This window comes from Lolium rigidum, chromosome 7, assembly GCF_022539505.1.
Source record: "Lolium rigidum isolate FL_2022 chromosome 7, APGP_CSIRO_Lrig_0.1, whole genome shotgun sequence".
NCBI classification, from domain to species: Eukaryota; Viridiplantae; Streptophyta; class Magnoliopsida; order Poales; family Poaceae; genus Lolium; species Lolium rigidum.
In genome coordinates this window covers 361765592-361837680 of record NC_061514.1, presented here as the reverse complement: position 1 = coordinate 361837680, position 72089 = coordinate 361765592, and the positions used below count along the sequence as shown (strand labels likewise).

The following is a 72089-nucleotide window of genomic DNA, read 5'->3' as shown; positions in this document are numbered from 1 at the left end:
AAATACGAACGGAACTATCTGGGATGCATAGCTTGTTAGCACGGAACACAAATCCATCATTGAGGACGAATTTGTTCCATGTTCTACCATCTTTACAATTCAGCAACACATCTTTAAAATCAGCATCATGCAAGTATTGTTCCTTTATGGTTTCTAAACCAAAAATCTTGAAGTCAAGTTGAGATAGCATAGTATAACGGCGCGACAAAGCATCAGCAATAACATTATCTTTACCCTTTTTGTGTTTGATAACATAAGGAAAAGACTCAATAAACTCAACCCACTTTGCATGGCGATGATTCAACTTAGCTTGACTACGAATATGCTTCAAAGATTCATGATCAGAATGTATAACAAATTCTTTAGGCCATAAATAATGTTGCCAAGTTTCTAATGTCCGAACCAGCGCATATAATTCTTTATCATAAGTAGAATAGTTCAGACTGGCCCACTTAATTTTTCACTAAAATATGCAACAGGTTTGCCCTCTTGTAATAACACACCTCCCAAACCAATTCCACAGCATCACATTCAAGCTCAAAAGTCTTATTGAAATCAGGAAGTTGGAGTAATGGAGCATGTGTTAACTTATCTTTCAGAATCATGAAGGCTTCTTGTTGTGCATCGCCCCACACAAAGGGCACATCCTTCTTTGTAAGCTCATTCAGCGGCGTAGCAATGGATCTAAAATCTTTCACAAAGCGCATATAGAAACCAGCGAGGCCAAGAAAGCTCCTCACTTGTGTGACCGTCTTTGGCTGCGGCCAACTCTCAATTGCCTCAATCTTGGCTGGATCAACTTTAATACCCTGCGCAGTAACAACATAGCCAAGAAACGCAACTCGATTGGTGCGAAAGGTGCACTTCTCAAGATTACCATACAAACGTGCATCACGTAAAGCATGGAAAACAGCACGTAAATGATCCAAGTGATCCTCCAAAGATTTGCTATAAATCAGAATATCATCGAAGTATACCACCACAAAACGACCAATAAAAGCACGTAAAACTTTGTTCATCAGTCTCATGAAAGTACTAGGTGCATTAGTTAAACCAAAAGGCATTACCAACCACTCATATAAACCGAACTTAGTTTTAAACGCTGTTTTCCATTCATCTCCTAATTGCATACGAATCTGGTGGTAACCACTATGCAAATCAACTTTAGAGAACATAATAGAACCACTCAACTCATCAAGCATATCATCCAAACGTGGTATAGGGTGACGGTATCGAATGGTAATATTATTAATAGCTCTACAATCAGTACACATGCGTGAAGAACCATCTTTCTTAGGTACCAAAATAATAGGAACAGCACATGAACTAAGAGACTCACGAATGTAACCTTTATCTTGGAGAACCTGAATTTGTCGCTGAATCTCTTTCGTCTCTTCAGGATTGGTACGATATGGCGCACGGTTGGGCAGCGAAGCACCTGGAATCAAGTCAATCTGGTGTTCTATCCCACTGATAGGTGGTAGTCCAGGTGGTACATCTTGTGGAAACACATCAATGAATTTCTGCAAAAGGTTAGCAACCGCAGGTGGCAAAGAAGGTGGCATATCCTCAAATGAAAACAGAACTTCTTTTCAAATAATAGCATAGCATTGAGTAGTGTTCACATCAAGTTCAGCAATATCAGATTTGCTAGCAAGCAAACAAGGATTTTTCAAACGAATTTCAGTAGCATGGTTTGAATCAGATTTAGTATTAGTCTTATGTGGCACAAAATCTGCAGCAACAATCTGATTCTCACTCTTATGTTTCTCGTCGTTTTTTACTCTACTAGCTCTAGCAAGATCATCTTTTACTATTTGTTCAGGAGTCATAGGTTTGAGACCAATTTTCTTTCCATCATGCATAAGAGAATACTGATTAGTTCTACCATTATGAACAAATTCTCTATCAAATTGCCAAGGTCTACCAAGTAACAAAGAACAAGTTTGCATAGGTACAACATCACAATCAACAAAATCAGAATATGTACCAATAGTAAAATGCACACGTGTAGTTCTTGTTACCTTGAGCTTCCGAGAGCTCTCAAACCATTGAATGTAATATGGATGTGCGCGCTGTCTTGTAGGGAGAGAAAGCTTCTCCACCATGTCAACGCTAGCCAGATTATTGCAGCTTCCTCCATCAATGATGATCCGTATAGCTCGCTCTTTTACAACGCCTCGTGTTTGGAACAGATTGTGGCGTTGATCATGCTCAGCTTTGCTCAATTGCACGCTCAACACGCGCTGTGCAACTAAGCTCCTGTACTGCTCAGTGATACGTCTCCGACGTATCGATAATTTCTTATGTTCTATGTCATATTATTGATGATACCTATATGTTTTATGCACACTTTATGTCATATTCGTGCATTTTCTGGAACTAACCTATTAACAAGATGCCGAAGTGCCGATTCTGTTGTTTTCTCGCTGTTTTTGGTTTCGAAATCCTAGTAACGAAATATTCTCGGAATCGGACGAAATCAAGACCAGGGTTCCTATTTTTCCCGGAACCATCCAGAACACACGAGAACTGCCAGAGAAGGGGGACAGGGCCACCAAACCACACCCCGGCGCGGCCAGGGGGGCCCCCCCTATGGTTTGGGCAGCCCGTGGCCCCTCCGACTCCGACTCTTCGCCTATTTAAGCCGTCGTGACCTAAAAACATCGAAGAAAAAAGACGAACCTCCAGAAAGACTCCAGGGGCGCCGCCACATCGCGAAACTCCAATTCGGGGGACGAAGTCTCCGTTCCGGCACCCTGCCGGAGCGGGGAAGTGCCCCGGAAGGCTTCTCCATCGACACCGCTGCCATCTCCACCGCCATCTTCATCACCGCTGCTGCTCCCATGAGGAGGGAGTAGTTCTCCATCGAGGCTCGGGGCTGTACCGGTAGCTATGTGGTTCATCTCTCTCCCATGTACCTCAATACAATAATCTCATGAGCTGCTTTACATGATTGAGATTCATATGAGTTTGGTATCACCACTATTCTATGTGCTACTCTAGCAAAGTTATTAAAGTAGTTCTATTCCTCCTGCACGTGTGTAAAGACGACAGTGTGTGCACCGTGTTAGTACTTGGTTTATGCTATGATCATGATCTCTTGTAGATTGCGAAGTTAACTATTGCTATGATAATATTGATGTGATCTATTCCTCCTACATATGCATGAAGGTGACGAGTGTGCATGCTATGTTAGTACTTGGTTTAGTCTTTTGATCTATCTTACACTAAAGGTTACTAAAATATGAGCATTATTGTGGAGCTTGTTAACTCCGGCATTGAGGGTTCGTGTAATCCTACGCAATGTGTTCATCATCCAACAAGAGTGTAGAGTATGCATTTATCCGTTACGTTATGTGATCAATGTTGAGAGTGTCCACTAGTGAAAGTATAATCCCTAGGCCTTGTTCCTAAATATCGCTATCGCTGCTTGTTTATTGTTTTACTTGCGTTACTACTCGCTGCGTTACTACTGCTTGTTTACTTGTCTCGGGCAAAGCACCGTTACGGTGCCGTTGCTACTACTTATTCATACCACCTCGTATTTCACTATCTCTTCGCCGAACTAGTGCACCTATTAGGTGTGTTGGGGACACAAGAGACTTCTTGCTTTGTGGTTGCGGGGTTGCATGAGAGGGATATCTTTGACCTCTTCCTCCTCGAGTTCGATAAACCTTGGGTAATCCACTTAAGGGAAACTTGCTGTTGTTCTACAAACCTCTCGCTCTTGGAGGCCCAACACTTGTCTACAAGAATAGAAGCTCCCGTAGACATCAAGCACTTTTACAGCGCCGTTGTCGGGGAGGAAAGGTAAAAGGCACTCATACTCCGGTTCCGAGTAACGAGTACTTTTACGGCGCCATTGTATTTGTGCTCGAAGCTATTTCCTTTAGATCCTGCAATTGCATCTTTTTGTTTCTTGTTTACACTAGTTAGGCATAATGGAAAACAACAAAAAATTTAGTGAGCTTTTTAATCTTTTTCCTGATTTAGAATTGTTTGGTGCAAACATTAAAAAACCAATGGAACCTCATTTGCATGCTAGTAGCGATGTTATTAGTATGAATGCAATTACTGCTAATGCTATGGAGAAGTCTAAGCTTGGGGAAGCTGGTTTTCATGATCTTTTTAGTTCCCCAAGCGTTGAGGAGAAAATTTTCTTTGATAATACTTTATCTCCCATATGCGATAACTCTAATGATGCTTGTGATATTTTAAATGCACCTACTAAAAGTATCCCATATAAAATACCTATGAAAATTATTGAACGTGTTATGGATAACCGCTATGAAGGGGATGGAACTGTGCATCCTGGAGATCATTTACTTGTTTTTGCATGAATTATGCGGGTTATTCAAGTGTGCGGGTATCTCTATGGATGAAGTGAAGAAGAAATTATTCTCTATGTCGTTGACTGGTAAAGCGGCGCATTGGCATAAACTGCTAAAAGATGAGCATTCTCTTGATTGGAAGGATATTGTGCCTCTATTTTATTCTAAATTCTATCCTCCAAGTGAAATTCACAAAGACCGAAACCGAATATATAATTTCTGGCCTCATGATGGAGAGAGTATTGCCCAAGCATGGGAGAGATTGAAGTCTTTAATGCTCAAATGCCCCAATCATGAGCTTCCGGGTAATATCATCATTGATAATTTCTATGCAAGACTTTCTTTTCAAGATAAGACCTTGCTTGGATGCTACTTGTTCCGGATCATTCACGCGCAACAAAGAAGAGTTTAAAAGGGATCTTCTTGATCGGATTAAGGAGAACGCTCGAAGATTGGGAGAACGACAAAGGTAAAGAGTCAGGTATAAATTATGATTATGAATGCATTGAAACTTTTATGGATACCGATAAATTTCGAAATACGAGTGCTACTTATGGTCTTGACTCTCAAGTTGCTGCAAATCTTTATAAAGCCTTTGCTTCTCATTTAGAATTGCCTAAAAATAATTTTGATAAGTATCATGAACCTTTTAAAGAGGCTTGCATGAAGAATGAAATTGTTGTTAATTATTGTAATGAGCATGCTCAAACTCCTAAGAATGTTATTTCCTATAAGCATGTTAATTTTTGTGGAATACATAGACCTTGTGGAATTAATCAAATCAAAGATGAATATTGTATCCATCATGCTAATGAAAAAACTAGAAAGTGGTTTAGGGCTCTAGATGATCTTGGTAAAAAAGTTTGTGCCCTCTATCCTTTTATTTGTGAAGTTTGCCATGAAGTGGGTCATTTTAATTTTCAATGCTCCTCCAATAATAATTTGAACCCAATAAGTGCTGCAAATTTGTATTGTGATGATGAAATTACTCCTAATCGGCATGATGAACTTACTTTATTTTTGGGGTGTGAAGAGCTGTCGAGAAAAATCTCTTTGTTACATATGAGTGATCTTGATATTGATGATGTCCTGCATGGGTGTTTTTCTTATTGCATTAATAATAGCCATACAAATACTTACATACAAAATATTTTAGAAGATGACACCTTGCCAAAATATGATAGGACCGCTGTGTGTTTTCAACTAATTAATGAAAAGGAGGGATCCTCCCAAGTTTCTTCTATTGTTTCTGAAAGTAAATCAGGTTATGCGGACAAGCCACCCTTCAAACCTCTTCCTCCTAAAGAAGGGAACGAGGAGAAGGAAGAGAAGAAGAAGAAGAAGGGAACGAAGAAGAAGAAGAAGGAGAATAAAAAGAAAGAGGTAACGGCGTATCCCCGCGTGAATGAGATAACGCTAGGTAACCGTAAGTATGTTGCTCCTAATGATTATTGTGACAATGAATCTGAATACGATGATCTTCCTATGCCCTTTACATACATTAGTGATCATGATTTGAATGAGCACACTACTTTTGATATTACAAATCTACGGGAAACTAATTCTGAAAATGATGATAATAATTGCCATAGTGTCGAGTACTATCCATGCTTCCTCCCATAATGATATAGAAAGCTCTAAGCTTGGGGAAGAGGTGTTTGAAAATCCTTTAGCTACTGGTCATTATGTTCTTGATACATCTCCTTCTAATAACAATGATGGTGTGGACACGGATAAACCGACCGTGAAAGATAACTATTCTATTTCCTATGATGACACTGTGCCCCGATCTCCGATGATTATTATAAAGAATGCTATGATATAGGTTCTAACTATCCTTATGAAACTTGTCATAGTCATGATTGGATTACTAAAAACAATTCCCTTAATATGCAATTTGTTTACCATGTTCAAATTCTTGATAATAATCTTACTCCAATTACTATTAATGAGAATAACTCTTCTTATGCCAAATTTAATGATACTTCTATGCATATGAACCATGATAAGAATGTTTTAAGTGATGGGTATATTGTGGATTTCATCAATGATTCTACTGAAAGTTATTATGAGAGAGGGAAATATGGTTATATGCATTTCAATAATATTAAGTTTCCCCTCTTTATGTTGAGAATCTTGAAGTTACTCGTGTTTTATCCTCTTATGCTTGTCACTTTGTTCTCCATGAATTCATTTGTGTACAAGACTCCTCTTCATAGGAAGCATGTTAGACTTAAATGTGTTTTGGATTTGCTTCTTGATGCTCTCTTTTTGCTCCGAGATACTATTTCTGCGAGCGCAACATTAAAACTGCTTGAGCCCATCTTAATGGCTATAAAGAAAGAACTTCTTGGGAGATAACCCATGTGTTATTTTGCTACAGTACTTTGTTTTATATTTGTGTCTTGGAAGTTGTTTACTACTGTAGCAACCTCTCCTTATCTTAGTTTTATATTTTGTTGTGCCAAGTAAAGTCTTTGATAGTAAAGTAAGTACTAGATTTGGATTACTGCGCAGTTCCAGATTTCTTTGCTGTCACGAATCTGGGTCTAATTCTCTGTAGGTAATTCAGAAAATTATGCCAATTTACGTGAGTGATCCTCAGATATGTACGCAACTTTCATTCAATTTGGGCATTTTCATTTGAGCAAGTCTGGTGCCCTTTTAAAATTCGTCTTTACGGACTGTTCTGTTTTGACAGATTCTGCCTTTTATTTCGCATTGCTTCTTTCGTTGTGTTGGGTGGATTTCTTTGTTCCATTACCTTCCAGTAGCTTTGAGCAATGTCCAGAAGTGTTAAGAATGATTGTGTCACCTCTGAACATGTGAGTTTTTGATTATGCACTAACCCTCTAATGAGTTTGTTTCGAGTTTGGTGTGGAGGAAGTTTTCAAGGGTCAAGAGAGGAGGATGATATACTATGATCAAGGAGAGTGAAATCTCTAAGCTTGGGGATGCCCCGGTGGTTCACCCCTGCATATTCTAAGAAGACTCAAGCGTCTAAGCTTGGGGATGCCCAATGTCAACACCCGGATTTTTAAGTCCAGATGCCTATTATGCCATTCCTCGCAATCCCAGGAATATTGTTTTTGCGAGACATAATAGATTAATATCACAACACATCATTCATTACAACGCATAATTGTCTTACAACAAGGGATCACATGATCCAGTCTCATTACAATACTAGTTGATCTATTGATCAATTACAAAACACATAGCGGAAGCGAAGTAGCGTAGTAGTAGTCCATCTATTCCACAGGCAACTGTTGACGTCAGGAGTGATCCTAGTTGTCGTAGACGTCCTGCTGTCCTTCTTCCGGGTTCTGGTACTCCTCTTCATAGTCTGGCCATTTGAATAGCCAGGGACAAAGCCATGAGTACTTTAAAGTACTCGCAAACTAATACTAATGTAAGCACTATCAACTATAGTAAGGGGGTTCTAAGCTCTAGTTTCATTTGCATAAAGCCAGTTTTATTTCATAAGCACTTTAGTAAACAAAACCTCTTCATTTGCCTAACTTACTCAAGTGGGAACATTAGTGTCATTCCCACAACTCGGTTGTGATTCAAATCAAAGTCACCATTTCAAGTTCAAATCACAAGTCACCCTTCACATGTCACATTTTTGAAAATGGTCCGATGACGGAACAGTATGGCCTTTCCAACCGTCCATAACCGTGGACGCGGCTATTCGAATAGATCTACACTCTGCGAGAGGTCGTACACTTGTGCCACAACATTTGCAATAATCCGTCGGGGTTAAGCGGCCCTGATTTACCACACTCCGTGTGCGGACTACCAACCATAACCTTTCACTTACATACCCTAGTATAGGCACCTCTCCCCATGAGCTTGGCCTCCCGGTGAAAACCAAGCTGTTAACCCGGGAAGCGCACAGGGCTTGGGCCGGACATTCACCTCGTTCCTCGTCATTCCTCATCATTTCTTTTGTTGTAGAGGCAGCCTTTAGCCTAACCCCGATGACGCTTGTTTAGAGGGAACCCATACTAAGATACATAAATTTCCAGCTAAGCCTTACCCATTTCAGGTATTGTGGGGGTACTTGTAAAATTGGAATGGTATCGCATCCGAACCCAACCATCGGTTTTGGTAAAATTCACCAAGTCATTCACCGAGTCATATTCACCTTCAAAATCTTTCAATAGAATGACTCATCATTCCAAGGTTTTCAAAGTCATTTCATTTCACAAGTTCCCATCTAGAGTAGTCAATTTTATTCATTTAGCACTAGCAACTAGGCATGAGGGGTGCTAACTTAGCTTATAGCTTTCTAGGCTAAGTTTGATACTCTCGTAGTATTCTATCTCTAGACCAAAGTTAACTATAAAAGCAAGTTATAAATAATCAAAAACAAAAGCTTGTAAGAGTAAAACTGGGAAATAGGATCATAAGCATAAAGTAAAATGGGGTAATGCCTTGCTCATGGTGAGCTTTGCACTTTGCAAGAGTATTATCTTGCAAGAATATAACTTGCATTTAGCCTAGCTTGCATTGGTAATAGCTTGCAAGAATATCAGCTTGCCTTGAGTGGTGTACTGATCAAAGTGGTCTTCCTCTCCTTGAAAGTAGACTTCCTCCTCCTCTTGATAGTCTCCGGTACTAGCGTCTATAAACGAATACGAGGATACAATCACCAAACAATTCATTGGCTATTCCAAACATCGCATATATTCACACAAACTATTCTATTCACACAATTTATACAATTTGGTGCATTGGTGGTATTGCTTTGAGGAAGGATAATTTCCTCTCATTTTATATGTAAATGATAGTTTCCATATAGTTCTTGAGGAATAATTTCCTCTCATTGAATCTTCTTTAAGATTTAATTTCTCAAACCATCACATATGAATTTATGTTGACCTAAGTCAACCATTCATCATCATCATTTGAGAAAATGATTTAAATGAGGTAGGGATACCTCATACCATTTAATAATGCCTATTATGATTTAATATCTTCAAGTATTTCATGTGAGAGTATTGGACCAGGGGTTCAAACTTCATATGAAAGCACTTGGGACAAGATTTAAATGAAGTGAAACACCTCATATAATTTACACAAGTAAACTAGCACCACTCATAACTATTAAGTGGGTAAAGGTGTTGTTTTCTTACTTAGGAAAATAATTTCCTCACATACTAAATAAAGTATTACTTTTGATTACTTAGAGAAATAATTTCCTCTCATTATCTTATTAAGATTTAATTTCTCTTATGAATAATATATGACCTAGGTTGACCAAAGTCAACCTCTTCATACTTATCATTTGAGAAAATGATTTAAATGAGGTGAACACCTCATACAATTTAATACCAACATAGTAATGATTTAATATCATCAAATAATTCACTATGAGAGTTAATAGACCATGGTCTCTACCTCATGTAGAATTACTTGAGACAAAGATTTAAATGAGACCAAAGCATCTCATATGCTTTAATAAGTAGTTTTGAACCATTTAAATACTACTATGAAAGATTTAATATTTTCAAATAAGAACATATGGGTCATGAGGACATGTGTAATCAACTCACATTGAATCACTTGAATTAATGATTTAAATGAGATGCTACACCTCATATAATTTAAATACTATTTTTGAAATAGTTTAAATGAGCTAGAAATGGCCAGATAGCCATTTTTTGAGTTTAGCCCATGATCATATGAAACAACTATAGTATTTTATTACATAATAAATTAGACAACATCAAATGTGATTTTTGAGAGGTGGAACCACCTCAAAATAGTTTATGGTTGATTTTTAATATTTATTTGAAGTTTGAAAAGTTACTGATTTGTTATTTTTACTATTCAAATTCTACAACATATTTTGATTTGAATCCAGTGGGGTTGACTGGGGCCTTTCATGAGCTTTCTAACTATATAAAATTTGTTGAATTTGGCTCAGTAGATTTGGATCTATTAAATTTTTAAGCTAGCATCAGATTGTAAAATAAATGAAAAAGGAATTAACCGAGTTTGAAATTTAAACGGGGGCGGGAACTTAATTGGGCCGGCCCAGCTACGCTGGCGAGGCGAGCGGGCCGCCTGACAGTGGGGTCCACTGTCAGGGCGTTTAAAACGCCGAAGCGGTAAGCTGTGTTGTGGACCGTAGGATTAAAAGGGGATCTAACGATGCAGGGTCGTCGTCGACGTCGACGAGCGGCGGCACAGGCACGGCGAGGGTTTGGTGCTGGCGGCTTACCGGAGCTCCGGCGAGGCACAGCGAGGGTTCGCGGCGACGTTGTCGTGGACGAGGAGGCAGAGGGTGGTCGCGGCAGAGCTTGGGGTGGAGGAAATCAACGGCGGCGCTGAGCTTCCGTGGCGGCGGACTCCGTCCAAATTCCGGCGACCTCGAGCTTAATTGGAGAGGGGAAGGGGCGGGGAGATTCGGGGAGGTATTGGAGCAAGGTGGTGTGAGAATTTGGGGCAAGGGCGCCCTCCTTTTATAGCGGGCGGTCGAGGCCGAGGGTGCGGGGCGGGTCGACGGTGTTGGGATGGCTACGGTGGGCTAGCGTCACGGGTGAGGGTGCTGCGGTGTTGGCGACGTCGAGGCGGTCACGACGAGCGTCGGCGCGCTGAAAACGGAGCACGGGAGCATGCTAGCTACGTCCTGTCTCGGCGGTACGGGGGCGGATGGTCGGCGACGATGGCGTCGTCCACAGGGCGTGCGAGGGCCAGTGGGCGTGTCTGGCAGGTTCCTGGCATCGATGGGAAGCTACAGGTGAAAGGAGAGGTCGAGGGGAGCGTTGAGTCGACGGGGCGAGCGGCGTCTAGTCGCGTCCAGGGTTGCCAGCGTGCGCGTCCTGGCGCGCGTGGGCGTTTTCTGGGCGCGTCTGGGCGTCGTGCTCCTGGCCACTGTGGTCACCGTCTCGGTCAAGGGCGTGCAGGGTCAGCCTCAGGAGGGTCAGGGGAGGTCAGCTGACAAGGTGAGGGGAGATGGATGGGAGAGGAGGAAGGGATGGCATGGTGGATGACAAGTGGCCGGCATGGTTGGGTTTTTGGTCATGGTGACCAAGAGAGAGGGGTGCAGTGGCCTGGCTGGATCCTGAGGGGTGAGGTGAAGTGTCAGGCAGCAGAGAGGGGCCAGGGTTGGACTTGGTCCAAGGTAAAATTGAGGTATGGGCACAAAGTTTACTCCTGCCTGCCAGGTGTTTGGTTAAATGCCCGCAAGAGAAAAAGTTTCAAATTTTTGAAATTCCTTTAGTGGATCTCATTTATATATTCATAGAAGTGGAATGGTGGTGGTGGTGTTCATTTTGGTGAAGAATTGCAAAATGGCAAAAGTGAGATGATCTTCTCTTTATTTCAATGTCATCACTTGTCTCCTCTATTCTGGTCAACCTAGTCAACATGAGATATGGTGGTCAACATGGAAGTTGTTGACCTTGACATGGTCTTGGATGAAATGGTCAGAGTTGACCAAGTTTGGTTGAAGAAAAGTCAAAGGCGAGGGGTGTAAAGTGGGGAAGATGTTATAATTGGGTTATATGACCATTATCACATGTATGTGAGTTTTGAATTTTCCTTTGATTTGATTCTGGTTTCTTTGATGCAAATGTGTTTGTTTATCATATATAAGTATTCTACAAGCAAGAGATCAAGCCATGGTGGCCTTGGTTGAAGATTTGCAATTTGGGCTAAGTGTATGTGAGTAAATTTTGGGGGATTTTCTCACTATGTGATTTTTCTATTTTTGAATTGACTTTGGTTGACTCTAATGTGATTCTTATTGGTTTAGAAACATTTTCAAACCATTGAATCCATTTCAAAAGATCTTGGTCAAAGATTTGCAAAAATGGCCATAACACATAAGAGATGATGTGTCACTTTTTATTATTTTTGTAAAGTGTTGATCTTGCTTCACTTGGACCTGGGTTAGGGTCAATTTAGGGTTATATGAAGTTTAGAAATGGTTGCACACCCTTTGGTCAAGGTTTAATGTCATAGGGCAAAAATTGGTGAAATGGCTATGTGTCTCATATGCCTCTATGCATATGTGGCATTTGATTTTTGATTTGAGTGTTCTTGGCCCATTTGATGTGGTTGAGTGTTGAAATGGTATATGGAAGTGATCCATTCATTTACCACTAGTACTAAGGTCAAGATTCTTAAATTCACCAATTTGTATTTTACTCTCATTTGCCTCTATGGCATTTTTAGTTTCTTTTTAATTCTTTTGGAAATCACTTGGATGTGGTTTGATAGGTACTAGGTAAGATGTATGAAGATTTTCCAAACCTCTAAGCAAAGTAGAAAAGCTTAGGATAAAGTTTTATAAAATAGCCATAGGCACATATACCTCTTTCTTATTTAACTTCCCTTTTATTTTAATTTAACTATGGGGGTGAAAGGAGGGTTGAGGTTTAGGGTTTAGTGAGGTTCACAATGGTTCACCACCATTTAGCATAAATAAAAAGGTAGGGTTTAAGATTGACCTATTAGGGCTATATGTCCCCATATGTCTTTTATTTTATTTTGGGTTTCTCAAAAAGGGGTCCAAAGGATTTTTGGAGAAGGTTAGGGTTTAATCTTTTTCTTATTTGATTTCTTTCTCTTTTGTTTTATTGGGTTGGTGATCTTCACTTGATCACTTTGGGGTTTTAGGGTTTAGCACATAAGCATAATAACACTCATCATGGCAAAACACAAGATCTAAACAAGATCTAAATGTATCAAACTTATTTTAATAAAAGTTTTTGTTGGTTCCAAAATTTGGAACTAGGGAAATTAAATTTGTTTGTTTTTGAAATTTTTGGGTTGTTACAAACCCTTCCCCCTTAAACAAATCTCGTCCCGAGATTTTAAGAAAAGTTAGGTTCCTAAGAGAGGTTGAGCATTTTATTAACAGGAGGACATACTGGGCATCGTCTGGGGTGATTCCTGAGCTTCAGTGGCAGTCATGTGGTAGAGACGGCCGTTGTTGTTCTGATTCCTTCTTCCGGCGAAGCGGCGCTGTTGCTGAGCAGGTGCAGCGGTATTGGCGGCAATCCTGGCAAGCCTTTTGGGGCACTCTTTGGAGAAGTGACCCACAACTCCACATTCGTAGCAGTTGACGGTGGACTTGTCTTTGGGGTTGACGGGAACTGTGTTACTTCCAGTCCTTGGCGCAGTATTGGTGTTGTTATTGTTTCCATTGATGTTGCTGTTGTTGTTGCTGTTGTTGGGGTGGTTGTTGTTGTGGTTGCCTCTGGGCTTCGGGGGTCCTCCGTTGTTGTTGGTGTAGTTGGGGCGATAATTCTGAGTAAGGGGCTTGTTGTATCTTGGGGTAAATCCTCCAGAGGAGTTGTTGCGGTACTTCTGGGTATGGTGGGGTTCACTGTGGTTCATCATTCTGCGCTTGCGGTTCTCATTGGCTTGATGCAGTTTCCCTTCCATCTGTATGGCGGAGTCTACCAGGGCTTCTAAGTCAGCGAACGGAATGTTCACTAACACAGTCTGCATCTCGTCGTGTAGTCCGTTCAGAAATCTTTCCTTTCTCTTTTCATTTGTGTCGGTCTCATCCGGGGCGTACCTTGACAGAGTAAGAGACCTGTCGCGGTATTCCACCACGGACATTTTTCCTTGCTTGAGTTCCCGGAACTCGTCTCTCATCTTCTTGATCAGTCCTTGGGGCACATGGTATTTGCTAAACTTGTTCTTGAAGTCCTCCCAGGTCATCATCTGTCCCTCATTCATGGCACGGGTGCTGGTCCACCAAGCTCTGGCTGGTCCTGCTAGGTAGTGCGTGGCAAACAGCACTTTCTCTGCGGCTTCAACTTGCGCAACTTCTAGGTTGTTCTCCATTGTCTGGAGCCAGTCATCAGCATCAAGGGGCTCTTCAGTCTTATTGAATACCGGAGGGTTGGTGTGTTGAAAGTTCTTCAGCTTCGATCCAGGGTGATCATGATGGCCTTGATTGTTGTTTGCAAGCTGTTGAAGTGCTGCAATGTTGGCTTGGCGTTCAGCTCTCTCGACTTCTCGGTCGGCAAGCAGGGTTTGCAGCAGTTGCATCATCGCGTCGTTGGTGCGATTAGGAGGGGCCATCTGAACATTGATGTAGATGATAAGATAAGAGGGAAATTTCTATGGTTTGTTTTGTTAAGTTTGAAAAGTTCATAATATTGAAAATTTGAGTAGTGTTGCGGGGGTAAAAACCAACAACACTTTTTCATTCATACCAAGCATCACATATTACAAATCTAACACACCGTTGGTTTGAAGAACCATTCATCGCTCTACGATACAAGGGGGATCACGATACAACTCACACCTACTTAAGTGCTTTGGGGTGATACTACTCTTCCGGGTGGATTCTTCTTCTTCACGGGTGAGGTGCTTGGCGAGAGGCGAGGGAGTTGTCCAAATCCCTGCGGGTTTTGTACTTGCTGAAGTCCGAGGTGCTTCATAGGGGTTCATCTTTGGTTGGGGTGGGGGCATGGTCATCGGTCTTCCCATGGAGTCATGTCTTGGGTAGTAGATGAAACGAGTGTTCTTGATCTTGTCTTCATTTTGTCCACACAGACGGGAAATTGCTTCTTGCATAGCTTTGTCTAGTCCTTCCTTCCAAGTGTTTCCCGTTACGAGAAAACCATATGGTTTCCCATACCGGGGCATCAAGCTTCCTTCGTAGATCAGTAGAAACGTCCCACCGAGGTGGTTCTCCTAACTGAGCCTTGAGGGGTATTCCGAAGAACTCGGGATACGGGTGTCCTAGATAGTCCACCAGTTGCTTCAACTCCTTTTCGAAACCTTTGTCGTCTCCGGATCCAAGCTTATAGGATTTCCATTGGTACGTCATCTGTGAATAAAGAGGAGGAGTAAATTAGAGAAGTAGTCAGGTGTGCAAAATTTTATGTCGGCTTGCAAAGAAGTAGAGTATGAATTTCTCATTTTGAAAAAGGATTTCAAGGTTAAGAGTGAGAATAAGTTTTTCACAAATATTCACTTCTTTGGTTTTGAAACTAGGTTTTACAGACGTCCATTCTAACTAGGGTCTCCTAAGGTCAACAATGGCTCTGATACCAACTTGTCAACACCCGGATTTTTAAGTCCAGATGCCTATTATGCCATTCCTCGCAATCCCAGGAATATTGTTTTTGCGAGACATAATAGATTAATATCACAACACATCATTCATTACAACGCATAATTGTCTTACAACAAGGGATCACATGATCCAGTCTCATTACAATACTAGTTGATCTATTGATCAATTACAAAACACATAGCGGAAGCGAAGTAGCGTAGTAGTAGTCCATCTATTCCACGAGCAAGCCGTTGACGTCGGGAGTGATCCTAGTTGTCGTAGACGTCCTGCTTGTCCTTCTTCGGGTTACGGTACTCCTCTTCATAGTCTGGCCATTTGAATAGCCAGGGACAAAGCCATGAGTACTTTAAAGTACTCGCAAACTAATACTAATGTAAGCACTATCAACTATAGTAAGGGGGTTCTAAGCTCTAGTTTCATTTGCATAAAGCCAGTTTTATTTCATAAGCACTTTAGTAAACAAAACCTCTTCATTTGCCTAACTTACTCAAGTGGGAACATTAGTGTCATTCCCACAACTCAGTTGTGATTCAAATCAAAGTCACCATTTCAAGTTCAAATCACAAGTCACCCTTCACATGTCACATTTTTGAAAATGGTCGATGACGGAACAGTATGGCCTTTCCAACCGTCCATAACCGTGGACGCGGCTATTCGAATAGATCTACACTCTGCGAGAGGTCGTACACTTGTGCCACAACATTTGCAATAATCCGTCGGGGTTAAGCGGCTACTGATTTACCACACTCACGTGTGCGGACTACCAACCATAACCTTTCACTTACATACCCTAGTATAGGCACCTCTCCCCATGAGCTTGGCCTCCCGGTGAAAACCAGCTGTTAACCGGGAGCTGCACGGGGCTTGGGCCGGACATTCACCTCGTTCCTCGTCATTCCTCATCATTTCTTTTGTTGTAGAGGCAGCCTTTAGCCTAACCCCGATGACGCTTGTTTAGAGGGAACCCATACTAAGATACATAAATTTCCGGCTAAGCCTTACCCATTTCGGGTATTGTGGGGGTACTTGTAAAATTGGAATGGTATCGCATCCGAACCCAACCATCAGTTTTGGTAAAATTCACCAAGTCATTCACCAGTCATATTCACCTTCAAAATCTTTCAATAGAATGACTCATCATTCCAAGGTTTTCAAAGTCATTTCATTTCACAAGTTCCCATCTAGAGTAGTCAATTTTATTCATTTAGCACTAGCAACTAGGCATGAGGGGTGCTAACTTAGCTTATAGCTTTCTAGGCTAAGTTTGATACTCTCGTAGTATTCTATCTCTAGACCAAAGTTAACTATAAAAGCAAGTTATAAATAATCAAAAACAAAAGCTTGTAAGAGTAAAGCTGGGAAATAGGATCATAAGCATAAAGTAAAATGGGGTAATGCCTTGCTCATGGTGAGCTTTGCACTTTGCAAGAGTATTATCTTGCAAGAATATAACTTGCATTTAGCCTAGCTTGCATTGGTAATAGCTTGCAAGAATATCAGCTTGCCTTGAGTGGTGTACTGATCAAAGTGGTCTTCCTCTCCTTGAAAGTAGACTTCCTCCTCCTCTTGATAGTCTCCGGTACTAGCGTCTATAAACGAATACGAGGATACAATCACCAAACAATTCATTGGCTATTCCAAACATCGCATATATTCACACAAACTATTCTATTCACACAATTTATACAATTTGGTGCATTGGTGGTATTGCTTTGAGGAAGGATAATTTCCTCTCATTTTATATGTAAATGATAGTTTCCATATAGTTCTTGAGGAATAATTTCCTCTCATTGAATCTTCTTTAAGATTTAATTTCTCAAACCATCACATATGAATTTATGTTGACCTAAGTCAACCATTCATCATCATCATTTGAGAAAATGATTTAAATGAGGTAGGGATACCTCATACCATTTAATAATGCCTATTATGATTTAATATCTTCAAGTATTTCATGTGAGAGTATTGGACCAGGGGTTCAAACTTCATATGAAAGCACTTGGGACAAGATTTAAATGAAGTGAAACACCTCATATAATTTACACAAGTAAACTAGCACCACTCATAACTATTAAGTGGGTAAAGGTGTTGTTTTCTTACTTAGGAAAATAATTTCCTCACATACTAAATAAAGTATTACTTTTGATTACTTAGAGAAATAATTTCCTCTCATTATCTTATTAAGATTTAATTTCTCTTATGAATAATATATGACCTAGGTTGACCAAAGTCAACCTCTTCATACTTATCATTTGAGAAAATGATTTAAATGAGGTGAACACCTCATACAATTTAATACCAACATAGTAATGATTTAATATCATCAAATAATTCACTATGAGAGTTAATAGACCATGGTCTCTACCTCATGTAGAATTACTTGAGACAAAGATTTAAATGAGACCAAAGCATCTCATATGCTTTAATAAGTAGTTTTGAACCATTTAAATACTACTATGAAAGATTTAATATTTTCAAATAAGAACATATGGGTCATGAGGACATGTGTAATCAACTCACATTGAATCACTTGAATTAATGATTTAAATGAGATGCTACACCTCATATAATTTAAATACTATTTTTGAAATAGTTTAAATGAGCTAGAAATGGCCAGATAGCCATTTTTTGAGTTTAGCCCATGATCATATGAAACAACTATAGTATTTTATTACATAATAAATTAGACAACATCAAATGTGATTTTTGAGAGGTGGAACCACCTCAAAATAGTTTATGGTTGATTTTTAATATTTATTTGAAGTTTGAAAAGTTACTGATTTGTTATTTTTACTATTCAAATTCTACAACATATTTTGATTTGAATCCAGTGGGGTTGACTGGGGCCTTTCATGAGCTTTCTAACTATATAAAATTTGTTGAATTTGGCTCAGTAGATTTGGATCTATTAAATTTTTAAGCTAGCATCAGATTGTAAAATAAATGAAAAAGGAATTAACCAGTTTGAAATTTAAACGGGGGCGGGAACTTAATTGGGCCGGCCCAGCTACGCTGGCGAGGCGAGCGGGCCGCCTGACAGTGGGGTCCACTGTCAGGGCGTTTAAAACGCCGAAGCGGTAAGCTGTGTTGTGGACCGTAGGATTAAAAGGGGATCTAACGATGTAGGGTCGTCGTCGACGTCGACGAGCGGCGGCACAGGCACGGCGAGGGTTTGGTGCTGGCGGCTTACCGGAGCTCCGGCGAGGCACAGCGAGGGTTCGCGGCGACGTTGTCGTGGACGAGGAGGCAGAGGGTGGTCGCGGCAGAGCTTGGGGTGGAGGAAATCAACGGCGGCGCTGAGCTTCCGTGGCGGCGGACTCCGTCCAAATTCCGGCGACCTCGAGCTTAATTGGAGAGGGGAAGGGGGCAGGGAGATTCAGGGGAGGTATTGGAGCAAGGTGGTGTGAGAATTTGGGGCAAGGGCGCCCTCCTTTTATAGCGGGCGGTCGAGGCCGAGGGGTGCGGGGCAGGTCGACGGTGTTGGGATGGCTACGGTGGGCTAGCGTCACGGGTGAGGGTGCTGCAGTGTTGGCGACGTCGAGGCGGTCACGACGAGCGTCAGCGCGCTGAAAACGGAGCACGGGAGCATGCTAGCTACGTCCTGTCCTGGCGGTACGGGGGCGGATGGTCGGCGACGATGGCGTCGTCCACAGGGCGTGCGAGGGCCAGTGGGCGTGTCTGGCAGGTTCCTGGCATCGATGGGAAGCTACAGGTGAAAGGAGAGGTCGAGGGGAGCGTTGAGTCGACGGGGCGAGCGGCGTCTAGTCGCGTCCAGGGTTGCCAGCGTGCGCGTCCTGGCGCGCGTGGGCGTTTTCTGGGCGCGTGCGGGCGTCGTGCTCCTGGCCACTGTGGTCACCGTCTCGGTCAAGGGCGTGCAGGGTCAGCCTCAGGAGGGTCAGGGGAGGTCAGCTGACAAGGTGAGGGGAGATGGATGGGAGAGGAGGAAGGGATGGCATGGTGGATGACAAGTGGCCGGCATGGTTGGGTTTTTGGTCATGGTGACCAAGAGAGAGGGGTGCAGTGGCCTGGCTGGATCCTGAGGGGTGAGGTGAAGTGTCAGGCAGCAGAGAGGGGCCAGGGTTGGACTTGGTCCAAGGTAAAATTGAGGTATGGGCACAAAGTTTACTCCTGCCTGCCAGGTGTTTGGTTAAATGCCCGCAAGAGAAAAAGTTTCAAATTTTTGAAATTCCTTTAGTGGATCTCATTTATATATTCATAGAAGTGGAATGGTGGTGGTGGTGTTCATTTTGGTGAAGAATTGCAAAATGGCAAAAGTGAGATGATCTTCTCTTTATTTCAATGTCATCACTTGTCTCCTCTATTCTGGTCAACCTAGTCAACATGAGATATGGTGGTCAACATGGAAGTTGTTGACCTTGACATGGTCTTGGATGAAATGGTCAGAGTTGACCAAGTTTGGTTGAAGAAAAGTCAAAGGCAGGGGTGTAAAGTGGGGAAGATGTTATAATTGGGTTATATGACCATTATCACATGTATGTGAGTTTTGAATTTTCCTTTGATTTGATTCTGGTTTCTTTGATGCAAATGTGTTTGTTTATCATATATAAGTATTCTACAAGCAAGAGATCAAGCCATGGTGGCCTTGGTTGAAGATTTGCAATTTGGGCTAAGTGTATGTGAGTAAATTTTGGGGGATTTTCTCACTATGTGATTTTTTCTATTTTTGAATTGACTTTGGTTGACTCTAATGTGATTCTTATTGGTTTAGAAACATTTTCAAACCATTGAATCCATTTCAAAAGATCTTGGTCAAAGATTTGCAAAAATGGCCATAACACATAAGAGATGATGTGTCACTTTTTATTATTTTTGTAAAGTGTTGATCTTGCTTCACTTGGACCTGGGTTAGGGTCAATTTAGGGTTATATGAAGTTTAGAAATGGTTGCACACCCTTTGGTCAAGGTTTAATGTCATAGGGCAAAAATTGGTGAAATGGCTATGTGTCTCATATGCCTCTATGCATATGTGGCATTTGATTTTTGATTTGAGTGTTCTTGGCCCATTTGATGTGGTTGAGTGTTGAAATGGTATATGGAAGTGATCCATTCATTTACCACTAGTACTAAGGTCAAGATTCTTAAATTCACCAATTTGTATTTTACTCTCATTTGCCTCTATGGCATTTTTAGTTTCTTTTTAATTCTTTTGGAAATCACTTGGATGTGGTTTGATAGGTACTAGGTAAGATGTATGAAGATTTTCCAAACCTCTAAGCAAAGTAGAAAAGCTTAGGATAAAGTTTTATAAAATAGCCATAGGCACATATACCTCTTTCTTATTTAACTTCCCTTTTATTTTAATTTAACTATGGGGGTGAAAGGAGGGTTGAGGTTTAGGGTTTAGTGAGGTTCACAATGGTTCACCACCATTTAGCATAAATAAAAAGGTAGGGTTTAAGATTGACCTATTAGGGCTATATGTCCCCATATGTCTTTTATTTTATTTTGGGTTTCTCAAAAAAGGGGTCCAAAGGATTTTTGGAGAAGGTTAGGGTTTAATCTTTTTCTTATTTGATTTCTTTCTCTTTTGTTTTATTGGGTTGGTGATCTTCACTTGATCACTTTGGGGTTTTAGGGTTTAGCACATAAGCATAATAACACTCATCATGGCAAAACACAAGATCTAAACAAGATCTAAATGTATCAAACTTATTTTAATAAAAGTTTTTGTTGGTTCCAAAATTTGGAACTAGGGAAATTAAATTTGTTTGTTTTTGAAATTTTTGGGTTGTTACACCCAAGGCATCCCCTTCTTCATCGACAACATTATCAGGTTCCTTCTCTTGAAACTATATTTTTATTCGGTCACATCTTATGTACTTTACTTGGAGCGTCTGTGTGTTTTTGTTTTTGTTTTTGTTTGAATAAATGCTTGTGTGGGAGAGAGACACGCTCCGCTGGTTCATATGAACACATGTGTTCTTCGCTTTATCTTTCAGTTGTTCATGGCGAAGTTTCTTCTTCGTTAAATTGTTATATGGTTGGAATTGGAAAATGCTACATGTAGTAATTCTAAAATGTCTTGGATAATTTGATACTTGGCAATTGTTGTGCTCATATTTAAGCTCTTGCATCATATACTTTGCACCCATTAATGAAGAAATATGTAACAACCCAACTTTTTGTGCTTTGGTTTAATCTTTGAAATGCAAAATTTTGGGCCAACAAAAACTTTTCTGTTTCTCAAAAATTGCATGCATATAGTTCCTCATACTCATGCATTGTAGAGATTGTGTGTAAGTTGCTTGTGAATGTTGTGTTGTGTGTGGATCCTTAAAACCCTAAACCTACCTATTTATTGTGAGAATTCATTTTCTTCTTAGGGAGCAATTAAAATTCCCATATAACCTTTGAGCATGTGATTATGCTCACATAAGATCTTCTAAGATCTAGTTCTTTTCCAATATTTCTCCTCCATATCTATTTCTTCTTCTATCCATTTTCAAATCAGAAAACTCTCCAAGCAAGAGGACCATTGACTCATCACCTTGTATACCTAGGGTTGACTTAGATCATCTCCATGTGACCCCTTCAAAGTTTTCAACTTTTAATTAAATGAGTAGGGCCATGCCGGCCATGACCCTTCCCTCTCCCTTGATCTTTCTTTTCACTATTCCTCCACACCATCTCACACTCTTGTGCATGTGATCATGCTCCCATATGATCTTCCAAGATCAAGATTTTCTCAACCACCTCTCTCACATATCTATGTCTCCTTTTCTTAACTTTTCAAATTTGAAAATTCTACAAGCAAGGGGACCCTTGACCCATCACTTGGTTGACCAAGTATGTCTTGGATCATCTCTATGTGGCTTGTTCCAAAAATCTCAAAACGTGGGGATGGAAGAAAATGGCCATGCCGGCCATAAGCAATTTCCCTCTCCATTGATCAATCCATCCACTCCATCTCCTCACCCTCTCTCACACACGACCAGGGGCACCTCAGCACTCTCCAGCACCCCTCCCGAAGCCCAGCTCGAGCCCCCTACCTCCTTATCATGCACACTCACATAGGGACCCGTGCATGGAGAGATCTTGGAGATCTTCATCTCCCCTTCCTCTTGGCCTGTTCTGGTTGTCCTGGGGGACGTTGCCCTGCACCCTCTCCCTTCCTGACCCCGCACGCACGTCTCCCTCGACCTCCCCCTCTCTGACCCGCCGTGGCGACCCCCTATGGCCGGCAGGCACGTCTGCCTCGACCCGGCCACGTCGCCCACCTCACCTCCCTCCTCTGGTAGCCCAGGACGCGCCAACCGCACGCACACGACCCGAACACGCCTCGGAGACGCGCCGCAGTCCACGCCCGAGCCCACCGACGCTGCACAGGCGACGCCCAGCCGCCTTGTCTTTTCGTCGAACGCCTGGCAGGCTGCCCGCCCCTTCGCGTCTCTCCTCTCGTCGCACAGCGCGACGCGCGCATCCCTCCAAAACCGCGGCACCGCCTTGCGGGCACGCAGCGGCACCGCCCCTCTCCGCCAATCCCCTGCTGCCGCCCACCATGAACCGCCTCGCCGCATCGTGTCCACCGTGCACCGCGCGGCCCGGTATAAAGCGCAGCAGCCCTCCTCCATCCAACCCTCTCGCCACCATAACCCCCTCCCACCACCAGCTCGTCTCCCAAGTGGAGAGGAGCTCCCCTTCTCCCTATCCTCCGTGAGCGAGCTCGACATCTGCAAGCCGCCGGTGAAGGTTGCCGTCGCGGGACTCCCCCGTTTTCCCTCTCCCTTAGCTCTCTGGAAGCTCCTTTCTCCCCTCTTTCTAACGCACTAACTTTCGTGTCCCAGGGTTGCCCGTAGACGACGCCGCGCCGAACAGCGTTTCCGCCGCCGTCGACGTCCGCCGGAAAACCCGTCGCTGTTTCCGCCGCCGCGACCACCAGTCGACAGAGCTTGCTCCGCCGCTTCCAAATCGCCACGGTTCGTCGTCATCTGCGCAGCGAGGTGAGCTCCCCAGTCCTCCGCCGGTTCCCGCAGTGCCACCGCTGCACGTCGCGCACGCATGCATGGCGCGGGAGGACGACGCACTGCGGCCGTCGATCCTCACTTGATCGGACGGCCGCATGCGCCCTGGCCCCGCCGTCTCGCCGCTGGCCGCCCGGCCCGCCGGATTCGAATCCCGGCTCTCCCGCGCCGCCGCAGCGCTCCTGGGCCGGATCCGGCTGAGCCCAGTGAGCCCCGGCCCGAGTTCCTTTTTCTTTTTCTCCCCATTTAATCTGCCAGTAAATCTCTGTCTCGTTTTTGAAATTCCATAAATTCATCCAGTAACCAAATGAGTTGGTTCAAAGTTCTAAATGCTCACAAATGAAATATCTACCACAAATAATTACATGCATGTCATTTTGTGCTGTGAATATGTGCTGAAAAATATAAACCTAAAAAGTGTCTGATTGTGTAATTTATTTATTGTGTGATATTTATGCAACCTTTCTGCATGAGGTCAATTCTGTAGTAACACATTTGTTAATATCTACCTTTTGGCACTGGTCCCACTTGCAAAAGTTTCCTAGATTTTGCATGCTTAATAAATTAAAAACTGACCAGAGAGCTCTTCTCTGATTTTTAATTCAAAATCTATACATGCTCTTGAATCAAATCCAAAGGCTACCAGTAGGTATACTGATAGGGTATTTATGTACCGAAGGATTTAATTTTTAGGGTTATATATTAGGCCTGGTGGATTTATATCTGAAACAGGACACCTGATTAGTATTCTATTTTTGTAAATTCTTTTACAAATCAGAAAAATACAAATCCAGTGGGGTTAGTTCACTTTTGTTCTTAGCTATCCAGGGGTATGCTTTGTTTTTGTAGAAGATGTTCTGTTTAGCATTGTTTTAAGTTTTGGAGTGCTCTGGTTTCTGTCTTGATTGAATTGTTTAGGACAGTAGAAATTTTATTTGCATATGATTCTTGTGCAGGTGTGTTCTACATGTCAATAGCTTTCTGTAGGTATGCTGCATGCATTTTTGTGACTTCCAGAAAGATTTAGGTCATTTAATTGGTTCTTAAGTCAATTCTGGAATTGCAAAAATCATATCTTTTGTTTTAAAAATCAAAAATGGGTGAAACCACTTTCAGTAGCTTGCATTTGTCAACCTCTACCTACTGTGATTTTATCAAATTTTTGTGTGCATTATTCTGGAGATAGTTTGTTGATTGGTATGGTGTGTTTCTTTTATTTTTGCGACGATAGATTCGAACGCCGCCGGAGACGAAGGAGGAGGTGACTTTGGGGGATTTGAAGAAGAAGACCAGGGACACTTTGCTGAGCAAGGCAAGCCACCTCTTGATGCATCTCTGATCCTATATATCTTGTTCTTGCATTATTACAAGTTTTACAAAAAGTGCATGTCTTCTATATTTATTTTGTCGGTGGTTAGTGCCACCCGGAGATTTATTAATCCACCATTAGGGTGCCGCCCTCGTTGATACCTACTGAACACCTCTCTATTAGTGACCTGGTGCTTATCACCTTGTCATCCTTGTCGCCATTTTTCGAAGAAGAAATTGGACTATAGGTTGGGAACCCTGGAAAGATGGATGCGAAAAAGGTTTTTCTGAAAAGAAGTTTTTCGAAAACCTTGGAATGGGGTAGCCCTGCCCAAGTGTGGTTTTGGTGAAACACAAAAAGATTTTATGGAAGATATTGCTGGAGACAAATGGAGATGAAAAATGGTTTGTTTTGAAAAACTTTGGTGACCATAGTACGAAACCGGACCTAGCCAGTACAACCACATTACCCTTTAGTGGGACGGGGCGTAGCGTAGTAGTTTGTCTCGCCTTAGTTTGGGTCCTGCAAATGTAAGGGGTAGTCCGAGCATGGACACCTATCGACCGTGGCCTTCCCAACGAGCTGGGAACGCCTTTCCATTGCGTATCGATGGCAGGGGTACAACCTATGAGCTCCCATTGAATAATGCCCCGCAGTTGGTCGCGGCATTCCGGAGGGTCGAGCTGGTCGGGGAATTTGCTACTCCTGGGTAAACGACCCCTCGGACTCTGGTGTTGGGAGGTACAACTCTAGGCGGCATGTCTTAGGCTAAGGCGAGCGGGCGAAAAACTACGATCGGGTACTTGTCGTGGCATATGTTATTATGCGGGGATGACGCCCACACGATGAGTATTCGGATCTTGTGGGGAAAGTGTACAACCTCTGCGAGTGTAAATCTATTCGAATAGCCGTGTCCGCGGTTATGGACATGGGAATGGCGGTACATGGCATTAGAGGAAAGTGTTGATTTCTCCAAACTGTTTTCGAAAGTGATTATTTCGGGAAGTTTATACCGGTGGGTCGGTGGAAAGGTACCTGCGAGGTACGGTGGAAAGTTGGAAAGGAAATGGCCATATGAGATGGCTGAAAATTAAATTGGGTCACCCTTACCTATTAGTCTGCAAATGAAATGGTTTACCAAAAAGTTTTCAACAAAGTTATGGAAATGTCTTATTCTCGAGAGGAACCACCTCTCGCTCCTTGTCGCCCTAGATAGTGCCTTTTCCTTGCTACTGCCATATTGCATATCCTTTATTTCTCTCTAAGGTGGTTTGCGAGTACATTCAAAAGTACTCACTGGCATTGTTGTCCTGGTTATCTACTTGACCAGACTGTGAAGAAGAGTACTTCGAAGAAGAGGAGTACGACGCCGAAGACGCGAACTAGGACGCTCTCCCGGTCAGCCGCCTGTAGGGTAAAGGCCCGACTTGGGTTCCACCGCTTTTGGAGTCAAGTTGTTTCCGCTCGTTGTTTGGTGAACTACGGCCTTGATGGCCTATGATGTAAGACTTCGTATTACTTAAATTCGGTCTTGTAATGGATGATGTAATCTGGTATCGGTTCGGTTATGTATTCACGATGGAATGATCTTGGGATCGTGAAATTGAATGCATAAGCGGAGTTCTGGACTGGTAAGTCCGGGGCCCCACAGAGCTGGTATCAGAGCCATCCTGACTGTAGGAGACCTTAGTTAGCATGGGCGTTAGAAATAGAACAAAAAATTATTTTCTTAAACAAAAAGGTTGACTAAATGCTGAAAATGCTTAAGTCCCTTACCTCCTTCTATTTTCCAGAAACTTTACTTGCATTACTTGTTTTATTATGCTTAAAATTTTGCACACTTGTGGTCACTAACTTAATCTACTTTAAAATTTGTGTAGATGCCGATCGAGTACACGCACGTCCGTCGAGGTTGGAGTGAGGCCGCCCCTCTACTTCTTCGAGCGGGCCTTAGCCGACCTGGCTATTCGCTGCGGACGTATGGTGCCCGAGATTAAGGGCGTCCGTGCCGAGAGGTCCGCGGACTCGGAGATGGCCTGGCTGGTCACCTGCGTCGTCGGGGGAGCGGGATTTCCCCGCTGTGAGGAGTTCACCATCGACGTGATGGAGCGCACGTGGCTCGACGGGATGATTCGAGTCTCTCAGGAGGCACTTGCACGCCTTGCCTTTCTTCACCCGGAGGTTGTCGCCGACACTGGTTACCAGTACCTTGGCCAGCGCGACCTCGCGGGCCAGCCCGTGGCCGGCGCCCCGCACGCCGACACCGCACACCAGCTGCACCACATGGAGTACCTGCTTCACCACACTCAGACTCAGCAGGACCGCGCCCGTGAGAGGTGCGATCTGCGGGAGGATGAGATTGCTACACTCGCGCTCAGCTTGCTGCTACACGGGCTGACCTTGCCGGTGAGCGCAAGGCGAGGGTTGCCGCACGCCGGAGGGTTACTCGCTCGAAGGCGAAGGTGACTTCGCTGGAGGCCACGACTGCACGGATGGAGGCCACTATTGAGGAGCTTGAGGACGACGGTGAGGATCTCCGCAAGGAGAACGAGGCTCTCCTTAGTGACGACGACGACTACGAGGACGAGGACTTCGATATGGAGCCCGATGCGAGGATGAGGCCTTCATCAACGATGAAGATGAGGAGCCCGAGCCCGCGATGTCCGAGGAGGACCCCGAGGAGCCAGCCTTTGTTGAGGAGGACGCCCCACCTGCACTGAGGTTCTGTCGTGGACCTCGACGACTTCTAGAGCACCACCTTGGACTCGCACCACCTTACCTTAGGGCGATGAGATAGGCCCCCTTTTGCGATGCGAGTAGACTTGTGATGATGGTTCTATGAAACCATTCTTTTGGCTGTGTTGTATGAGACTTATGTGTGATGATGTATGCTACATTGTGCCATCGGCACCCCTGCTATGCTATGCTATCATTTGCCTACTTTGCATTTGTTGCGCCCGTTTTTGAATTTCCGTTTTTATTTGCAATCCCTCCCCTTTTAAGTGGCTGCCCATCTACTTGTTCCTATTTGTAAATCTGAATCCACCCTTCTTCAGGATGGTGGAAACCCGTAGAGGAGACCACAGCGGGGCAAACCGAGACCCCCCTCCACCTCCACCTCCCGACCCTACCATGGCTCAACTCCTGCGTATGATGATGGAAGACCGTGAGGCAGCCCGTGCGGAGCGTCAAGCTAATCTTGCTACTCTTCAGCACCTCACTCAGCTCGCTACTGGTAACGCCAACAACAATAATGGCGGGGATGGAAATGGAGACCCCCGCTCCAAGCTGAAGGATTTTCAAAGCACCAACCCACCCGTCTTCTCCAAGTGCACTGAACCCCTCGACGCCGATGATTGGCTTCGCACCATTGAGAACAACTTGGAGGTTGCCGGAGTCGGCAATGATGAGAAGGTTCTGTTTGCCACTCATTACCTCTCCGGACCTGCCCGCGCTTGGTGGGAAAATGTCAAGGCTATTCAAGCTGAAGGACACGTCATCGGCTGGGAAGAATTCAAGACCAAGTTCCGCAAGACCCACATCCCTTCAGGACTGATCAAGCTCATGAAGGATAAGTTCATGAATTTGAAGCAGGGGAGCATGTCTGTGGTGGACTACATGGACAAATTCACCACTCTGTCCCGTTATGCTCCGGAAGACACCGACACCGAAGAGAAGAAGAAAGATCGCTTCTTGAATGGTCTACATGATGAAATGCGAGCATCTTGGTGGCCGTTCCATACCCAGACCTTGAGTCGCTGGTTGATGCCTCTATCATGGTGGAGAGCAAGCGCAAGAGTGCATTTGAGAACCGCAAGCGCAAGGCGATGATGCTGCAAGGCAGCTCCAGCACTCAGCGACCCCGCAGCTTTCCTCCTCCAAGGCCGGCGCCCCGGCGGCGAGAGGGCACCACCCCCTGCACCTCGCCCCAACAACCCCAATCGCAACTACAACCCTCGGCGTTCGGAGGAAGCAACTACAATCCCAATTACAACCGCCAGAACAACACTGTCCGCCCCGCCACCACTGGATGCTATACCTGCGGTCAACCGGGTCATTTCTCCAAGGAGTGCCCCAACCGAGCTACTTCTGGACAGCGCCCCAATGCGCCCAAGCCTAATCCAGGACAAGCTCGCACTGCTCTTGGAAGGAACCTGAATCAGAAGAAGCCAGCTGGACCAGCTAGGGGACACCTCAACCACGTCAATGCTGAACAAGCTCAGGAAGCTCCGGATATTGTCCTGGGTACGTTCCCTGTCAACTCAATACCCGCCACTGTCTTGTTTGATTCCGGAGCATCCCACTCTTTTGTTACCAAGCCGTTTGCTAGGAAGAGTGGTTTGAGACCTACGATCATGCAACGTCCTATGTTAGTCCAAATTCCGGGATCCACCACCAAAACGGATCTATCCTGCAAGGATGTTCCTATAGATATTCAGGGGAAGCGTTTCCACGCGGATTTGATCGTATTAGGAGAGCAAGGCTTAGAAGTGATCCTTGGGATGAATTGGATGGTGAAGTACAAGGGTCACATAGATTGTGTTCGCCGAGCCATAACATTGGCTGCTGAGGACGGAGAAATAGTTGAGCATGTGGCGACCATACCTTCATCGAAGGTCTTATGCAAGACGAGTGTCGCCAGTCCAGCCCTGCATGAAGTACCCATAGCTTGTGAATATCCTGAGGTTTTTCCCGATGAGCTACCCGGTATGCCCCCTGATCGGGATATCGAGTTTATCATCGAGCTAGTCCCCGGAACCGCCCCCATCGCTCAGCGACCTTACCGGATGAACCCCCAAGAATTAGTTGAGCTGAAGAAGCAGTTGAATGATATGTTGAGGAAAGGTTTGATTCGCCCGAGTGCATCCCCCTGGGGATCTCCCGTTATCTTTGTGGATAAGCGGGACGGTACTATCCGCTTGTGCGTGGATTACCGGAAACTGAATGACGTTACCATCAAAAACAAATACCCCCTCCCGAAGATTGAAGATCTGTTCGACCAGATGAATGGTGCCCGAGTTTTCTCAAAAATAGATCTCCGAACTGGTTATCATCAACTCAAGGTTCGAGAGTCAGACATTCCCAAGACTGCCTTCACCACACGGTATGGACTTTTTGAATATACCGTGATGTCTTTCGGACTGACCAATGCCCTGCCTATTTCATGAACCTCATGAACAAGGTGTTCATGAAGTACCTCGACAAGTTCGTTGTGGTTTTCATCGACGATATTCTGATCTACTCCAAGAGTGAAGAAGAGCATGCTGAACATCTGCGGATTGTTTTGGGAACGCTCAGAGACCATAAGCTTTACGCCAAGTTTAGTAAGTGTGAATTTTGGCTGAAAGAGGTAGGATTTTTAGGTCATGTCATATCTGCCGGAGGAGTGTCTGTCGACCCGTCCAAAATTCAGTCCATCATGGAGAAGAAAGCCCCTACCAATCGGACCGAAGTTCGCGCCTTTTTAGGATTGGCGGGTTATTACCGCAAGTTTGTTGAGGGATTCTCCAGCATTGCGAGGCCGTTAACGCAGCTATTGAAGAAGGATAAGAAGTTCGAGTGGACCGACAAATGTGAGGCCAGCTTTCGGGAACTCAAGAAGAGGTTAGTCACGGCCCCGTTCGACCATGCCCGATATTACCAAGGATTTTGATGTGTACTGCGATGCATCAAAGCTTGGATTGGGAAGTGTGCTGATGCAAGAAGGAAAGGTGATAGCTTATTTGTCAAGACAACTTCGACCGCACGAGATGAATTACCCCACGCATGACTTAGAACTTGCCGCTGTAGTTCACGCCCTGAAGACCTGGCGCCACTACCTAGTGGGAAATCGTTGCGAAATCTACACCGACCACAAGAGTTTGAAGTACATCTTCACCCGGCGGGAAGCTGAACATGAGGCGAGAGCAGATGGATGGAGCTTATCAAGGATTACGACCTCGGCATTCATTACCATCCTGGTAAAGCTAATGTGGTAGCTGATGCCCTTAGTCGAGAGCCCTGTTCGTTGAACGCCCTTATCAAAATTGCTCAACCTAAGCTGTATGAAGAAGCTGGAGGAGTTCGGCCTCGAGCTCGTTAGCCATGGTTTCCTGGCAAATCTTGAATTGAAGCCTACTTTATTCGATCAAATCAAAGAAGCTCAAGTGGGTCATGAGAGTATTGAAGGAATCAAGCGTAGGATGAGTAGGGAAGAAGTTCCTGGTTTTGAGGTCGACGCCAAAGGAGTTTTGTGGTACAAGGGACGCCTGTGTGTACCTAATGTTGAAGACCTGAAGCAACTCATCATGAAGGAAGCTCACGACACCCCATACTCAATCCACCCGGAGGAACCAAAATGTACCAAGACCTGAAGAAACAATTCTGGTGGCACGGTATGAAGCGCGAGATCGCCTTTTTCATTGCTCGCTGCGATGTGTGCCAGAAAGTGAAGGCTGAACATCAGCGACCAGCTGGACTACTCCAACCCCTCAAAGTCCCTGAGTGGAAATGGGAAGAAGTTGGAATGGATTTCATTACAGGACTGCCTAAGTCTCAACGTGGCCATGACTCCATTTGGGTCATTGTTGATCGACTCACTAAGGTCGCTCATTTCATTCCAGTCAAGACCACTTACCCCGGAACCCAGCTGGCGGATCTATATATGTCCCGGATAGTGAGTCTCCATGGGGTTCCCAAGCGAATAGTTTCCGATCGTGGTACACAGTTCACGTCAAAATTCTGGAAGAGCCTGCATGAAACCTTGGGAACCAAGTTATCTTTCAGCACTGCTTATCACCCGCAGACCGGTGGCCAAACCGAAAGAGTAAATCAGATTCTTGAAGATATGCTTCGTGCTTGTGTCCTCGCCTATGGGGCAAAATGGGAAGATTGTCTACCCTTCGCGGAATTTTCTTACAACAATAGCTATCAAGCCAGTCTGCAAATGGCCCCCTTCGAAGCTCTATATGGTCGCCGTTGTCGAACCCCTCTCAACTGGTCCGAGACTGGAGATAGTCAAGTCTTTGGACCTGACCATCTTCGCGAAGCTGAAGAGCAAGTTCAACTAATCCGTGATCGCCTCAAAGCCGCTCAATCCCGCCAGAAGAGTTATGCTGACTCTAAGCGTCGCGAGCTGACATTCAATGTTGGTGATCATGCCTACCTTCGCGTCACTCCACTCAAGGGAATGCAGAGATTTCACGTCAAAGGGAAGCTTGCCCCAAGATATATTGGACCCTTCAAGGTTCTCGCTCGTCGAGGTGAAGTATCCTATCAACTGGAACTGCCTGCTGAATTAGCGGATTTTCATGATGTGTTCCACATCTCTCTTCTTCGACGGTGCCTCCAAGTGCCTGACAAGCCTGAGACATTCAAGAACATCGATTATCGCACCCTCGACCTCAACACCGACTTAACCTATCGAGAAGTACCTCTTCGGATTCTTGAAGAAGCTGTTCGTCTCACCCGTAGAAGGAAGATAAAATTTTGCAAGGTTCAGTGGACAAATCACTCCGAGGAGGAGGCCACTTGGGAAAGAGAAGATCAGCTCCGAAAAGATTTCCCCTCACTCTTCAGTTCTTAGCCACCGAATCTCGAGGACGAGATTCATTTTAAGGGGGGAAGGTTTGTAACAACCCAACTTTTTGTGCTTTGGTTTAATCTTTGAAATGCAAAATTTTGGGCCAACAAAAACTTTTCTGTTTCTCAAAAATTGCATGCATATAGTTCCTCATACTCATGCATTGTAGAGATTGTGTGTAAGTTGCTTGTGAATGTTGTGTTGTGTGTGGATCCTTAAAACCCTAAACCTACCTATTTATTGTGAGAATTCATTTTCTTCTTAGGGAGCAATTAAAATTCCCATATAACCCTTGAGCATGTGATTATGCTCACATAAGATCTTCTAAGATCTAGTTCTTTTCCAATTTTTCTCCTCCATATCTATTTCTTCTTCTATCCATTTTCAAATCAGAAAACTCTCCAAGCAAGAGGACCATTGACTCATCACCTTGTATACCTAGGGTTGACTTAGATCATCTCCATGTGACCCCTTCAAAGTTTTCAACTTTTAATTAAATGAGTAGGGCCATGCCGGCCATGACCCTTCCCTCTCCCTTGATCTTTCTTTTCACTATTCCTCCACACCATCTCACACTCTTGTGCATGTGATCATGCTCCCATATGATCTTCCAAGATCAAGATTTTCTCAACCACCTCTCTCACATATCTATGTCTCCTTTTCTTAACTTTTCAAATTTGAAAATTCTACAAGCAAGGGGACCCTTGACCCATCACTTGGTTGACCAAGTATGTCTTGGATCATCTCTATGTGGCTGTTCCAAAAATCTCAAAACGTGGGGATGGAAGAAAATGGCCATGCCGGCCATAAGCAATTTCCCTCTCCATTGATCAATCCATCCACTCCATCTCCTCACCCTCTCTCACACACGACCAGGGGCACCTCAGCACTCTCCAGCACCCCTCCCGAAGCCCAGCTCGAGCCCCCTACCTCCTTATCATGCACACTCACATAGGGACCCGTGCATGGAGAGATCTTGGAGATCTTCATCTCCCCTTCCTCTTGGCCTGTTCTGTTTGTCCTGGGGGACGTTGCCCTGCACCCTCTCCCTTCCTGACCCCGTATGCACGCTCCCCTCGACCTCCCTCTCTCTGACCCGCGCTGGCAACCCCTATGGCCGGCGGGCACGTACGCCTCGACCCGGCCACGTCGCCCACCTCACCTCCCTCCTCCGGTAGCCCAGGACGCGCCAACCGCACGCACACGACCCGAACACGCCTCGGAGACGCGCCGCAGTCCACGCCCGAGCCCACCGACGCTGCACAGGCGACGCCCAGCCGCCTTGTCTTTTCGTCGAACGCCTGGCAGGCTGCCCGCCCCGTCGCGTCTCTCCTCTCTGTCGCACAGCGCGACGCGCGCATCCCTCCAAAACCGCGGCACCGCCTTGCAGGCACGCAGCAGCACCGCCTCGCTCCCCCAATCCCTTGCTGCCGCCCACCGTGAACCGCCTCGCCGCACCGTGTCCACCATGCACCGCGCGGCCCGGTATAAAACGCAGCAGCCCTCCTCCATCCAGACCCTCTCGCCACCATAACCCCCTCCCACCACCAGCTCGTCTCCCAAGTGGAGAGGAGCTCCCCTTCTCCCTATCCTCCGTGAGCGAGCTCGACATCTGCAAGCCGCCGGTGAAGGTTGCCGTCGCGGGACTCCCCCGTTTTCCCTCTCCCTTAGCTCTCTGGAAGCTCCTTTCTCCCCTCTTTCTAACGCACTAACTTTCGTGTCCCAGGGTTGCCCGTAGACGACGCCGCGCCGAACAGGCGTTTCCGCCGCCGTCGACGTCCGCCGGAAAACCCGTCGCTGTTTCCGCCGCCGCGACCACCAGTCGACAGAGCTTGCTCCGCCGCTTCCAAATCGCCACGGTTCGTCGTCATCTGCGCAGCGAGGTGAGCTCCCCAGCCTCCGCCGGTTCCCAGAGTGCCACCGCTGCACGTCGCGCACGCATGCATGGCGCGGGAGGACGACGCACTGCGGCCGTCGATCCTCACTTGATCGGACGGCCGCATGCGCCCTTGGCCCCGCCGTTTCTGCCGCTGGGCCCGGCCGCGGGATTTGAATCCCGGGCTCTCCCGCCCCGCCGCAGCGCTCCTGGGCCGGATCTGGCTGAGCCCAGTGAGCCCCGGCCCGAGTTCCTTTTTCTTTTTCTCCCCATTTAATCTGCCAGTAAATCTCTGTCTCGTTTTTGAAATTCCATAAATTCATCCAGTAACCAAATGAGTTGGTTCAAAGTTCTAAATGCTCACAAATGAAATCTCTACCACAAATAATTACATGCATGTCATTTTGTGCTGTGAATATGTGCTGAAAAATATAAACCTAAAAAGTGTCTGATTGTGTAATTTATTTATTGTGTGATATTTATGCAACCTTTCTGCATGAGGTCAATTCTGGTAGTAACACATGTATGTTAATATCTACCTTTTGGCACTGGTCCCACTTGCAAAAGTTTCCTAGATTTTGCATGCTTAATAAATTAAAAACTGACCAGAGAGCTCTTCTCTGATTTTTAATTCAAAATCTATGCATGCTCTTGAATCAAATCCAAAGGCTACCAGTAGGTATACTGATAGGGTATTTCTGTACTAAAGGATTTAATTTTTAGAGTTATATATTAGGCCTGGTGGATTTATATCTGAAACAGGACACCTGATTAGTATTCTATTTTTGTAAATTCTTTTACAAATCAGAAAAATACAAATCCAGTGGGGTTAGTTCACTTTTGTTCTTAGCTATCCAGGGGTATGCTTTGTTTTTGTAGAAGATGTTCTGTTTAGCACTGTTTTAAGTTTTGGAGTGCTCTGGTTTCTGTCTTGATTGAATTGTTTAGGACAGTAGAAATTTTATTTGCATATGATTCTTGTGCAGGTGTGTTCTACATGTCAATAGCTTTCTGTAGGTATGCTGCATGCATTTTTGTGACTTCCAGAAAGATTTAGGTCATTTAATTGGTTCTTAAGTCAATTCTGGAATTGCAAAAATCATATCTTTTGTTTTAAAAATCAAAAATGGGTGAAACCACTTTCAGTAGCTTGCATTTGTCAACCTCTACCTACTGTGATTTTATCAAATTTTTGTGTGCATTATTCTGGAGATAGTTTGTTGATTGGTATGGTGTGTTTCTTTTATTTTTGCGACGATAGATTCGAACGCCGCCGGAGACGAAGGAGGAGGTGACTTTGGGGGATTTGAAGAAGAAGACCAGGGACACTTTGCTGAGCAAGGCAAGCCACCTCTTGATGCATCTCTGATCCTATATATCTTGTTCTTGCATTATTACAAGTTTTACAAAAAGTGCATGTCTTCTATATTTATTTTGTCGGTGGTTAGTGCCACCCGGAGATTTATTAATCCACCATTAGGGTGCCGCCCTCGTTGATACCTACTGAACACCTCTCTATTAGTGACCTGGTGCTTATCACATTGTCATCCTTGTCGCCATTTTTCGAAGAAGAAATTGGACTATAGGTTAGGAACCCTGGAAAGATGGATGCGAAAAAGGTTTTTCTGAAAAGAAGTTTTTCGAAAACCTTGGAATGGGGTAGCCCTGCCCAAGTGTGGTTTTGGTGAAACACAAAAAGATTTTATGGAAGATATTGCTGGAGACAAATGGAGATGAAAAATGGTTTGTTTTGAAAAACTTTGGTGACCATAGTACGAAACCGGACCTAGCCAGTACAACCACATTACCCTTTAGTGGGACGGGGCGTAGCGTAGTAGTTTGTCTCGCCTTAGTTTGGGTCCTGCAAATGTAAGGGGTAGTCCGAGCATGGACACCTATCGACCGTGGCCTTCCCAACGAGCTGGGAACGTCTTTCCATTGCGTATCGATGGCAGGGGTACAACCTATGAGCTCCCATTGAATAATGCCCTGCGGTTGGTCGCGGCATTCCGGAGGGTCGAGCTGGTCGGGGAATTTGCTACTCCTGGGTAAACGACCCCTCGGACTGCGGTGTTGGGAGGTACAACTCTAGGCGGCATGTCTTAGGCTAAGGCGAGCAGGCGAAAAACTACGATCGGGTACTTGTCGTGGCATATGTTATTATGCAGGGATGACGCCCGCACGATGAGTATTCGGATCTTGTGGGGAAAGTGTACAACCTCTGCAGAGTGTAAATCTATTCGAATAGCCGTGTCCGCGGTTATGGACATGGGAATGGCGGTACATGGCATTAGAGGAAAGTGTTGATTTCTCCAAACTGTTTTCGAAAGTGATTATTTCGGGAAGTTTATACCAGTGGGCCGGTGAAAAAGTACCTGCGAGGTACGGTGGAAAGTTGGAAAGGAAATGGCCATATGAGATGGCTGAAAATTAAACTGGGTCACCCATACCTATTAGTCTGCAAATGAAGTTATGGAAATGTCTTATTCTCGAGAGGAACCACCTCTCGCTCCTTGTCGCCCTAGATAGTGCCTTTTCCTTGCTACTGCCATATTGCATATCCTTTATTTCTCTCTAAGGTGGTTTGCGAGTACATTCAAAAGTACTCACTGGCATTGTTGTCCTGGTTATCTACTTGACCAGACTGTGAAGAAGAGTACTTCGAAGAAGAGGAGTACGACGCCGAAGACGCGAACTAGGACGCTCTCCCAGTCAGCCGCCTGTAGGGTAAAGGCCTGACTTGGGTTCCACCGCTTTTGGAGTCAAGTTGTTTCCGCTGCTTGTTTGGTGAACTACGGCCTTGATGGCCTATGATGTAAGACTTCGTATTACTTAAATTCGGTACTGTAATGGATGATGTAATCTGGTATCAGTTCGGTTATGTATTCACGATGGAATGATCTTGGGATCGTGAAATTGAATGCATAACTGGAGTTCTGGACTGGTAAGTCCGGGGCCCCACAAAATACTTAGAGCTTGCTAATTTGGTTTGCATATTTGGTTTCTCTAGAGTCTAGATAACATCTAGTATTGAGTTTTGAACAACAAGGAAGACGGTATGGAGTCTTATAATGTTTACCATATGTCTTTTATGTGAGTTTTGTACCATTCATCCTTGTGTTTGTTTCAAATAACCTTGCTAGCCTAAACCTTGTATCGAGAGGGAATACTTCTCATGCATCCAAAATACTTGAGCCAACCACTATGCCATTTGTGTCCACCATACCTACCTACTACATGGTATTTATCCGCCATTCCAAAGTAAATTGCTTGAGTGCTACCTTTAAAATTCCATCATTCACCTTTGCAATATATAGCTCATGGGACAAATAGCTTAAAAACTATTGTGGTATTGAATATGTACTTATGCACTTTATCTCTTATTAAGTTGCTTGTTGAGCGATAACCATGTTTACGGGGACGCCATCAACTATTCTTTGTTGGATATCATGTGAGTTGCTATGCATGTCCGTCTTGTCCGAAGTAAGAGAGATCTACCACCTTCATGGTTGGAGCATGCATATTGTTAGAGAAGAACTTTGGGCCGCTAACTAAAGCCATGATTCATGGTGGAAGTTTCAGTTTGGACATATATCCTCAATCTCATATGAGAATAATAATTGTTGCCACATGCTTATGCATTAAAGAGGAGTCCATTATCCGTTGTCCATGTTGTCCCGGTATGGATGTCTAAGTTGAGAATAATCAAAAGCGAGAAATCCAAAATGCGAGCTTTCTCCTTAGACCTTTGTACGAGGCGGCATGGAGGTACCCCATTGTGACACTTGGTCAAAACATGTGCATTGCAAAGATCCGGTAGTCCAAGCTAATTAGGACAAGGTGCGGGCACTATTAGTATACTATGCATGAGACTTGGAACTTGTAAGATATAATTTTCATAACTCATATGCTTTATTACTACCGTTGACAAAATTGTTTCATGATTTCAAAATAAAAGCTCTAGCACAAATATAGCAATCGATGCTTTCCTCTTTGAAGGACCATTCTCTTTACTTTTATGTTGAGTCAGTTCACCTATCTCTTTCCACCTCAAGAAGCAAACACTTGTGTGAACTGTGCATTGATTCCTACATACTTGCATATTGTACTTGTTGTATTACTCTATGTTGACAATTATCCATGAGATATACATGTTACAAGTTGAAAGCAACCGCTGAAACTTAATCTTCCTTTGTGTTGCTTCAATACCTTTACTTTGATTTATTGCTTTACGAGTTAACTCTTATGCAAGACTTATTAATACTTGTCTTGAAGTACTATTCATGAAAAGTCTTTGCTTTATGATTCACTTGTTTACTCATGTCATTACCATTGTTTTGATCGCTGCATCCACTACATATGTTTACAAATAGTATGATCAAGGTTATGATGGCATATCACTTCAGAAATTATCTTTGTTATCGTTTTACCTGCTCGGGACGAGCAGAACTAAGCTTGGGGATGCTTGATACGTCTCCGACGTATCGATAATTTCTTATGTTCTATGCCATATTATTGATGATACCTATATGTTTTATGCACACTTTATGTCATATTCGTGCATTTTCTGGAACTAACCTATTAACAAGATGCCGAAGTGCCGATTCTGTTTTCTGCTGTTTTTGGTTTCGAAATCCTAGTAACGAAATATTCTCGGAATCGGACGAAATCAAGACCCGGGTTCCTATTTTTCCCGGAACCATCCAGAACACATGAGAACTGTCAGAGAAGGGGGACAGGGCCACCAGACCACACCCCGGCGCGGCCCGGGGGGGGGCGCCCCCCTATGGTTTGGGAAGCCCGTGGCCCCTCCGACTCCGACTCTTCGCCTATTTAAGCCGTCGTGACCTAAAAACATCGACAGAAAGGACGAACCTCCAGAAAGACTCCAGGGGCGCCGCCACATCGCGAAACTCCAATTCGGGGACGAAGTCTCGTTCCGGCACCTCGCCGGAGCGGGGAAGTGCCCCGGAAGGCTTCTCCATCGACACCGCTGCCATCTCCACCGCCATCTTCATCACCGCTGCTGCTCCCATGAGGAGGGAGTAGTTCTCCATCGAGGCTCGGGGCTGTACCGGTAGCTATGTGGTTCATCTCTCTCCCATGTACCTCAATACAATAATCTCATGAGCTGCTTTACATGATTGAGATTCATATGAGTTTTGTATCACCACTATTCTATGTGCTACTCTAGCAAAGTTATTAAAGTAGTTCTATTCCTCCCGCACGTGTGTAAAGACGACAGTGTGTGCACCGTGTTAGTACTTGGTTTATGCTATGATCATGATCTCTTGTAGATTGCGAAGTTAACTATTGCTATGATAATATTGATGTGATCTATTCCTCCTACATATGCATGAAGGTGACGAGTGTGCATGCTATGTTAGTACTTGGTTTAGTCTTTTGATCTATCTTACACTAAAGGTTACTAAAATATGAGCATTATTGTGGAGCTTGTTAACTCCGGCATTGAGGGTTCGTGTAATCCTACGCAATGTGTTCATCATCCAACAAGAGTGTAGAGTATGTATTTATCTGTTCTGTTATGTGATCAATGTTGAGAGTGTCCACTAGTGAAAGTCTAATCCCTAGGCCTTGTTCCTAAATATCGCTATCGCTGCTTGTTTACTCGTTTTATCTGCGTTACTACTTGCTGCGTTACTACTCGCTTGTTTATCGTCCTGGGCAAAGCACCGTTCAGGTGCCGTTGCTACTACTTATTCATACCACCCGTATTTCACTATCTCTTCGCCGAACTAGTGCACCTATTAGGTGTGTTGGGGACACAAGAGACTTCTTGCTTTGTGGTTGCAGGGTTGCATGAGAGGGATATCTTTGACCTCTTCCTCCCTGAGTTCGATAAACCTTGGGTAATCCACTTAAGGGAAACTTGCTGCTGTTCTACAAACCTCTGCTCTTGGAGGCCCAACACTGTCTACAAGAATAGAAGCTCCCGTAGACATCACTCAGCAGTGTCAGCTTCCATTACCTCCATCTCTCTCTCAGAATCAGAATCGGCACCATCACGTGCAGCAATAAGGGCCAATGTATCTTCATCAAAGTCACTTGCAGAATCATATTCGCCATCTTCACGCACCAACATCACACGCTTGGTTCTGCATTCTCTCTCTATGTGACCAAATCCCAAGCATTTGCGACATTGAATGTCGCGCGTCTTCCCCGTGGAGGCCGTGGAAGATGAACTCCGAGGAGGACCAGCCGATGATGGTGGAGTAGCAGCAGGAGGTGCTCGAGATGCAGGCGCGGTGTACTTGGAGGTAGTAGGTGCTGGTGCAGTACCACGAGATGGTGGCGCTGATTGTCGCGGAGACCACGACGATGTACGACCTGCATAAACATTAGCTCTTCTCCATGGTGGTTGACGATCCTGCACTTCACGTTCAGCTTTGCAAGCAAGATGAAACAAGCGAGTAATAGTGTTGTACTCCTTATAATCTAAAATATGCTGAATCTCTTTATTCAAACCACCAAAGAAACGTGCAAGCATAGCCTCATTATCCTCTACAATACCACAACGAATCATGCCAGTTTGCAATTCTTGATAATAGTCTTCTACAGAATTTTTTCCTTGTTCTAAGCGAGACAATTTTTTCAGCAAATCACGTTGATAATGTGGAGGAACAAAACGAGTACGCATAGCAAGTTTTAACCCAATCCAAGTAGTAGGAATATTAGTATGATGTACTCTACAATGCTCAGACTACCAAATAGATGCGAAATCTGTGAACTCACAAGTAGCAGCACTAACACGCAAGTGATCAGGGTATTTTAAACATGCAAAGCATTGTTCTACTTCCAATTCCCATATAAGATATGCATCAGGATTATATCTACCCTCAAATGGCGGAATATTCAGTTTCAGTTTAGCAACATGATCATCATCATTACGTACCGGGCGTGGAGGTGGTCGAGCGTTGCGGTTCAGCTGCCGTGGACGACCAGGTGCAGGTTGTTGGACTTCCTCGCCGTCCAGTATGTTCTCATCTACCTGCTCGTCCGCGTCCCCTTCATAGTCTTCGTATCCCTCATCAGAAGGCACGTCAAGTGCGGCTGCAGCAGCAGGAGCGGTACCCGCAGGCACATCCGCACGAGTAACGCGGCGTGCGCGTCGTTGCACGTTGTCGCGAGGTGGCGGCAACCGAGTCAAAAGCTCCTGGAACTTGGCGTCGAGCTTGGAGTCGAAAGCTGCCTCGAGGCCATCCAGCTTGTCCAACGCGTCGGTGAGTTTGGCATCCATGTCACCAATGCGCGCATCGGTGTCGTGTGCATGCCCGCCCAAAAGGTGGGTGAAGTGAGCATGTAACTACTCAGACGTCATCTTGGCCGGGTCAACAGCGGCCGGATCAACTGGTCCTGACATGGTTAGTACAGACAAAAGCACAAATGTATATGCCTACAAAACTACGGAATATGGTGGTTCACGCGCAATTCGTCAAGCAAAATACAAAGCTCTTACAAGTTCTTACCAAACAGGAGGAAGGCGATGTAACAACCAGCAAGGATCAGCGTCTCCAAAGATTGCCAAAGCGATTAGCAGGTGTCGACACAAAACACGTGGAGACAATATGTGGAGCTGTAGGATGGCTTATATATGGTAGCAAAACAGCAATTGTCAAAACAGCGATGCAGTATTGAAAATATGCTCAACAACGGTACTGTGCTGGTCCTAGGCTAGTCCGTACTAGAGACGCGAGCCTAGAACACTAACGAGGTCACGACGCGGCACACAAGCAACGAGCAACGATGAGGTGGCGATGATGTGGCGACGCGAGGTGCGAAAAATCACTATGATGGCAAGTGTCTCAAACTGATCCCCGAGGTCTAAAAACAGTATAGCCTCAGAAAAAAAATTTGTCAAAATTTCGGAGGTGCTCCGGAAAGCGCGCAGGCGCCAAAAAAATGTCGCTATAACGGCCAGTGGCGAAAAGTGATCGCCAAAGTGAAAAAACAATGTAGCCAGAAAAAAAATTTGGAAGCGTTTCCAGACTTTTTTTTGCTCTCCTTCCAATTCTTTACTGGCGGCCGAAACTTATCTCACGGAAATTTTTCTACAGCGCAGGATGACATTAGAAGGTAACAGCTAAGTAGGAAAAACAATAAAACCTAATTCTACTCGGACTCTGTCACGGCAGAGAAATAACACGAATCTGTGTCGCGGTAGGAAACGGGGTATATGGTGGATACAGATGTATGTGGCAGGGTGTATATGGCAGTGGCGGAAGTATATGGCAGGGTGTATATGGCCGTGGCGGAAGTATATGGCAGGGTGCATATGGCAGTGGCGGAAGTATATGGTTGTGGTGGTGGCGGTGATCTGCGTATGGTGCGAGTGGCGGCGGCGGCGTGACCAATATGACCAGAACTCGAAACTCTAAAGGAACTAGACGCTAAGACCAGCAACTCGACACGAAGATGCAGACACAAATTCAACTATGCAAAACTGAAAAGACAATGCAAGGCGTGGCAGTGGTTTATGGGACTATGATCTAAAAACCCTAACAGTATTTTTGGCTTTTTCGTGGTTTATGGGTATGATGGCAGATGCAATCTACACTACGAAAACTTAAAATCTCACCGAGCAACCTGAAATCTGATACCACTTGATAGGGCTAAGATGGCCGATCTTTCGATGAGACGTGGATAGATCGATTTGTTGGTGGAGTTCGTGCTTGACGATCCGACTACACGTGCAAAGCTCGTGCGCCAATGCAATCGCTAGGATAATCTCCGGAAGTTACTGATCTTGCGGATGCACGATCAGCCTGACCAGCGAGGGTCTTAATTCCTACCTGAAATCGAGAACAAGTAAGAACTAATGATGCAATCAGAATATTGCGGATGAAAGATGAAAGCTTTATTGAAAAAAGGTGGGATTCCGAATAGTCGGTCTTGTTCTGGGCGTTGGCCTCAAAATAAGTACACGAGAGTTGCAGCGATGGCTAACTTTTAATCTAATCAAAATCCGAGTCTAAACGTGACGGCTATGGGGGTATTTAAAGGAGGAAAAGGTGGGGTTTCGACCAGCCATACGTATGGTGGCCGAACCAAACCCTAGAAGGCCTTTCCCCCTTCAATACGGACTCTAAAAAGTTATTTTTTGAGTGTATGTTCAGTGTGAGAATTTGGATATATCTGCAAGTTAATTGGGTGCATGGTTCTGGGCCAGAGATGTTAAAAGAGACTAAGAGAAGATTCAAAGGCCCCTGTTTTACAGAAATTATAATTCTTGCATGCTGGAATATTTGGAAACAAAGGAATAATAAGATCTTTAGAGGTATGCAGCCAACTTTCAGGAGTTGGAGAACTGGTTTCATTACAGATGTTACCCTACTTAAGCATAGGGTAAAGGAGAACTCTATAAGCTCTTTGTCATCATGGATTGACAACTTGTTGTAATCAGTAGGTAGGTAGTTGTTGTACATATTTTTCTTTCTTTGACTTTTGTACATAATTTCTTTTGATAATGAGCAATAAAAGGCTGTGGGGGGCTCCCCTGCAGTAGTTAAGTTCAAAAAAAAAAAATACGGACTCTAAAAAGTGGCTGACTTAATTCCTGCGAAAATGATATGGGCCTGGCCCAAAACTAAAGGTGACGCAGCACCATATTATGCTATGGACGAAGTTATGAAGTTGAGAACTCTATATTTCGTCCATGTCTTCATCTCTTCTTATGGTGGCTTCAAAGTCCTGAAATCTCCACTTGTGGCGTCATCTTCAATCCTCAAGTGCTTGCTGCCATCTCCTCCATGTGTTATCATGCTCCAATGCTTGTCCTCCTCATCCATGCTAGGTCCATCATTCCTAAGAGTAACAAACATATCTGATTTAGGCAACATCATATTCTCATGTATATGAGGAATAGTTCCAAGAAACGAAAGTACCTGATAGTTAAGTTGTTTGGCACGAGCTCGAGTGATTGGTCCTTGTATTTGTGTGGCTGTAGGTACAACGGTTGTATCAATAGATGGGATGTCCTCATCAGTCGTAGTTGTAGGTGCATCCATATGTTTCAAACTCCACCTGTGGTGTTTCACCAAATGCAATTTGTTCATTAGTGGCGTCCGTTAAAGAACGTTGATGTCTTTTCGAAGAAAGCATACCAAATTCAAGTCTCGTAACAAGCCACAACTTCAAGGATTATAGTTGAATCCTTTTTTGTGGCCTTTAAAATGTACATGCCATGTTGCACGGAAGTTCTTTCAACTCCAATGCATGCAATCAATTGAACCAAGCATCCCTGAAAATCCTCATTTTTTATTGAACTCCAGAAGCATGGATGTGTCTTGAGCATTGGGAGCTCTCAAGTATACCTCGCCAAACACTTGTACAATTCCTCTACAGCAAATCATTTGACACACTTGGTAGCTTTAATCTCACCCATTGCCAAATGGTTATCAACTTGATCCGCTGGAATCCTATATGCCAACATACGCAAAGCGGTGGTGACCTTTTGGTAGGTGATATGCCCAAGTTCTCCAGCGGTATTTCTCCTTTGGTAAAAAAACTTGCCATAATTCGCCAGATCCTCCACGGTATGCTTGAACAAGTTGATGATTATCCGAAAATGGCGACGGAAATATAGCTTTCCGGAAATGTTGGATTCTCCACAGAATTGGGCGTACGCACGACGTCAGCGGCGGCGATTCGACGTCAACACAACATGGGCAGCAGGATTCCCCGCGGCGGGGTCGCCGAAGGGAGCGCGCGGGCATAAGGGCTCTTCTAGCTCTATCGATCGGCGTGACCTCGAGACAACCGGGAAAGAACAGACTCCTCCGGCACAAGCCGCGCTTGTTTGTTGAAGCTAGCTGGCGATGCTGAGTTTACCTACGGAGGGAGTTGAGTGGAGAGTGCGAGATTTGCGGGGCCGTCGAACGTGAGCGCCGGCGGTGGCTTTGGAGTAAGGGGCGGTTCGACCCTATGTTCGTAAGGGTATGCCCCTATTCGACCTTATTTTTTATGGGCCAAACCTATAACCTAACGGTAGCAAGACGTAGGTGTGGGACGAAGGCCGAACGGGCTGACCCGAACCATTTGCAACTTGAATTTTTTCCAAATCTGAAAGCTGTGGAATCCGGATCTGGCTTTTGGTGAATTGCCCGGTAAATAAGCTAGAGAACCAGAAGTCAAAAGCTAAAGACTAAGCAAAGAACCCACAAAAGAGGCATCAAACTAAACACCTGATGATTCAGTATCCGTAAGCTTGACTTCCGCAGTTCAGCGATTGCATTTCCATTACCAACACAAGGAAAACACGCGAGGACGGAAACACTATTGTCGTTGCAACCCCGACCGATCGAGCACCAATGCACCATATATATGTCCGTTCTTCAGGGGACCAGGAGGATCAACACTGCTTTGTCGCTTCTCGCGATGTTCGCGTGCGTGCTGGCACGCTAATGATCCTCAACCGCGTTGCCGGCCGCGTACGTTGGCTGCTAGCCCTCGTGCGGCACGCGCCAAGGAGGAAAAGAGGCTTAAAGGCCCATGCAGTTATGCAAACCATCGTCCCAAATTACATTGGTACTTTGGGGGCAGCTACTAGCTCCGAGTTGCGTACCGTGCAGCTGTTCTTAATTGGGATCTATGCTTTTGGTGCAATCTTCCCCGATTTTGATTTGATATACTTTGAGTAGCTATCGGTTGTCTATTGTTGCCCAAGGCCTTCTTTTGTAGCCGCTGACTGCGTTTGGGATTGTTCAAACCTTCTCAACTATAGCAGGTTGATGCTAATTAACTGTCCCATTTTTATGTGTCTACCAGTCTCGGTTAGAACTAATTTAACTCTCAGCCGATCTAGTACTAGCAAAAGGGTTTCATATTTTAATATGAACTATATACAATTATACGGACCGAAATGAGTGAACACACATAGTATGGAATATGTCTAGACACATTCGAATTCAGAAAAAACGTAGAACATCTTGTAATTCGGAGCGGACTAATACTTGACAACTGCAAACTAAGTCTAACTTGTTCGTTCAACACCGTTGCCTCATTCTGTCTTTTCTTCTCAAAATTATTGCAAAACTATAGCATCAAGAAACTATTTCATATATTTTTCGGCAGATCAGATTTTATGAAACCACAATTTTTTAATATCTGCATACATTAGCTAACTTGAAACAACACTGGTGAAGATTATTCCCGAGAATGGCCACAAAGTAAGGAAATGGCTTCTTTGATAGGGAGGATTTCATTTTTTTCGACAATACATAGATTAATATTTTTTCCTGCATTGGTCATCTGATGTAGTACTACTAGATAGAATTCTTAGATTTTCCTAATTATTAGTGGGCACTCTATTTCGGAGAATAAAATAGACCCACCCAAGATCTATTTGATTTGTATATAACATAAGTGTCATAGTAGACGAACCACAGAGTGGGATAAAAAATGATTACCTATATTATTCGGTAAAGTTATCGCAAAACTAAATCATCAAGGAATATTTTTCGGTAAGATTTCAAAAACCACAATTTTTAACAACTGCATACATTAGCTAGCTTGAAACAACACTGGTAAAGAGTATTCTCGAGAATAACCACAGATCAACGAAATGGCTCCTTTGATAGTTAGGAGTTTTTTTTTCGAGAATACAGATATTTATGTACTTTTCCTGCATTGTTCATTTGATGTAGTACTAGAATCCTTAGATTTTCTTCGTAATTAGCGCACTCTATTTTGGAGAATAAAATACACCCACCCAAGACCTATTTGATTTGTATATAATATACTAGATTTGTCAATAAAAGGATATCATAAATGTATCTAAATCCACATGTATCTTGACACTCTTAGTGTATAGATACATCTGAATTTAGATTTATCTCTAGACATCTTTTACAAACGGAGGGAGTTGCTGCCATAGTAGACCAACTGACCAACCAGAGTTGGAGAAAAATGATTGCCTATTTAGAGCCCTGTCGTACCAAGCAGCAAGGCTACTCCGCTGATGGACACGTACCATGGCGAAAAGACTCCACTAGCCCCGTGCCTCCATTCCCAGAAGCCCATCAGCTCTGTATTATTAACAAAAATCCTTGTGACTTTTGCTAGCTTTCCTATCTAACCAAAGGTACTAGCATGTGGCGATTAAATACACAAGGGTTATCCCTTTCTACAAAGTGATCGACTTTAGAAGAAGCCTTCAAAAGGCCATTGGAAACTTAGGTCGGGGGGCATCAATAATTGTATCCCTCCACGGTAATTTTCTGCGTAGCTACATACAAGAAGCTAAGTGAACGATACATGAAAATTTATGAAATGGCTATCTGCCCTTTCCTTTGAGTAAGTGCGGTCAACGAACAACTTACTTGGTACAACCGGTAAGCATAGAAAACTAAAAGTAGAGGTGAAAACTACCCTTTGTCCTAAAAAAAAAAGAGCTTCACTATTGTAATGATAGTATTTGTTTTCCTCACATCCTTATACTTATTTCAGATCTTTTCACTTGTGATGCTATAAGAAGACGAGGAAGACATACTACAAGCCGCTTATATAGAAAACATCAATGAGAATTGTAGGGCTCTGGAATTTTGGGCTGTAGATGGTGATCATGGGGTGGGAAGGGTGTTATGTGCGGCCCTCGGGCTTAGATGGATGAGGAGGCAGAGCGGCCATATTGTGTGGTACTAGTAGTTAGATATGTGTTACGTGGCAGATCGATTATCGATAAGGATCAAACAGACATCAACTTTGGAGGAGATGGTGAGCAAAGTGGTTAGTAGACATGCAAGAATCAGGAATATAGCGATGATACGTGGGCATAGGGTGGTGGCCGACATCTAAAGAGCACACTATTTGGGGAATTGGACCATGATCGATTTGACATGTGTAGTCGTTGAAGAGACAGGAGAAGCAAACGGTCGGTAATGATACATGAGATGGTTGCAGGCGAAGTGGATAGCACACAAGAAGAGTGAAAGGCGAAGACGGGGACTTATATGCCTAGTGTGGCGTGTCGCCATATGTTGTTTTGTGCCATCGTGATTTGGCATATGTGGTAGCTGAGGCGACAATTATATATTGGGTGGTGACGAAAGAAGTGGCTAGTACAGACTGATGGGGATACGCCCAAGGGGGCCCATCACCAAGCTCACTCGCCGGATGAAGAGAGCCGAAGACGGTTTCAGTAGGCGGGCGACTAGGCCATGCACCCTAGCGACTGAAGCCCGGAGCGACTGGACCTGTAAACCCTAGCTGGTTGTCTATATAAAGCCACCAGGGGCACCCCTTGAAGGGGACAACTCTCTGTAGATACAATCTCCCTCTCCCGCCTCCGACAGCTACCACAAAGCAAGTCGCCTAACACCCCTCATGTGCTACCTCGTAGCATCTGCCATGGTTAAAACCTCGACACACACGAAGAGCGAAAGGGGAAGACGAGGACACGTAGGGGCCTGGAGTTGGAGAGGTCCGTCGAAAATGATCAAAATAGTTAGGAGTAGCTGCCTTTGCTTGTGTGGTGAACATTTTGTTGCTTCAAACTATGTAAAAGTTGCCCGAAGAAAGATGAGATTCTTTTTTTTTTTGAAACACGGAGTGCCCCGAAGGGCATAGAAGCTTCATTGATAATAAATGATGGGTGTACAATACATTACAAAGGACCCCATGAAATAGAAAATACACATAGGTCCCTGATATTTGCAGAAAGGGCCTCACTAAAAGAAAGGAAAAAAGCAATCGAGCCCTTCTCTTTCCCCACCGGCGAGCAGGAGATCAACCATGTCGCCATCGAGCTCCAAAGCGGGGACGAAACCACTTGCTCTACAGTCGACGTGCGATGCGACCGTCAATCTCGGAAGGGGCCTCCGGAGGAGGTTGAAAATATGCCAGGCTTCACTGGCTTGGATAACGGCCAGCATATGTGCCGCCGATGTGTTGCTCCAAGAAGTCGCTTCTGAAGTACTCTGGTGCCAACTCCTCAGCACCACCACTCTGCACCCTCCTTTGCCTGACGCCACCATGACGCCTAGAGCTCGGGAGAGAAGAAGAGGAGGTAGGGTTGAAGAAGCAGCAGGGCCATACCAAAGCCACGCCAGAGAGGCCGGCTCGCCATCAAACCCGAAGGGCCTGCCACGGACTCGGGGAGGCGGGCGTTGAAGATGGCGGCATCGGTGAACCCAGGAGAGCTTATTGGGGAAGCCATCCTCAGATCCTCCTCTTCCTTCGTCCATCCACTATGGATGACGTCGAAGAAGCGGGCGATCTAAACTTTGGTTGCTCCTCCAGCACAACCAAAGCAGATGACAGGGGGAAAAGGAGTGGCCTTATTTCTGGAGATGCCACGCCATCCCTTCGCCGCCTGCCACCGCTCCTGCCACCGGAGACGAGCATCGACGAAGAAGAGAGTTTGGACGGGCTGGATCTGGCCAAGAAGATCCTGCACCCTACTCCAATACTCCACAAGGGTAGAAAACAGGACTAGAAGACCTAGACTAGTATATACATCAGGCCAAGCTCCTCTCCTTCCTCCGCTCCGCACAACATCGCCGGCGAAGAGGGATCCAGATCGGGCCGGCAACGGGGGAGAAGAGCGGCGGACTCTCAAAACGCCTGGCTACTGTAGCGCCTTGAGAGAGGAAAAGGGGAAAGTGTAAGAAGTAAGAAAGATGAGATTCCAGTACGCTTAAAACCGCAGCGTGCAAAACGCTAAAACGAGTAATACAAACTTCTTTAGCCACCACCACATAGGCCGAACTTGTAGGGCCGATGGATTCGATACCGGGATCAGCCACAAAAGCTCGATCGAAACCGAGTCGGACCCGCAAACGCGCCCAACTCCAAAACAAACCGAGCCGGGCCCGCAACAAAGTTCCAAACCGAACCGCCTCGCGCGCGCGCGCACGCACGCTTCTCGCGCCTCGACTTGGTTCGTCTCCCCCGGCCGTGTTGTTCATTACTCCGAGTTTCCCACTACAACAACCCCTGGCCCACCCACACTGACGCGCGTATAAGTAGCCCTACCGCAGGCACGGACACACTTCAACTTCGACACGGACACACGCGGCAGGCAGCCTGAGCGCCGGAACCGACTCCAGTTGAGAGACCTGCGAAGAAGATAAATAGGTCGATCCGCGGCACGCCAAAAGCCTCTCAGCGGCATTCCAGATACGCAATCCACACGCATCAGCAGACATGAAGTTCGCGTGCTTCGGTGCGGCGGCAGTGGCCGACGAGGCGGTGGCGGCGGCTGCCCGTCACCGCCGCAGGGGGACCAAGTTCCTCTTCGGCAGCAAGGCTGACAAGTCGACGTCGCAGCAGACCAAGACCAAGGGGACCACGTCGCCTGGCCGCCGCCGGGAGATGACGGACTTCGACATCTACATGGCCGCCGCCGCCGCGAGGAAGTCCTCCGCGCCGTCCACGTCGTCGTCGGCGCTGAGCACCGCGGCGTCGCTCGACTCCGCCTGCACCTCGTCGTCGTCCTCCATATCCTCCTGCTCCCGCTCATCCTCCTCGTCGTCGCTGTCCTCTCTGGCAGACGCGACGCCTCCTCAGCCTGCCAAGAGGCCGCCGCAGCAGCAGGGCGAGCGGAAGCGGTCGCCCGCGCTGGGCCCGGCGGCCGTGCTCGTGTGCCTCGTCATGATGGTATTCGGCGGCCGGCTCGTGGCCACGCTGCTCACCGCGGCGGTCCTCGCCTTCTTCCCGCGCCAGTGCCCTGCCCACAGGCCTGCTCCGGTGTCCAGGAGAGAGGCGATCGACGCGACGGCGGTTATCCGTAGTTTCCCCGTCAGGAACCGCAACAAGTACTCATAGATTAAGATTCGTTTACACCTTGCTTGTAAAGAAACCAAGACCACTTTTTGTCCGAAAGTTTATATTGATGTTTGTAAATATACACAGTATAAATTTCGGATTAGACCTTGAACCAGAATACGTTTCAAGTACTGTAGTAAAAAATATGTGTAGTTCAAATTGCAGCCATTTTGCACTTCTGCGGTTGCGAGTTCTGGAGTTCTTGTAGATTGACACGGTGGATATTGGCGATGGGAAAGTGAGAGGGACGCGTAACCTTCTTGAAAACGAAATCCTAATTGCGGGCGGCAACTCAGTCCATCATGCGTGCTGCATGTGTAGCTACCAAGTGGAAACTAAACTTTGTACGACTATATATATCCAATAACGCGAGCACTTCTATGCTTCAAGACAGGTGACTTTTAGGAAGATTGCCGATCATTGGTGCCTTTGCAAGGGTGTTGTTAGTGCTTAGTGCTTTTTATGCATGGCCAGTGAAGACACGTACGTGGACTGCAGAGTGAAAGTTCATACACCATCAACCAATTATTAGAGGGGGAGGATTTGCTCCTGCATGGTGCGGAACTGTGTGTACAGAAATAATGCACATGTCCCGTGCACACGGGACATTTCGTGCATATTTCTATCGTTAGATTCACTTTGTTTCATGCTTTGAGATCCGTGCTTCAGGTTTCATTATGTTTCGTGAAGTTTCGAAATTTTGAAACATAATGATATATATGCCACAAAACCTATTGATTTGGTGCGGACTGTGTACCCCTTTCCTATAGCATAGAGTTCTCCGCCAAGCAAACAATATTCATGACTTATCTTAGGATGAGGAAAATATCTTCTTCAGCTCTAGACTATTTCATGAGTGCATATTACACGCATAGCCTTAAACCGAACAAATATCCTCCCTCCTACAAGTTTTGTTAGACGCTGGAGAAATCATCCTCCTTTAGTCGGTCAAGTTGCACATCATTAAACACTAGGGTTGTAGAAACATTGTGCGCAAATATAGGTCTACAAAAGTTCGACTGGCCCACTAGAGATGAGCAACAAATGTCCCGAGTCTTTTCCTTATTTAGAAATAAGAATGTGTAGTTACTGCATAGACGCTCCTCTATGTCTCAGTATTAGAGTATCTCTAGCAGATCCTGTAAATATGAAGCTGTAAACGCGTGAGTACTAGGCACGGTAAACACGAATTTTGTTTAAAACGAAATTGGTAAAATATCATGAAAGATAAACTTTTAAAATATCATTGGCGCATGCAACTGTACCATTGGTGCATGCAGAAATTGAAAGGGGGTCGTGTTAGCCATCGGTTCACCGCAAGGTCCGGCCCCCGGCATTCATAACCGTTCAAATCGACGCCTATTTTTAAACGCATCCCCATTTGTCCCGGCCGCGCGCGCCGGCGCCAATCTCTGCCCTCCTCCTCGTCCGTCCGTCTCACTATCGCTTCGTCTCTCTCTGACGCGCCACCGTACGGACCCAGCTGGTTACCTCTCTTCGCCGTCGTCGTTCCTCTTCCATTGCTCCTGACACCGGAAGAGGCGGCCTCTCCGCGGTCAGGGAGGAGGCGGCCACCGAGTTAATTCTTAAGATGGGTCTGGAGCTGGACAGAGTCATGATGCTGCGCGCCGCCGTAATCGCCGCCGTCGTTGGCCTCGCCGCCGCTGCCGGATTCATCTCAAGTTGGTCCACGGTCATCCTCGTTATGGCGCTTAATTTCCATCATTAATTTGACGTGATTCGGTTTTCTGGACACGTGGTTTGATCTGTCTGACCGATCTGCCGTTTGGCCGCGTGGATGCAGATGACGCGCTCCACTCCCATGGCGCCGCCGGCCGGAGCTTGCTACAGACCAAGAAGGGTAAGTGCATTCTTTCGCGGTCCTCTCCCTAGTCCTGCGTACATTTCCCGTGCTTGCCATGCTCGTGGATTGTAATTCCCCGATCGATCGCTCTCGCACGCAGATTGCCCGGTGACCTTCGAGGGGGCGAACTACACGCTCATCACGAGCCGGTGCAAGGGTCCCCTGTACCAGCCGGCGCTGTGCTGCTCGGCGCTCGCGGACTTCGCCTGCCCCTACGGCATCTACATCAACGACCAATCCACAAACTGCGCCGCCACCATGTTCAGCCTGATCCACCTCTACGGCAAGTACCCCTCGGGGCTCTTCGCCAACACCTGCAAGGGGGACAAAGATGGCATCAAGTGCCCCGACGACGTACCGCAGGTCCAGCCAGGCCAGGAGGGCACGAGCTCCGCCTCCGTTGCTACCGCTGCCCAGGCGGCGCTCGTCGCTGCCGGCGCCGTCGCGTTGTCCCTGTTCATTGTGCTGTCCTGATCGGAGCCTGACCGGCTGGTCGCCATGATCAGAAAGCGCTCGTGTATGTGCTTGTGCGTTCATTTCCTATCTGTTGCGTGCATGAGTTTGCCGTCATATGTAAATTCTGGATCCTACACAGGGTGCTAATTCACCAATTAACCTTTTGACTTGTTCTTTTAACGCTAGATCAACTTTGTGTGTACATATTAGCATGCAATGGCATCTCTTAAGTGTTCTAGTGCACTAATCTCCTAATTCAAAAATTCAAAGAAAATATACTAATTCAGCATGAAGGAAGTCTTGAAATTTTTCAAAAAAAGATGGCGACACTATGTCAACATTTTCCAGATCCAAATTCTATCGACAATTAAAAAACATAAATCCTACTATGAATAGTACCTACTTTATGGTATTGACTCTCTATCCTAATTTCGTATTATTCAGCCTATTTTCTGTTACAACTGGATTTGTCTTTTTATAAGAACATGGATAAATGATTGTTTCGTGCTGACTAGCTAGAGAAAAATGAGTACTCTATGAGGAAATGAAGTGGGCTCAAAGAGTCAAGGTAAAGCATGTGCAACAAAGTGGGAATAACACAAAGTACTTCCATTTGGTTACAAAGAAAACACCGTAGGAAAAAGATTTTCCAATTAGAACAAGAGGAAGAAATAATTGTGGGGGAAGACAATCTAAAGGTCTATATTTCTGTTGCCGACCAAAACCCACCGGCGGACAGCGACGGGCAACACGGAGAGCCGGGAGGCTCCCAGGACTGCTGGTGGGCCCTGGTCCCTCGGGCGACGGCCCGCAATGCTCCGGCACACGTCCTGGCTAATGCAAGGGCGTGCCACCTGACCTATACCTGGTCAGGAAGGTGATGGATTGCTTCAATTAGTTTCCTGCATGGCAGACACGTAAACATTAAATACGAGCCCGATCGGCTCTCAGGTTACCCTGTGAATCGGCTCAAAGAGCCGATTACCCCATGGTTCACGTTGGATTTACGATAACATGGGGATCCTGCTTTATCAATATAAAGTTAAATCAATCTACGACAGTCTAGGGTTTTCACCGCATAACCGGAACATCCTACGCGTAGTTGAGCCTGGCAGATACGAAAGATAATAGAAAACTAGTCCTAAAAAGGCCTAAAAACCAACACAAAATCGATTCCCGGAACAATCCCTCTAGGATCAGCAAACCATACCTTACGCACTACTGGATCGTTCAACCCGTTTGCAAGCCCTAACCATGCGGATATCAAACCAATCCTTGGAGAACAAGGAACAACTATAACAGATCAGATCTACTAAATAAAGAACAAGCAAGATGCTACCCTTACACCCAAGATAGGTGCAAAGACAGCTAGATATTGAAGGGCAGCGTAGCTAAGCAAGCATATCATAAGAGTATCGACGTCAGCCCCAAAACATCCACGATAAGGGTGTTGCTCGCCATCAAAAAGACTTCAGTACGAGCAACACCAACAACGAATAAACTGATACTTCCTAGATCGCAAGATGCGATCTAGGCAGCATGTTGCTTACCCGGAAGAAACCCTCGAAACAAGGGGTGGTGATGCGCCTAGATTGGTTTGTTGTGAACGTGATCGTCCTCCTTTCTCAATAACCCTAGGTACATATTTATAGTCCGTAGACTTTCTATCTTTGGAATAAACCTAGCTGTGTACGACTAAACTCTATCTCTTAATTCTAAATATAAAACGTAATCTACCATAATATACAGATACACGGGCAATCTAGCCCAAACTCTCGCACAAGGCCGATTCAGAGACACTTTATATGCATGTCCTCTAAGCCCATCTCAATCACGGCCCATCTTCTCGCTCTGGCTAAATTCTGGTGATAACACATGCCCCCCTGGTTTTGGCAATAATAATTCCAAAACCACTGCGTTTTCTTCATCGGGTTACGCGTTGCAGAGCAGAACCGCTTCAGTGTCTTTCCATCATGATGCCCTGTCTTCTCAACTTCTCCGGACTGCACGATTGACAGTTTTGGCACCGCGTCCTCGAAAACTGCCCAAGCATTGAATCATCTCCCACTACATCCCCTTTATTTAATCTCGCCCGAGCAGTTCGCCTCTTCATCCTCCTGTTCCGCATTAGCCATCGGAAAAAACCCTCCTCTGCACCATGGATTCCTCCTCCTCTGCCTCCTCGGGTCTCTCCTTCCAATCCTCCTCCTCCAGCGAGCCGACACCGGAGTACGACCTGATAGCGGCGTACGAGGCCCGCGCCCCAGAGTGGTGGGACGAGAGGGATTGGGACTTCACCGTCGAGTCAGAGGATGAGGAGTCCTTGACCGACGGGGAGGATAACCTCCAGTTCCTCGTGGACGGGGAGTGGGAGGAGGAGAGCGACGACGACGCCTTCTCCTGGGACGCGGGCCTCTCCTCCGACGAGGAGTATGAAGCGGAGGACGACACCTCCTCCGACGAGTACCCGCCGGTGAAGCGCTTCCGCGCCGGGTCGGAGGACGACGACGACGACGACGAAGACGAAGAAGAAGCCGCTGCCGACCGCTTCAGCAGCAGCGATGAAGACATCGCCGGCAGCAGCGCCGATAGCGGCGAGGACGGCGACGACGAGGGCAGCGACGGCCCCTAGATTAGGGACTACTAGAATAGGACTAGTAGTAGTACATTAGGCAGTAAATCCTCCTTTTGTGAGCAATCGGCTCTTCTTGTAAAAATCCCCTTTTAATCAATGAAGAGGGCTTCCATGTTTGATTTTCCGATTATCAAAATAGATCAATGCTAAAAGAGCCGATGGCAACGCATCGGTCTTTTACCAAAAACGCCAGCAAGGCCAGCCCCCAAATTCAAACGGTGACCTGATGCCTGCTTGTGACAGTTGTACCTCTAGAGTCGATGGCTGCGCATCGACTTTTTAGTTCTAAAGTCGATGTCAGTGCATCGGCTGTGCTTTGCATATTTAATTTTTTTTTTACTGGCCGATTTCATGCATCGGCCCCCATATTTCACTGTCCGTCATCCCACATACTTGGGAAATATTTCTTGAGATGCTGACCATTGACAGCCACTGGGAATTTCACACCGCTCAGCTCCTCGAGCATGTATGCGTTACCCTTTAAAACTTGGTCGACCCTGTACGGCCCATGCCAATTTGGAGACCATTTACCATACACTTTATCCTTAGCCCCCAATGGCAATACAGCTTCCCATACCAGATCACCAACGTGGAACTCCTTTGGTCTCACCTTCTTATTATATGCGCGAGCTACCTTGGCTTTGTTTTCTTTAATTTTCTCAAGCGACCAAAGTCTAAGTTCCGTTAGATCCTCAATGCTATCACTCATCAGGGCTGCATATTCTTCAGTTGTTAAGTCATTCTGAAACATAACACGTCTCGACCCAGCCGTGATTTCCCAGGGCAACACGGCTTCTTGTCCATAGACCAGATGGTATGGCGAGGTTTTTATCGCTCCATGACATGACATACGATAAGCCCACAAAGCCTCTGACAAAACCTCGTGCCAACGTCTAGGGTGCTCGTCGACTTTCCTCTTAATTAGCTTGATAAGGCTCTGGTTGGACGCTTCAGCTTGCCCATTTGCTTGAGCATAGTATGGGGACGATCGGATCAACTTAATTCCCATGTCCTCGCAGAACTCTCTAAACTCGCGAGAAATGAAAACCGAACCTCCATCGGTCGTGATAGTCTGGGGAATCCCGAATCTGTGGATGACATGTTCTTTCACAAAATTGATAACATCGGCCGATGCTACTGACTTCATAGGGACGGCCTCCACCCATTTAGTAAAATAATCTGTGATGGCCGAAATCCACACATGACCTTTGCTCGATGGAGGATTGATTTTGCCGATCATATCCATGCCCCAACCTCGAAATGGCCAAGGCTTGATGATGGGGTTCATTGCTGATGCGGGTACCATCTGAATTTTCCCAAACTTCGACATGCTTGACACCCTTTATAGTAATTAAAACAATCCTCAAGCATGGTGGGCCAATAAAACCCCGATCGCCTGATTAACCATTTCATCTTATGAGCCGATTGATGAGTTCCACAAGCGCCTTCGTGTACCTCGTGTAAGAGCCGATTTGACTCGGCTGGTCCCAGACATCTGAGAAGTAACCCTTCCAAAGTCATGTAGAACATGTCATCTCCAATAAGGACATACTTCATGGCCTTGTACCTTATCCGTTTAGGTGCCCCCGAGCCGAATCTTTCAAGTAATTGAAGATATCGGCTCTCCGATCATCCGGTTCCATGAGCTGTACCCGGACATCAGCTCCACCTGCTACGTCCTTGTAGCCTCGACGCCATCCGTGCGAGATCGTTCGCCTCGGTACTCTGCGACCTCGGGATCCCAGTTGAAGTTTATGTACCTAAATTGTGCCATCAGCTCACGGCATTGCATCCATAATGGGAAGAGCGACTCGCTCTCACATTTGTATTCTTCCGTGAGCTGGGAAATCACCAACTTTGAGTCTCCAAAAAGTTCCACTGCTTCTGCCCCGACTTCAATAAGCAACTCCATTCCCTTGCGTATTGCTTCATACTCAGCGACATTGTTGGTGCAAGGGGTAGATAGCCTGATGGAGAAGGAATAGGTTGCCCCCCTGATACGCCTCAAACGTATCTATAATTTCTTATGTTCCATGCTACTTTATTGATGATACCTACATGTTTTATAAACATTATATGTCATTATTATGCGTTTTCCGGAACTAACCTATTGACGAGACGCCGAAGTGCCAGTTGCTGTTTTCTGCTGTTTTTGGTTTCAGAAATCCTAGTAAGGAAATATTCTCGGAATCGGACGAAATCAATTCCCAGCACCTTATTTTTCCCGGAAGGTTCCAGTGCATCGAAGAAGTATCGGAGAGGAGCCAGGGGGGCCCCACACGCCAGGGCGGCGCGGCCAAGGGGTGGGGCGCGCCCCCCTAGTGTGTGGGCCCACCAGGCCCCCTCCGAGGCCGCCCTTCCGCCTACTTAAGGTCTCCGTCGCGAAAACCCTATCACGATTGACGAAAAAGCCACGGTACGAGAAACCTTCCAGAGCCGCCGCCATCGCGAAGCCAAGATCTGGGGGACAGGAGTCTCTGTTCCGGCACGCCGCCGGGACGGGGAAGTGCCCCCGGAAGGCATCTCCATCGACACCACCGCCATCTTCATCAACGCTGCTTGTCTCCCATGAGGAGGGAGTAGTTCTCCATCGAGGCTAAGGGCTGTACCGGTAGCTATGTGGTTAATCTCTCTCTTATGTACTTTAATACAATGATCTCATGAGCTGCCTTACATGATTGAGATTCATATGAGTTTTGTATCACTATTCATCTATGTGTTACTCTGGTGATGTTATTAAAGTAGTCTATTCCTCCTCCATGGTGTAATGGTGATAGTGTGTGCATCGTGTAGTACTTGGCGTAGGTTATGATTGTAATCTCTTGTAGATTATGAAGTTAATTATTGCTATGATAGTATTGATGTGATCTATTCCTGCTTCATAGTGTGATGGTGACAGTGTGCATGCTATGTTAGTACTTGGTGTAATTGCAATGATCTATCATGCACTCTAAGGTTATTTAAATATGAACATTGAATGTTGTGGAGCTTGTTAACTCCGGCATTGAGGTGCTCTTGTAGCCCTACGCAATTAGTGGTGTTCATCATCCAACAAGAGAGTGTAGAGTGGTTTTATTATGTGATCAAAGTTGAGAGTGTCCACTAGTGAAAGTATGATCCCTAGGCCTTGTTTCTAAGCATCAAAACTCCGTTTATTTACTGTTACAGTTGCATGTTTATTCGCTGCCATATTTTATTCAGATTGTTATTACCACTCATATACATCCATACTACTTGTATTTCACTATCTCTTCGCCGAACTAGTGCACCTATACATCCGACAAGTGTATTAGGTGTGTTGGGGACACAAGAGACTTCTTGTATCGTGATTGCGGGGTTGCTTGAGAGGGATATCTTTGACCTCTTCCTCCCCGAGTTCGATAAACCTTGGGTGATCCACTTAAGGGAAACTTGCTGCTTGTTCTACAAACCTCTCGCTCTTGGAGGCCCAACACTGTCTACAAGAATAGAAGCACCCGTAGACATCAAGCACTTTTCTGGCGCCGTTGCCGGGGAACTGAAGAAAAGTTACACCACAAAGATTTCTAACTCCCACGTCAACTACACGCCAACAATAACTTTTCTGGCGCCGTTGCCGGGGAGGAAAGGTAAAAGGCCCTCATACTACGGTCACAGGTAACTAAGTACTTTTCTGTTGCTGTTGTGTGTGTGCTCGAAGCTATTTCCTTTAGATCCTGCAATTGCATCTTTTCGTTTCTTGTTGTACACTAGTAAGGCATAATGGAAAACCTCTGTGAGCTTTTTGTACTATTTCCTGAGTCAAGACATGAATGGTTTAATGCGAAAATTAAAAAACCTATGGAACCTTATTTGCATGCTAGTAGCAATGATATTAGTATGAACGCTTTGAACACCATTGCTGCTAATGATATAGAAAATTCTAAGCTTGGGGAGGTCGGTTTTGATGAAAATGATCTCTTTAGCCCTCCGGGTATTGAGGAGAAAGTTTATGTTGATTATGATATGCCTCCCATATATGATGATTATAATGATAGTGGTCTTTTGGTTCCGCCTACTATGGAGGATAAAGTTTATTATGATGATATTATGCCTCCTATATTTGATGATGAGAATAATAATGATAGCTACCTTGTTGAATTTGCTCCCACTACAACTAGTAAAATTGATTATGCTTATGTGGAGAGTAATAACTTTATGCATGAGACTCATGATAAGAATGCTTTATGTGATAGTTATATTGTTGAGTTTGCTCATGATGCTACTGGATATTATTATGAGAGAGGAAAATATGGTTGTACAAATTTTCATGGTACTAAAACACCTCTCTTTTTGCTGAAAATCTTGAAGCTGCACTTGTTTTATCTTTCTATGCTTGTTGCATTATGCTTCATGAATTTGTTTATTTACAAGATTCCTATTCATAGGAAGCATGTTAGGCTTAAATTTGTTTTGAATTTGCTTCTTGATGCTCTCTTTTGCTTCAACTACTATTTCTTTGGAGTGCATCATTAAAACTGCTGAGCCCATCTTAATGGCTATAAAGAAAGCACTTCTTGGGAGATAACCCATGTGTTTATTTTACTTCTGCACTTTATTTTATATTTGAGTATTGGAAGTTGTTACTACTGTAGCAACCTCTCCTTATCTTTATTTTATTGCATTGTTGTGCCAAGTAAAGTCTTTGATAGTAAAGTCAATACTAGATTTGGATTACTGCGCAGAAACAGATTTCTTGCTGTCACGAATTTGAGTATGATTCTCTGTAGGTAACTCAGAAAAATCTGCCAATTTACGTGCGTGATCCTCAGATATGTACGCAACTTTCATTCAATTTGAGCAGTTTCATCTGAGCAAGTCTGGTGCCTCTTTAAAATTCGTCTTTACGGACTGTTCTGTTTTGACAGATTCTGCCTTTTATTTCGCATTGCCTCTTTTCTTTGTGTTGGATGGATTTCTTTGTTCCATTACCTTCCAGTAGCTTTGTGCAATGTCCAGAAGTGTTAAAAATGATTGTGTCACCTTTGAAGATGTGAATTTTTGATTATGCACTAACCCTCTAATGAGTTTGTTTCGAGTTTGGTGTGGAGGAAGTTTTCAAGGGTCAAGAGAGGGGGATGATACAATATGATCAAGAAGAGTGAAAAGTCAAAGCTTTGGGATACCCCCGTGGTTCATCCCTGCATATTTTAAGAAGACTCAAGCGTCTAAGCTTGGGGATGCCCAAGGCATCCCTTCTTCATCGACAACTTATCAGGTTCCTCTAGTGAAACTATATTTTTATTCCGTCACATCTTATGTGCTTTACTTGGAGCGTCTGTTTGTTTTTTTGTTTTTGTTTGAATAAATCGGATCCTAGCATTCTTTGTTTGGGCGAGAGACACGCTCCGCTGTTTCGTATGAACACATGTGTTCTTAGCTTTATCTTTAATGTTCATTGCGAAAGTTGAACTATTTCATTAATTGTTATATGGTTGGAAACAGAAAATGTTGCATGTGGTAATTGGTATAATGTCTTGAATAATTTGATACTTGGCAATTGTTGTGCTCATATAGATCATGTTTAAGCTCTTGCATCATGTACTTTGCACTTATTAATGAAGAACTACATAGAGCTTGTTAAAATCGGGTTTGCATGATTAGTTTCTCTAGAGTCTAGATATTTTCTGGTTGAGGTGTTTGAACAACAAGGAGACAATGTAAAGTCTTATAATAGTTACAATATGTTCCTATGTGAGCTTTGCTGCACCTTTTATACTTGAGTTTGCTTCAAACAACCTTGCTAGCCTAGCCTTGTATTGAGAGGAATTCTTCTCGTGCATCCAAATCCTTGAGCAAATAACCATGCCATTTGTGTCCACCATACCTACCTACTACATGGTATTTCTCCGCCATTCCAAAGTAAATTACTTGAGTGCTACCTTTAAAATTTCTATTCTTTACCTTTGCAATATATAGCTCATGCGATAAAATAGCTTAAAAACTATCGTGGTGAAGAATATGTACTTATGTGTCTTATTTCTTAATAAGTTGCTTGTTGAGCGGTAACCATGTTTTACGGGGACGCCATCAACTCTTTTACCTTTGTTGAATATCATGTGAGTTTCTATGCATGTTCGTCTTGTACGAAGTAAGGGCGGTTTTCACAATCAAATGGTTTGAGTATGCATACTGTTAGAGAAGAACATTGGGCCGCTAACTAAAGCCATGATTCATGGTGGAAGTTTCGGTGTGGACAACTAATCCTCAATCTTTTATGAGAATAATAAGCTGTTGTTGAATGCTTATGCATTAAAGAGGAGTCCATTATCTGTTGTCTATGTTGTCCCGGTATGGATGTCTAAGTTGAGAATAATCAAAAGCGAGAAATCCAATGCGAGCTTTCTCCTTAGACCTTTGTACAGGCGGCATAGAGGTACCCCTTTGTGACACTTGGTTGAAACATATGCTATGCAATGATAATCGGTGTTAATCCAAGCTAATTAGAACAAGGTGCGAGCACTATTAGTATACTATGCATGAGGCTTGCAACTTATAAGATGTCTTATACATAACTCATATGCTTTATTACTACCGTTGACAAAATTGTTTCTTGTTTTCAAAATGAAAAGCTCTAACACAAATATAGTAATCAATGCTTCCCTCTGCGAAGGGCCTATCTTTTACTTTATTGTTGAGTCAGTTTACCTACTTCTTTCTATCTTAGAAGCAAACACTTGTATCAACTGTGTGCATTGATTCTTACATGTTTACTTATTGCACTTGTTATATTGCTTTATGTTGACAACTATCCATGAGATATATATGTTGAAGTTGAAAGCAATTGCTGAAACTTATATCTTCCTTTGTGTTGCTTCAATGCTTTTACTAAGAATTTATTGCTTTATGAGTAACTCTTATGCAAGTCTTATTGATGCTTGTCTTGAAAGTATTATTCATGAAAAGTCTTTGCTATATGATTCATTTGTTTACTCATTATCTTCATCATTGCTTTGAATCGATGCATTCATCTCATATGCTTACAATAGTATGATCAAGATTATGATAGCATGTCACTTCAGAAATTATCTTTGTTATCGTTTACCTACTCGAGGGCGAGTAGGAACTAAGCTTGGGTATGCTTGATACGTCTCAAACGTATCTATAATTTCTTATGTTCCATGCTACTTTTATGATGATACTCACATGTTTTATACACATTATATGTCATATTTATGCGTTTTCCGGAACTAACCTATTGACGAGATACCGAGGGCCGATTCTTGTTTTCTGCTGTTTTTGGTTTCAGAAATCCTAGTAAGGAAATATTCTCGGAATCGGACGAAATCAACGCCCGACATCCTATTTTTCCACGAAGCTTCCAGAACACCCGAGAGCCACCAGAGGGGAGCCCTGGTGGGCCCAGATGATAGGGCGGCGCGGCCAGGCTAGGGCCCGCGCCCCCCTATTGTGTCACCACCCCTTCAGCCCTCCAACTCCGCCTCTTCGCCTATTTAAGCCTCCTCGACCTAAAACCTCGATACGGAAAAGCCACGGTACGAGAAATCTTCCAGAGCCGCCGCCATCGTGAAGCCAAGATCTGGGGGACAGGAGTCTCTGTTCCGGCACGCCGCCGGGACGGGGAAGTGCCCCGGAAGGCTCCTCCATCGACACCACCGCCATCTTCATCACCGCTGCTGTCTCCCATGAGGAGGGAGTAGTTCTCCATCGAGGCTAAGGGCTGTACCGGTAGCTATGTGGTTAATCTCTCTCCTATGTACTTCAATACAATGATCTCATGAGCTGCCTTACATGATTGAGATTCATATGAGTTTTGTATCACTATTCATCTATGTGTTACTCTAGTGATGTTATTAAAGTATTCTATTCCTCCTCCACGGTGTAATGGTGACAGTGTGTGCATCGTGTAGTACTTGGCGTAGGTTATGATTGTAATCTGTTGTAGATTATGAAGTTAATTATTGCTATGATAGTATTGATGTGATCTATTCCTCCTTCATAGTGTGATGGTGACAGTGTGCATGATATGTTAGTACTTGGTGTAATTGCAATGATCTATCATGCACTCTAAGGTTATTTAAATATGAACATTGAATGTTGTGGAGCTTGTTAACTCCGACATTGAGGTGCTCTTGTAGCCCTACGCAATTAGTGGTGTTCATCATCCAACAAAAGAGTGTAGAGTGGTTTTATTATGTGATCAATGTTGAGAGTGTCCACTAGTGAAAGTATGATCCCTAGGCCTTGTTTCCAAACATCGAATCTCCGTTTATTTACTGTTTTGTTGCATGTTTACTCGCTGCCATATTTTATTCAGATTGCTATTACCACTCATATCCATCCATATTACTTGTATTTCACCATCTCTTCGCCGAACTAGTGCACCTATACATCTGACAAGTGTATTAGGTGTGTTGGGGACACAAGAGACTTCTTGTATCGTGATTACAGGGTTGCTTGAGAGGGATATCTTTGACCTCTTCCTCCCTGAGTTCGATAAACCTTGGGTGATCCACTTAAGGGAAACTTGCTGCTGTTCTACAAACCTCTGCTCTTGGAGGCCCAACACTGTCTACAAGAATAGAAGCACCCGTAGACATCAAGCACTTTTCTGGCGCCGTTGCCGGGGATGTTAGTTAGTTTACCTATTCTTTCTATCTTAGAAGCAAACACTTGTATCAACTGTGTGCATTGATTCTTACATGTTTACCTATTGCACTTGTTATATTGCTTTATGTTGACAACTATCCATGAGATATACATGTTACAAGTTGAAAGCAATTGCTGAAACTTAATCATCCTATGTGTTGCTTCAATGCCTCTACTTTGAATCTATTGCTTTATGAGTAACTCTTATGCAAGTCTTATTGATGCTTGTCTTGAAAGTACTATTCATGAAAAGTCTTTGCTATATGATTCAATTGTTTAGTCATTATCTTTACCATTGCTTTGAATCGCTGCATTCATTACATATGCTTTACAATTGTATTGATCAAGATTATGATAGCATGTCACTTAAGAAATTATCTTTGTTATCGTTTACCTACTCGAGGGCGAGTAGGAACTAAGCTTGGGGATGCTTGATACGCCTCAAACGTATCTATAATTTCTTATGTTCCATGCTACTTTATTGATGATACCTACATGTTTTATACACATTATATGTCATTATTATGCGTTTTCCGGAACTAACCTATTGACGAGATGCCGAAGTGCCAGTTGTTGTTTTCTGCTGTTTTTGGTTTCAGAAATCCTAGTAAGGAAATATTCTCGGAATCGGACGAAATCAATTCCCAGCACCTTATTTTTCCCGGAAGGTTCCAGTGCATCGAAGAAGTATCGGAGAGGAGCCAGGGGGCCCCACACGCCAGGGCGGTGCAGCCAAGGGGTGGGGCGCGCCCCCCTAGTGTGTGGGCCCACCAGGCCCCCTCCGAGGCCGCCCTTCCGCCTACTTAAGGTCTCCGTCGCGAAAACCCTATCACGATTGATGAAAAAGCCACGGTACGAGAAACCTTCCAGAGCTGCTGCCATCGCGAAGCCAAGATCTGGGGGACATGAGTCTCTGTTCCGGCACGCCGCCGGGACGGGGAAGTGCCCCCGGAAGGCATCTCCATCGACACCACCGCCATCTTCATCAACGCTGCTGTCTCCCATGAGGAGGGAGTAGTTCTCCATCGAGGCTAAGGGCTGTACCGGTAGCTATGTGGTTAATCTCTCTCTTATGTACTTCAATACAATGATCTCATGAGCTGCCTTACATGATTGAGATTCATATGAGTTTTGTATCACTATTCATCTATGTGTTACTCTGGTGATGTTATTAAAGTAGTCTATTCCTCCTCCATGGTGTAATGGTGACAGTGTGTGCATCGTGTAGTACTTGGCGTAGGTTATGATTGTAATCTCTTGTAGATTATGAAGTTAATTATTGCTATGATAGTATTGATGTGATCTATTCCTCCTTCATAGTATGATGGTGACAGTGTGCATGATATGTTAGTACTTGGTGTAATTGCAATGATCTATCATGCACTCTAAGGTTATTTAAATATGATCATTGAATGTTGTGGAGCTTGTTAACTCCGACATTGAGGTGCTCTTGTAGCCCTACGCAATTAGTGGTGTTCATCATCCAACAAGAGAGTGTAGAGTGGTTTTATTATGTGATCAAAGTTGAGAGTGTCCACTAGTGAAAGTATGATCCCTAGGCCTTGTTTCTAAGCATCGAAACTCCGTTTATTTACTGTTCTGTTGCATGTTTATTCGCTGCCATATTTTATTCAGATTGTTATTACCACTCATATACATCCATACTACTTGTATTTTACTATCTCTTCGCCGAACTAGTGCACCTATACATCTGACAAGTGTATAAGCTGTGTTGGGGACACAAGAGACTTCTTGTATCGTGATTGCAGGGTTGCTTGAGAGGGATATCTTTGACCTCTTCCTCCCTGAGTTCGATAAACCTTGGGTGATCCACTTAAGGGAAACTTGCTGCTGTTCTACAAACCTCTGCTTTTGGAGGCCCAACACTGTCTACAAGAATAGAAGCACCCGTAGACATCACCCCCGGGGCGACACGAGTAGAATGCCGATGCCGCAACCATCATCACAAGCCGATCCATCGAAAAACATGGCCCATGCACGTACAGACAGTGCTGCTATATCAGTGTTGATTCGTTCAGCAATAAGATCGGCCAACGCATGTCCCTTGACTGCTTTTGCAGGTTGATACCGGATCAAACTCCGATAATGCAAATATCCACTTACCGAGTCGGCCTTTCAACACAGGAGCCGACAACATGTGTTTGATGACATCTGATTTGCATATGATGACAATTTCTGCTGTCAGAAAGATGTGACGAAGCTTGGTGCAGGTAAAAAATAGGCAGAGGCACAACTTCTCGATCTCAGGGTACCTAGTCTCTGCATCCAACATCCTTCTGCTGAGGTAGAAAGCGACTCTTTCCAGACCTTCATAGACTTGCACCACCACTGAGGCGATGGAAGTGTCAGCTACTGACGAGTAAATATAGAATGGTCTGTCTTGCTGGGGCGGAACCAACACGGGTGGCTTCGTTAGATATTCTTTAATCTCGTCAAACGCTCGCTGTTGCTCGCCCCAGTGAAACTCCTCATCAGGTTTAATTTTTACTAATCCCATGAACGGCTCGATTCGCCCTGACAGATTAGAGATGAACCTTCTAACGAAGTTGATTTTGCCGATGAGACACTGGAGTTCCTTCTTCGTGGTAGGTGGCTTCATTGTTCGTACTGCCTCCTGAGTTTTCAGGCCGATCTCAATTCCTCGTTCATGAACCAAGAAGCCCAAGAATTGACCGGCCGTCACACCAAAAGCACACTTCTTTGGATTCATTCTTAGCCCGAATTTTCTAGTTCGGTCCAGGATGCGTCGCAAATCCTCCAGGTGTCCTTCTACCGAGACAGACTTGACTACCACGTCATCAATGTAAATCTCCACCAACTTGTCGATCAGATCATGAAAGATGTAATTCATGGCTCTTTGGTATGTTGCACCGGCATTTTTCAGTCCAAATGTCATGACTACATATTCAAACAAGCCCACCGAACCTGGTACTCGAATGCGATCTTGTGTATATCTTCTGGAGCCATAAAAATTTGGTTGTAACCGGCATTGCCATCCATGAAACTTAAAACCTTATGACCAGCAGCTGCATTGATCAATGTCTCCGCTACCGGCATTGGGTACTCATCCTTTGGAGTGGCTCGTTGAGATCCCGAAAATCTATGGCGACGCGCCATCGGCCGTCCTTTTTCTCTACGAGTACGATACTAGAGATCCACTCAAGCATACCTGCATGGCCTGATGAACCCGGCGCTCAACATCTTCTCGATCTCTTTCTTGACTTCTTCTAAAATTTCGGCCTTCATCCGTCGTGCTCGGCTCGCTGGAATGGCCGAAATCCTTTCTTAAGAGGGAGCCGATGCTCAATGATGCTCCTGTCTAACCCGGGTATTTCTGTGTAATCCCAGGCAAAACAATCTGGGTATTCTTTCAACAAAGCTATCATCAGGCCCCTCAGATGCGGATCTAACTTTTTGCTGATAAATGTTGATCGTGGCTTATCCCCAGGACCAATGTCGATTTCTTCTAGCTCATCAGCCGATGTAAACCCATATCCTAGCTTTCCGTCGCCTGCTAGATCGATGCTGAACACAGGCAGAACGTATGGCGAGGATAATTTTGGCCGATTGCTGGAATCGGCCTCCTTTTTGATTGTATTGCTCAATGAAGGTTTACAACTTATTTGTGCTCCCCTACGGGAGGGAGTCTCTGATACGTCTCCAACGTATCGATAATTTCTTATGTTCCATGCCACATTATTGATGATATCTACATGTTTTATGCATACTTTATGTCATTATTATGCGTTTTCCGGAACTAACCTATTGACGAGATGCCGAAGTGCCGGTTCTCGTTTTTCGCTGTTTTTGGTTTCGAAATCCTAGTAAGGAAATATTCTCGGAATCGGACGAAATCAACGCCCAGCATCCTATTTTTCCACGAAGCTTCCAGAACACCCGAGAGAGGCCAGAGGGGGGCCACTGGGCCCCCAGATGACAGGCCGGCGCGGCCCTAGGGGGGCGCGCCCCCCTAGTGTGTCGTCGCCTCGTCGACCCTCCGACTCCGCCTCTTCGCCTATATAAAGGTCCCTGACCTAAAAACCTCGACACGTTCGACGAAACCAGAGAAAACCTCCAGAGCCGCCGCCATCGCGAAGCTAAGATCTGGGGGACAGGAGTCTCTGTTCCGGCACGCCGCCGGGACGGGGAAGTGCCCCCGGAAGGCTCCTCCATCGACACCACCGCCATCTTCATCAACGCTGATGTCTCCCATGAGGAGGGAGTAGTTCTCCATCGAGGCTCGGGGCTGTACCGGTAGCTATGTGGTTAATCTCTCTCCTATGTGCTTCAATACAATAATCTCATGAGCTGCCTTACATGATTGAGATTCATATGATGATGCTTGTAATCTAGATGTCATTATGCTAGTCAAGTGGATTTTACTTATGTGATCTCCGGAGACTCCTTGTCCCACGTGTGTAAAGGTGACAGTGTGTGCACCGTGTGGGTCTCTTAGGCTATATTTCACAGAATACTTATTCACTGTTATGAATGGCATAGTGAAGTGCTTATTTATATCTCTTTATTATTGCAATGTGTTTTGTATCACAATATATCTGTGTGCTACTCTAGTGATGTTATTAAAGTAGTTTATTCCTCCTGCACGGTGTAATGGTGATAGTGTGTGCATCGTGTAGTACTTGGCGTAGGCTATGACTGTGATCTCTTGTAGATTATGAAGTTAACTATTGCTATGATAGTGTTGATGTGATCTATTCCTCCTTTCATAGTGTGAAGGTGACAGTGTGCATGCTATGTTAGTACTTGGTTTGGTTATGTTGATATGTCGTGCACTCTAAGGTTATTTAAATATGAACATCGAATATTGTGGAGCTTGTTAACTCCGGCATTGAGGGTTCGTGTAATCCTACACAGTTAGTGGTGTTCATCATCCAAAAAGAGGGTGTAGAGTCTAGCATCTATCTATTTATTCTCTTATGTGATCAATGTTGAGAGTGTCCACTAGTGAAAGTATGATCCCTAGGCCTTGTTCCTAAATACTGCTATCGCTGTTTGTTTACTATTTTACTGCATCTATACTTCCTGCAATATTACCACCATCAACCACACGCCAGCAAGCACTTTTCTGGCGCCGTTACTACTGCTCATATTCATTCATACCACTTGTATTTCACTATCTCTTCGCCGAACTAGTGCACCTATTAGGTGTGTTGGGGACACAAGAGACTTCTTGCTTTGTGGTTGCAGTGGTTGCATGAGAGGGATATCTTTGACCTCTTCCTCCCTGAGTTCGATAAACCTTGGGTGATCCATTTAAGGGAAACTTGCTGCTGTTCTACAAACCTCTGCTCTTGGAGGCCAAACACTGTCTACAAGAATAGAAGCCCGTAGACATCAAGCACTTTTCTGGCGCCGTTGCCGGGGAGGAAAGGTAAACGGCACACACACACCGGACCCTGGCAACTAGCCACTTTTCTGGTGCCGTTGCCGGGGAGGAAAGGTAAAAGGCACTCATACTTCGGTCCCAGGTAAAGTACTTTTCTGTTGCCGTTGTGTGTGTGCTCGAAGCTATTTCCTTTAGATCCTGCAATTGCATCTTTTTGTTTCTTGTTTACACTAGTTAGGCATAATGGACAACAATGAGCTTCTTATTCTATTTCCTGATTTAAGACATGGATGGTTTGATGCGAAAATTGAAAAACCTATGGAACATATTAGTATGAACGCTTTGAACACCATTGTTGCTAATGATATGGAAAATTCTAAGCTTGGGGAAGGTGGTTTTGATGAGCATGATCTTTTTAGTCCCCCAAGCATTGAGGAGAAAATTTACTTTGATGATGCTTTGCCTCCCATATATGATGATTATAATGATAGTGGTCTTTTGGTGCCACCTACTATGGAGAGTAAATTTTATTGTGATTATACTATGCCTCCTATATTTGATGATAAGAATAATAATGATAGCTACTTTGTTGAATTTTCTCCCACTACAACTAATAAAATTGATTATGCTTATGTGGAGAGTAATAATTTGATGCATGAGACTCATGATAAGAATGCTTTATGTGATAGTTATATTGTTGAATTTGTTCATGATGCCACTGGATATTATTATGAGAGAGGAAAATATGGTTGTAGAAATTTTCATGTTACTAAAACACCTCTCTTTTTGCTGAAAATCTTGAAGCTGCACTTGTTTTATCTTTCTATGCTTGTTGCATTATGCTTCATGAATTTGTTTATTTACAAGATTCCTATGCATAGGAAGCATGTTAGACTTAAATGTGTTTTGAATTTGCCTCTTGATGCTCTCTTTTGCTTCAACTACTATTTCTTGCGAGTGCATCATTAAAACTGCTGAGCCCATCTTAATGGCTATAAAGAAAGAACTTCTTGGGAGATAACCCATGTATTTATTTTGCTACAGTAATTTTATTTTGTATGTGTGTCTTGGAAGTTGTTACTACTGTAGCAACCTCTCCTTATCTTAGTTTTGTTGCATTATTGTGCCAAGTAAAGTCTTTGATAGTAAGGTCCATACTAGATTTGGATTACTACGCAGAAACAGATTTCTTGCTGTCACGAATCTAGGCCTAATTCTCTGTAGACAACTCAGAAAATTATGCCAATTTACGTGAGTGATCCTCAGATATTTACGCAACTTTCATTCAATTTGCGCATTTTCATCTGAGCAAGTCTGGTGCCTCAATAAAATTCGTCTTTACGGACTGTTCTGTTTTGACAGATTCTGCCTTTTATTTCGCATTGCTTCTTTCGCTGTGTTGGGTGGATTTCTTTGTTCCATTAACTTCCAGTATCTTTGAGCAATGTCCAGAAGTGTTAAGAATTATTGTGTCACCTCTGAACATGTGAGTTTTTGATTATGCACTAACCCTCTAATGAGTTTGCTTTGAGTTTGGTGTGGAGGAAGTTTTCAAGGGTCAAGAGAGGAGGATGATATACTATGATCAAGAAGACTGAAAGCTCTAAGCTTGGGGATGCCCCGGTGGTTCACCCCTGCATATTTCAAGAAGACTCAAGCATCTAAGCTTGGGGATGCCCAAGTCATCCCCTTCTTCATCGACAAATTATCAGGTTCCTTCTCTTGAAACTATATTTTTATTCGGCTACATCTTATGTACTTTACTTGGAGCGTCTGTTTGTTTTTTGTTTTTGTTTGAATAAAATATGATCCATCATGCTTGTGTGGGAGAGAGAGACATGCTCCGCTGTTGCATATGGACAAATATGTCCTTAGGCTTTACTCATAGTATTCATGGCGAAGGTTGAATCTTCTTCGTTAAATTGTTATATGGTTGGAATCGGGAAATGCTACATGTAGTAATTCTAAAATGTCTTGAATAATTTGATACTTGGAAATTGTTGTGCTCATGTTTAAGCTCTTGCATCATATACTTTGCACCCATTAATGAAGAAACACCTAGAGCTTGCTAAATTTGGTTTGCATATTTGGTCTCTCTAAAGTCTAGATAATTTCTAGTATTGAGTTTTGAACAACAAGGAAGATGGTGTAGAGTCTTATAATGTTTACAATATGTCGTTTATGTGAGTTTTGCTGCACCGGTTCATCCTTGTGTTTGTTTCAAATAAACCTTGCTAG

The 72089-nt window shown here is 44.6% G+C and overlaps 2 protein-coding genes across 2 annotated transcripts; both read left to right on the top strand.

Moving 5' to 3' along the window:
* The first annotated feature begins 50144 nt into the window (after positions 1 to 50144).
* On the top strand, positions 50145 to 51027 carry LOC124669825 (putative protein TPRXL). Its single transcript, XM_047206366.1, has one exon. It carries the CDS (start codon positions 50280 to 50282, stop codon positions 50898 to 50900), a length of 621 nt encoding a protein of 206 aa, XP_047062322.1. The 5' UTR covers positions 50145 to 50279; the 3' UTR covers positions 50901 to 51027.
* Positions 51028 to 52491: 1464 nt separating this feature from the next.
* Positions 52492 to 53238, top strand: LOC124673667 (GPI-anchored protein LLG1-like). The gene is made up of 3 exons (XM_047209701.1): positions 52492 to 52582; positions 52705 to 52761; positions 52865 to 53238. Exons 1-3 carry the CDS (start codon positions 52492 to 52494, stop codon positions 53236 to 53238), a joined length of 522 nt encoding a protein of 173 aa, XP_047065657.1.
* Positions 53239 to 72089: the final 18851 nt, after the last annotated feature.

Coding starts and splice junctions, on each gene's coding strand:
- LOC124669825 (XM_047206366.1), top strand. CDS start 50,280: ATGAAGTTCGCGTGCTTCGGTGCGGCGGCAGTGGCCGACGAGGCGGTG.
- LOC124673667 (XM_047209701.1), top strand. CDS start 52,492: ATGGGTCTGGAGCTGGACAGAGTCATGATGCTGCGCGCCGCCGTAATC. Junction 52,583..52,704: donor CGCTGCCGGATTCATCTCAA/GTTGGTCCACGG, acceptor GCGTGGATGCAG/ATGACGCGCTCCACTCCCAT. Junction 52,762..52,864: donor CTTGCTACAGACCAAGAAGG/GTAAGTGCATTC, acceptor TCTCGCACGCAG/ATTGCCCGGTGACCTTCGAG.